General features: G+C 43.0%; 1 protein-coding gene across 1 annotated transcript; it reads left to right on the top strand.

Annotated features, from left to right (window-relative positions):
* Positions 1-25,702: 25,702 nt before the first annotated feature.
* Positions 25,703-52,841, top strand: LOC145875778 (NLR family CARD domain-containing protein 3-like). The gene is made up of 11 exons (XM_082971593.1): positions 25,703-25,814; positions 26,692-26,835; positions 34,065-34,181; positions 36,528-36,617; positions 44,875-44,991; positions 45,391-45,475; positions 45,605-45,833; positions 46,191-47,982; positions 48,215-48,388; positions 52,149-52,195; positions 52,693-52,841. The coding sequence occupies exons 2-11, from the start codon at positions 26,708-26,710 to the stop codon at positions 52,839-52,841; spliced, it is 2,928 nt and encodes a 975-aa protein (XP_082827719.1). The 5' UTR covers positions 25,703-25,814; positions 26,692-26,707.
* Positions 52,842-72,089: the final 19,248 nt, after the last annotated feature.

Below are 72,089 nucleotides of genomic sequence, written 5' to 3'. Positions count from 1 at the left end.
ATATAGTGATTAAACCAGCAGATAAGGGGGCTCAGATTGTTGTAATGGATAAAGTGAATATCTTCTTGAAGCCAATACACAATAGGATCATGTTAAACACTATGTTCCATTGTCCCACTCAACACAACCAGAAAACACAAAGATTAATCCAGGAGATAAACTGTATGAGGATAAGTACATTACAGATAAACAGATGGTCTGTCTTTTTGGGACAGATTCTCCAAGGCCTAGGCAGTTTTACTTACTGCCTAAAATACATATCTCCTGAGACGTGGGCGGTTCCCTGCGGCTGACCAATAGTAAATGATTGTGTCTCAGAGACGTCGGCGGTTCCCTGCGGCTGACCAATAGGAAGTGATTGTGTCTCAGAGACGTGGGCGGTTCCCTGCGGCTGACCAATAGGAAGTGATTGTGTCTCAGAGACGTGGGCAGTTCCCTGCAGCTGACCAATAGGAAGTGATTGTGTCTCAGAATCTTACTGTATTGCTGAATATATAGACTTTTATTGCTGAATATATAGACTTTTATATCAACCCTCTACCCCAGAAACACCCAGCTATGTTCAGGATACTGATGAATGAAGGGTTTATTACTATTGTAGTACTGACTTTAATATCAACCCTCTATCCCAGAAACACCCAGCTATGTTCAGGATAGTGATGAATGAAGGGTTTATTACTATTGTAGTACTGACTTTAATATCAACCCTCTATCCCAGAAACACCCAGCTATGTTCAGGGTACTGATGAATGAAGGGTTTATTACTATTGTAGTACTGACTTTAATATCAACCCTCTATCCCAGAAACACCGAGCTATGTTCAGGATACTGATGAATGAAGGGTTTATTACTATTGTAGTACTGACTTTAATATCAACCCTCTATCCCAGAAACACCCAGCTGTGTTCAGGATACTGATGAATGAAGGGTTTATTACTATTGTAGTACTGACTTTAATATCAACCCTCTATCCCAGAAACACCCAGCTATGTTCAGGATACTGATGAATGAAGGGTTTATTACTATTGTAGTACTGACTTTAATATCAACCCTCTATCCCAGAAACACCCAGCTATGTTCAGGATACTGATGAATGAAGGGTTTATTACTATTGCAGTACTGACTTTAATATCAACCCTCTATCCCAGAAACACCCAGCTATGTTCAGGATACTGATGAATGAAGGGTTTATTACTATTGTAGTACTCTTTTTATTAACTTAGCTACTGACTTGTTCTATTGTTGTTGCATTGTCAAGAGGTTAACCTGCAAGGAAGCATTTCAGTACATAATACTTGTATTGTACTTTATATTATTATAGATATTTTAGGGTTGCCATGGATTTCAAGCAGGCAATGCCATCAGGTCCAAACCCAAAACAAGGAAATTGTAGGAGACAGGCGTGTTGGGGTTTCCTGCCAGCATGACCACCCGCTTCACTTCCTGAACATGAAAAAGGGTGAAAGGTGGGATGCAGTAATAAGGAGTTTTTTTCAGTTTCTTTTTCAGTATTTTACTTCAGTGTTGATTAATTTAGTTAATTTAGTAAATTGAATTTAGTTATTTAGTGCAGATAATGATGTACTTCTTCTGTGGTTTGTCATATGCAGTGAACCTGCTGAGAGATGAAGGAAGGGATGAGAGGCCAGAACATCAACCTCATCTTCATGGAGGACATTGATGCCAGATGCAGTGAACCTGCTGAGAGATGAAGGAGGGGATGAGAGGCCAGAACATCAACCTCATCTTCATGGAGGACATTGATGCCAGATGCAGTGAACCTGCTGAGAGATGAAGGAGGGGATGAGAGGCCAGAACATCAACCTCATCTTCATGGAACACATTGATGCCAGATGCAGTGAACCTGCTGAGAGATGAAGGAAGGGATGAGAGGCCAGAACATCAACCTCATCTTCATGGAGGACATTGATTCCAGATGCAGCTACATGTGCAAGTAATTCATCTTTTTTATTCAAGATCTCATTGACTTTAACATTTGAAAAGCAGTTTCTCCAACAATAGTTTTAACATGAACATTTTGTCCATAACTTTTTAGAGAAACTTTCCTGAATTGAATCATGGGACCAGATTGGTTGTTCCAGTTTTCCATGCTGATGGACATGACTTGCCATGTCAGGTACTTGAACAGGATCATTAATATTATCAGTAGGTATTTATTCATATTTTATAAGGTTTAACCAAATAACCCTTTTACCATGGTATGACATGATTTTATATTTCTAGATGAAATTCAACACCCGATATGTGGAAGGTGCTGGACTGGCAGATGGGGAGCAGATGGAGAGGCTGTGGTCGTATCTGAGGCGCTTTGGGAAGGTCACCAAAGAAATGAGGCCGTCCCATCTTATTGACCTCCTGACTGATGCACTTCTCCACCATGGGAAAACGCCAGAGGCTACGTTAGTACACTTGGAATTGTTATTCATTTACTTGATGCTGGTTGACTCTAGTGATGTTCCTAACATTTCCTGTTGTTTTGATGTAGTGGACTCTCTGCCATAGAGGGTTTCGCCAGCAACAGAAGTTGCAACAGAGGCAAAAAGGGAAATGGAAGAAATTGCACAGTCTCTTCCAGGTAAACCATTGTATCAATAATCTAAGCATAGAATTTCAGTATTGATTAGAAATGTTGTCACATCTGTCACTGTTGTTATGTTTTAGGAACAACACTGGACACCATTAGGGATTGGGGCAGGAATGTCAGTGTTGTTATGTTTTAGGAACAACACTGGACACCATTAGGGATTGGGGCAGGAATGTCAGTGTTGTTATGTTGTAGGAACAACACTGGACACCATTAGGGATTGGGGCAGGAATGTCAGTGTTGTTATGTTGTAGGAACAACACTGGACACCATTAGGGATTGGGGCAGGAATGTCAGTGTTGTTGTGTTGTAGGAACAACACTGGACACCATTAGGGATTGGGGCAGGAATGTCAGTGTTGTTATGTTGTAGGAACAACACTGGACACCATTAGGGATTGGGGCAGGAATGTCAGTGTTGTTGTGTTGTAGGAACAACACTGGACACCATTAGGGATTGGGGCAGGAATGTCAGTGTTGTTATGTTTTAGGAACAACACTGGACACCATTAGGGATTGGGGCAGGAAAGTCAGTGTTGTTATGTTGTAGGAACAACACTGGGCACCATTAGGGATTGGGGCAGGAATGTCAGTGTCACCCTTGAGAGGCAAAAACCTGCTCTGTGCTGGGAGGAGCAATATGTTGCAATGCTCCAGCAACATACAATTGCAATGTATGTAATTCATTTCAAATGACTAAGCAAAGTTGTTATTTTTCGACATGCATTATTGTATGCCCTCTGTAATCCATGTTTTATTTTCAGGGCACAGCAGGAAAGTGGAGATGGAACAGCTGTTTTTCAGCTTGTGCAGTTCGATAGGTACTTCCTCAGTTTTTAACAGTGTAATTGTTAGATCAATGAATATAATTGATCTCCCTGGTCAAAGTATTTAGAACCTTTCTGATGACAGAAAACTGAAGACGATGGAGAGGAAGAACAGCATCCTCCATCGATGGTCCCCCACCAGCAGTCTCATCCAGACTGCACTCCACAGACTGCAGAGGAACAGATTGATGGTCCCCCACCAGCAGTCTCTTCCAGACTGCACTCCACAGACTGCAGAGTAACAGATTGATGGTCCCCCACCAGCAGTCTCTTCCAGACTGCACTCCACAGACTGCAGAGTAACAGATTGATGGTCCCCCACTAGCAGTCTCTTCCAGACTGCACTCCACAGACTGCAGAGTAACAGATTGATGGTCCCCCACCAGCAGTCTCTTCCAGACTGCACTCCACAGACTGCAGAGTAACAGATTGATGGTCCCCCACCAGCAGTCTCTTCCAGACTGCACTCCACAGACTGCAGAGTAACAGATTGATGGTCCCCCACCAGCAGTCTCTTCCAGACTGCACTCCACAGACTGCAGAGTAACAGATTGATGGTCCCCCACCAGCAGTCTCTTCCAGACTGCACTCCACAGACTGCAGAGGAACAGATTGATGGTCCCCCACCAGCAGTCTCTTCCAGACTGCACTCCACAGACTGCAGAGGAACAGATTGATGGTCCCCCACCAGCAGTCACTTCCAGACTGCACTCCACAGACTGCAGAGTAACAGATTGATGGTCCCCCACCAGCAGTCTCTTCCAGACTGCACTCCACAGACTGCAGAGGAACAGATTGATGGTCCCCCACCAGCAGTCACTTCCAGACTGCACTCCACAGACTGAAGAGGAACAGATTGATGGTCCCCCACCAGCAGTCTCTTCCAGACTGCACTCCACAGACTGCAGAGTAACATATTGATGGTCCCCCACCAGCAGTCTCTTCCAGACTGCACTCCACAGACTGCAGAGTAACAGATTGATGGTCCCCCACCAGCAGTCTCTTCCAGACTGCACTCCACAGACTGCAGAGTAACAGATTGATGGTCCCCCACCAGCAGTCTCTTCCAGACTGCACTCCACAGACTGCAGAGGAACAGATTGAGGACCAATCTGGAGGGAACCTTCAGTCTGCTGCTAGAACGGAGGTTCCTCTGTGGCCTGAAAATATGCAGGTTATAGATATATATTCAACAATAGGAACAAGTCAACTCATATCAGTTCTATGATAATTCTGGGTGGTCAAACACAATAATAATGTTTATTTGTATCTGTTTCTGAACTTGGTTTCTGTTGCTAATGATCTATTGTTGGATGGTAATCAGAGTAATTTTATAGCAGCTTTAGGTAATTTTTGATTTATTTATTTTTTGTTTAGATTGGATTACCTTTAACATATTTTCTGTCTGTATTATCTGTTATCAATAGATGGTCAAGGTATTGATTATGTCACACTCTGACCTAGGAGAGCTGTGTTTTCTCTGTTTAGCTAGGCCAGGGTGTGATAGGTGGGTGGGCAATCTATGTTTTATTTTCTATGTTTTGGCCGGGTATGGTTTCCAATCAGAGGCAGGTGTCTTTCGTTGTCTCTGATTGGAAGCCATACGTAGGCAGCCTGTTTTTCCTTTGTCCTTGTGGGAAGTTATTTTCTGTTTAGTTGGTGAAACCTGACAGAACTGTTTTGCTGTCGTTTTGTTTGATTGTCAGAGTGTTCTGAGTAAAATAAATACAAGATGAACATCTTCCACGCTGCACCTTGGTCTACTCCTTTCCACAACTGTGACAGATTATCTGTTATCAATCGATGGTCAAGGTATTGATTATCTGTTATTAATTGATGGTCAAGGTATTGATATTCTGTTATTAATTGATGGTCAAGGTATTGATTATCTGTTATTAATTGATGGTCAAGGTATTGATTATCTGTTATCAATAGATGGTCAAGGTATTGATTATCTGTTATTAATAGATGGTCAAGGTATTGATTATATGTTATCAATAGATGGTCAAGGTATTGATTATCTGTTATCAATAGATGGTCAAGGTATTGATTATCTGTTATCAATAGATGGTCAAGGTATTGATTATCTGTTATCAATAGATGGTCAAGGTATTGATTATCTGTTATCAATAGATGGTCAAGGTATTGATTATCTGTTATCAATAGATGGTCAAGGTATTGATTATCTGTTATCAATAGATGGTCAAGGTATTGCCAACTGCCTGTCCAAAAGGCCACGGTCGGTAGTAGCATAAAAACACATGTGAAGGACTACAACCTGAGGAGACGAGGTTTGTCCTCACAGCTCCTACAGGCCCTGGTGTATGAGGATGCAGTGCAGGTGGACAGCACTGATTGGTCCTGGAGACCAGGAGGAGCAGAGGATGATGGGGAGGTGCACCTCAAGCTAAGGCTCTTGGTGCTCTTTGTGAAGAGAAGCGGTAGATTGAGGATGATGTCTTCACTGCCAAGATGTTCTACTCACATGAGCAGGAACTGATCGTGGAGGCCTTACAACATTACACAGAGCAGGAACTGATCGTGGAGGCCTTACAACATTACACAGAGCAGGAACTGATCGTGGAGGCCTTACAACATTACACAGAGCAGGAACTGATCGTGGAGGCCTTACAACATTACACAGAGCAGGAACTGATCGTGGAGGCCTTACAACATTACACAGAGCAGGAACTGATCGTGGAGGCCTTACAACATTACACAGAGCAGGAACTGATCGTGGAGGCCTTACAACATTACACAGAGCAGGAACTGATCGTGGAGGCCTTACAACATTACACAGAGCAGGAACTGATCGTGGAGGCCTTACAACATTACACAGAGCAGGAACTGATCGTGGAGGCCTTACAACATTACACAGAGCAGGAACTGATCGTGGAAGCCTTACAACATTACACAGAGCAGGAACTGATCGTGGAGGCCTTACAACATTACACAGAGCAGGAACTGATCGTGGAGGCCTTACAACATTACACAGAGCAAGATGGATGTTGTCTTGGGGAAAGAGCTGTCCTTGCTGGAAAGCTTGATGAGCTCCAGCACGCAGAAGGACAATGTGAATCGTTCAGAAGGGCTTTTATTGAGGGCAGAAACTATGAAGAGGAGGAGGATGACTATTATGATGCCGATGATGACGATGACAACGATGGTGATATTGATGGAGGAATAGATTAATGAGGCTGAGGGTGATGACTACAACAACGATGGTGATATTGATGGAGGAATAGATGAATGAGGCTGATGGTGATGACTACAACAACGATGGTGAAATTGATGGAGGAATAGATGAATGAGGCTGATGGTGTGTTGTTTTTAACATGTCCATTGCTTTTTAATTGATGTCATTGTATTCCTGAACCTTTGTTTATAATGGTATGTTTTTTTGCTCTTTTGGGGTTGAAAGAAGCACATTTCTGTTTAATTGTTAGATGTGATACAGGCCAGTGTTGCATGTCATTTACTATTGATGTCATGGTGAGGAGAACCTGACTTGAGCCTGATATTCCCCAAGAGTCTAATGGAATAGACAGGTTTGCTTCCTCTAAAGTATTGTCTTGTATTGACCTGTTAGTTGTGGAGTTTGTAAATATATTTTATTTAACCTTTATTTAACTAGGCAAGTCAATTTAGATTATTTTGCAAATATTGTCATGTGAATATCTAGATCACCATCATCAATGTAGATTATTGTGTAAATATTGTCATGTGAATATCTAGATCACCATTGTCATCTTTAAATAAATGAATAACTTCTGCAGCTGATTCTGCCTGGCACCCGCAAAATTTAACCGTCCAATAATGGAATTAGTAACTAAGGATTGTAGCTTTAAGGGTTCAGTATGTAGCCTACAGAGAAACACATTCAGAGATCAAGCCTTGACATTTCAGATAAATTCACTTTGCAGGAGAGGGGAGACTGGAGGCCATGGTGGGGTCAAAGTAGCACATTTAATAAATAATTATTCTAAACAAAAACATTGTTTCTATTGAACCTGCCATACTAATAAAGGCATTTTAATCAATTATATGAAGAGTGCCTTGGTCCTCCTTTCTTTTTGATGACCAACTCACCCCTTTTACCAAAGAGCACCTTCTGTCTACCAACATTTACTATTGTGTACCTTAGTAGCGCTTCCCTTCCTCCTCTTTCTACTAACCCACAAAGGGGTTAGAACTACAATTCCGGCGCCATTTCCGGTTGCCGTCGCTGGACGCGATGCAACGTGAAACAGGGAGTTGTAGTTCTTCACAGAAAGCCCAGGTGTATTCAAACCATTACAGTTTTAACATTTACATTTTAGTCATTTAGCAGACGCTCTTATCCAGAGCGATTTACAGTAGTGAATGCAGACATTTCATACATTTTTATTTTCCCGTACTGGGAAAAAAATGACACACAGTTCCTCAGCATTGGAACATTTTGGAATCACAGTCATGAAACCCCCCTTAAACATATGACACAATGTTCTCACTACAACTGAGGACTCTTACAGTGGTGGACTTTATGTTAATAAATAGGTCTCAAATCAAATCAAAGTTTATTTGTCACGTGCGCCGAAAGCAACAGACCTTAGAGTGAAATGCTTCCTTACAGGCTCTAACCAATAGTGCGAAAAAAAGGTATGTGTGTGTGTGTGTGTGTGTGTGTGTGTGTGTGTGTGTGTGTGTGTGTGTGTGTGTGTGTGTGTGTGTGTGTGTGTGTGTGTGTGTGTGTGTGTGTGTGTGTGTGTGTGTGTGTGTGTGTGTGTGTGTGTGTAGGTAAGTAAAGAAATAAAACAACAATAAAAATACATTTGAAAATAAGAGTAGCAAGGCTATATAAAGACATCGGTTAGTCAGGCTTAAGAGTTGTGAACCACAAATATGGCGTCTTTTTGTAGTTTTCTTCCTAACTCTAACCCTTGCTCAGTTGATCTGCTTTATCAATGGTGCAACATTCAACCCCTCCAAAATGCCTTAATTCATCGGATGCATCCCTCACACAGATCCACTGACATCCGAATCACTATTTCAATTTGTCTACAGACTCAATAGTATTTGCATTTCAAAATGCAGTATTCTCATTCATTTTGATAATTCTTTCTCATTAAGGGACATTCACTCAGAGGATTTGTTCAGATCAATGTGCTGCTCTAACATTTTAACACTGAGCCATGTGACTATACAGTAGCCTACATCTATAGTCTACTGTAAAATCATATGCTGCTTTAGGCTAAATACTATAGTTTTCTGTGTGTTTCAAAAGGACAAATGGAAAGAGGTCCTACTGTATTCTAGATGGTGGTGTAGAGTATCTACAATGTGACCCCCCTAAATAATGGTGGTGTAGTGTATCTACAACGTGACCTCCCTAAATAATGGTGGTGTAGAGTATCTACAATGTGACCCTCCCTAAATAATGGTGGTGTAGAGTATCTACAATGTGACCCCCCTAAATAATGGTGGTGTAGTGTATCTACAATGTGACCTCCCTAAATAATGGTGGTGTAGAGTATCTACAATGTGACCCCCCCTAAATAATGGTGGTGTAGAGTATCTACAATGTGACCCCCCTAAATAATGGTGGTGTAGTGTATCTACAATGTGACCTCCCTAAATAATGGTGGTGTAGAGTATCTACAATGTGACCTCCCTAAATAATGGTGGTGTAGAGTATCTACAATGTGACCCCCCTAAATAATGGTGGTGTAGTGTATCTACAATGTGACCTCCCTAAATAATGGTGGTGTAGAGTATCTACAATGTGACCCTCCCTAAATAATGGTGGTGTAGAGTATCTACAATGTGACCTCCCTAAATAATGGTGGTGTAGTGTATCTACAATATGACCTCCCTAAATAATGGTGGTGTAGTGAATGTACAATGTGACCTCCCTAAATAATGGTGGTGTAGTGTATCTACAATGTGACCTCCCTAAATAATGGTGGTGTAGTGAATCTACAATGTGACCTCCCTAAATAATGGTGGTGTAGTGAATCTACAATGTGACCTCCCTAAATAATGGTGGTGTAGTGTATCTACAATGTGACCTCCCTAAATAATGGTGGTGTAGTGTATCTACAATATGACCTCCCTAAATAATGGTGGTGTAGTGAATCTACAATGTGACCTCCCTAAATAATGGTGGTGTAGTGTATCTACAATGTGATCTCCCTAAATAATGGTGGTGTAGAGTATCTACAATGTGACCTCCCTACATAATGGTGGTGTAGTGTATCTACAATGTGACCTCCCTAAATAATGGTGGTGTAGAGTATCTACAATGTGACCTCCCTAAATAATGGTGGTGTAGAGTATCTACAATGTTACCCTCCCTAAATAATGGTGGTGTAGTGTATCTACAATGTGACCTCCCTAAATAATGGTGGTGTAGAGTATCTACAATGTGACCTCCCTAAAAAATGGTGGTGTAGTATATCTACAATGTGACCTCCCTAAATATTGGTGGTGTAGTGTATCTACAATGTGATCTCCCTAAATAATGGTGGTGTAGAGTATCTACAATGTGACCTCCCTAAATAATGGTGGTGTAGTATATCTACAATGTGACCTCCCTAAATAATTGTGGTGTAGTGTATCTACAATGTGACCTCCCTAAATAATGGTGGTGTAGTGTATCTACAATGTGACCTCCCTAAATAATGCACAAGTTACATTTTAACTTCATTCAAGAGGAGAGAATGTAGGAGACTAATAAAGCAGGTAGAGGACCATTTTATGGGGCTGAAACCTAAAGCGGCAACTGCAGCGCAATCAATAGGAGGTGAACAGCACCTGGTGCTGATAATATAGCAGCACAATCAATAGGAGGTGAACAGCACCTGGTGCTGAAAATATAGCAGCACAATCAATAGGAGGTGAACAGCGCCTGGTGCTGATAATATAGCAGCACAATCAATAGGAGGTGAACAGCACCTGGTGCTGAAAATATAGCAGCACAATCAATAGGAGGTGAACAGCACCTGGTGCTGATAATATAGCAGCACAATCAATAGGAGGTGAACAGCACCTGGTGTTGAAAATATAGCTAACTTGTTATGCAAGTGGCGCCAATCAACAGGTGGAGAAAACTACACCAGTCAAGTAATTCATTTCAACAATAATCTTCCTTTTAATTTGACTTTAAAAACAACAAGAGGGCTTAATTGGAGTCTATTTCTTCAGAGTGAAGGCACATATAAATTAACTTAACTGTCTGAGCTAGGCTGTGTGGGGGCGAAGGCCCATATAAATAATTTAACTGTCTGAGCTAGGCTGTGTGGGGGCGAAGGCCCATATAAATAACTTAACTGTCTGAGCTAGGCTATGTGGGGGCGAAGGCCCATATAAATAACTTAACTGGCTGAGCTAGGCTGTGTGGGGGCGAAGGCCCATATAAATAACTTAACTGTCTGAGCTAGGCTATGTGGGGGCGAAGGCCCATATAAATAACTTAACTGGCTGAGCTAGGCTGTGTGGGGGCGAAGGCCCATATAAATAACTTAACTGTCTGAGCTAGGCTATGTGGGGGCGAAGGCCCATATAAATAACTTAACTGGCTGAGTTAGGCTGTGTGGGGGCGAAGGCCCATATAAATAACTTAACTGTCTGAGCTAGGCTGTGTGGGGGCGAAGGCCCATATAAATAACTTAACTGGCTGTGCTAGGCTGTGTGGGGGCGAAGGCCCATATAAATAACTTAACTGGCTGAGCTAGGCTGTGTTGGGGCGAAGGCCCATATAAATAACTTAACTGGCTGTGCTAGGCTATGTGGCTTAACAGCATCTTTCACAAGACAACAACATGGCCTAATAGAAGAGGGATTTGTATTTATTTATTAGGCCGACTTACAACTGCAACATGGCCAAAAAGGCAGCATCCTACATAAAACAATAATTTAAAGAAAAAAAGGTGATGTCTGTGTCTGAGTGTCTGTAGCCCTGTATCAGGAGTGACCAGAGTAACCTGAGTGTCTGTAGCCCTGTATCAGGAGTGACCAGAGTAACCTGAGTGTCTGTAGCCCTGAATCAGAGTAACCTGAGTGTCTGTAGCCCTGTATCAGGAGTCTGGGGATAACCTGAGTGTCTGTAGCCCTGTATCAGGAGTCTGGGGATAACCTGAGTGTCTGTAGCCCTGTACCAGAGTGACCAGAGAAACCTGAGTGTCTGTAGCCCTGTACCAGGAGTCTGGGATAACCTGAGTGTCTGTAGCCCTGTATCAGGAGTGACCAGAGTAACCTGAGTGTCTGTAGCCCTGTACCAGGAGTGACCAGAGTAACCTGAGTGTCTGTAGCCCTGTATCAGAGTGACCAGAGTAACCTGAGTGTCTGTAGCCCTGTACCAGGAGTCTGGGATAACCTGAGTGTCTGTAGCCCTGTATCAGGAGTGACCAGAGTAACCTGAGTGTCTGTAGCCCTGTATCAGGAGTGACCAGAGTAACCTGAGTGTCTGTAGCCCTGTATCAGGAGTGACCAGAGTAACCTGAGTGTCTGTAGCCCTGTACCAGAGTAACCTGAGTGTCTGTAGCCCTGTACCAGAGTGACCATAGTAACCTGAGTGTCTGTAGCACTGTATCAGGAGTGACCAGAGTAACCTGAGTGTCTGTAGCCCTGTATCAGAGTGACCAGAGTAACCTGAGTGTCTGTAGCCCTGTATCAGAGTGACCAGAGTAACCTGAGTGTCTGTAGCCCTGTATCAGAGTGACCAGAGTAACCTGAGTGTCTGTAGCCCTGTATCAGGAGTGACCAGAGTAACCTGAGTGTCTGTAGCCCTGTATCAGAGTGACCAGAGTAACCTGAGTGTCTGTAGCCCTGTATCAGGAGTGACCAGAGTAACCTGAGTGTCTGTAGCCCTGTACCAGAGTGACCATAGTAACCTGAGTGTCTGTAGCCCTGTATCAGGAGTGACCAGAGTAACCTGAGTGTCTGTAGCCCTGTATCAGAGTGACCAGAGTAACCTGAGTGTCTATAGCCCTGTATCAGGAGTTACCAGAGTGTCTGTAGCCCTGTATCAGGAGTGACCAGAGTAACCTGAGTGTCTGTAGCCCTGTATCAGGAGTGACCAGAGTAACCTGAGTGTCTGTAGCCCTGTACCAGAGTAACCTGAGTGTCTGTAGCCCTGTATCAGGAGTGACCAGAGTAACCTGAGTGTCTGTAGCCCTGTATCAGAGTAACCTGAGTGTCTGTAGCCCTGTATCAGGAGTGACCAGAGTAACCTGAGTGTCTGTAGCCCTGTATCAGGAGTGACCAGAGTAACCTGAGTGTCTGTAGCCCTGTATCAGAGTGACCAGAGTAACCTGAGTGTCTGTAGCCCTGTACCAGGAGTCTGGGATAACCTGAGTGTCTGTAGCCCTGTATCAGGAGTGACCAGAGTAACCTGAGTGTCTGTAGCCCTGTATCAGGAGTGACCAGAGTAACCTGAGTGTCTGTAGCCCTGTATCAGGAGTGACCAGAGTAACCTGAGTGTCTGTAGCCCTGTACCAGAGTAACCTGAGTGTCTGTAGCCCTGTATCAGAGTGACCAGAGTAACCTGAGTGTCTGTAGCCCTGTACCAGAGTGACCATAGTAACCTGAGTGTCTGTAGCCCTGTATCAGGAGTGACCAGAGTAACCTGAGTGTCTGTAGCCCTGTATCAGAGTGACCAGAGTAACCTGAGTGTCTGTAGCCCTGTATCAGAGTGACCAGAGTAACCTGAGTGTCTGTAGCCCTGTATCAGAGTGACCAGAGTAACCTGAGTGTCTGTAGCCCTGTATCAGGAGTGACCAGAGTAACCTGAGTGTCTGTAGCCCTGTATCAGAGTGACCAGAGTAACCTGAGTGTCTGTAGCCCTGTATCAGGAGTGACCAGAGTAACCTGAGTGTCTGTAGCCCTGTATCAGGAGTGACCAGAGTAACCTGAGTGTCTGTAGCCCTGTATCAGAGTGACCAGAGTAACCTGAGTGTCTGTAGCCCTGTATCAGAGTAACCTGAGTGTCTGTAGCCCTGTATCAGAGTAACCTGAGTGTCTGTAGCCCTGTACCAGGAGTGACCAGAGTAACCTGAGTGTCTGTAGCCCTGTATCAGGAGTGACCAGAGTAACCTGAGTGTCTGTAGCCCTGTACCAGAGTAACCTGAGTGTCTGTAGCCCTGTATCAGGAGTGACCAGAGTAACCTGAGTGTCTGTAGCCCTGTATCAGAGTAACCTGAGTGTCTGTAGCCCTGTATCAGGAGTGACCAGAGTAACCTGAGTGTCTGTAGCCCTGTATCAGGAGTGACCAGAGTAACCTGAGTGTCTGTAGCCCTGTATCAGGAGTGACCAGAGTAACCTGAGTGTCTGTAGCCCTGTATCAGGAGTGACCAGAGTAACCTGAGTGTCTGTAGCCCTGTATCAGAGTGACCAGAGTAACCTGAGTGTCTGTAGCCCTGTATCAGAGTAACCTGAGTGTCTGTAGCCCTGTATCAGAGTAACCTGAGTGTCTGTAGCCCTGTATCAGAGTAACCTGAGTGTCTGTAGCCCTGTATCAGGAGTGACCAGAGTAACCTGAGTGTCTGTAGCCCTGTACCAGAGTGACCAGAGTAACCTGAGTGTCTGTAGCCCTGTATCAGAGTGACCAGAGTAACCTGAGTGTCTGTAGCCCTGTATCAGGAGTGACCAGAGTAACATGAATGTCTGTAGCCCTGTACCAGAGTGACCATAGTAACCTGAGTGTCTGTAGCCCTGTATCAGAGTGACCAGAGTAACCTGAGTGTCTGTAGCCCTGTATCAGGAGTGACCAGAGTAACCTGAGTGTCTGTAGCCCTGTATCAGGAGTGACCAGAGTAACCTGAGTGTCTGTAGCCCTGTATCAGAGTGACCAGAGTAACCTGAGTGTCTGTAGCACTGTATCAGAGTAACCTGAGTGTCTGTAGCCCTGTATCAGAGTAACCTGAGTGTCTGTAGCCCTGTACCAGGAGTGACCAGAGTAACCTGAGTGTCTGTAGCCCTGTATCAGGAGTGACCAGAGTAACCTGAGTGTCTGTAGCCCTGTACCAGAGTAACCTGAGTGTCTGTAGCCCTGTATCAGGAGTGACCAGAGTAACCTGAGTGTCTGTAGCCCTGTATCAGAGTAACCTGAGTGTCTGTAGCCCTGTATCAGGAGTGACCAGAGTAACCTGAGTGTCTGTAGCCCTGTATCAGGAGTGACCAGAGTAACCTGAGTGTCTGTAGCCCTGTATCAGGAGTGACCAGAGTAACCTGAGTGTCTGTAGCCCTGTATCAGGAGTGACCAGAGTAACCTGAGTGTCTGTAGCCCTGTATCAGAGTGACCAGAGTAACCTGAGTGTCTGTAGCCCTGTATCAGAGTAACCTGAGTGTCTGTAGCCCTGTATCAGAGTAACCTGAGTGTCTGTAGCCCTGTATCAGAGTAACCTGAGTGTCTGTAGCCCTGTATCAGGAGTGACCAGAGTAACCTGAGTGTCTGTAGCCCTGTACCAGAGTGACCAGATTAACCTGAGTGTCTGTAGCCCTGTATCAGAGTGACCAGAGTAACCTGAGTGTCTGTTGCCCTGTATCAGGAGTGACCAGAGTAACCTGAGTGTCTGTAGCCCTGTATCAGGAGTGACCAGAGTAACCTGAGTGTCTGTAGCCCTGTACCAGAGTGACCATAGTAACATGAGTGTCTGTAGCCCTGTATCAGAGTGACCAGAGTAACCTGAGTGTCTGTAGCCCTGTATCAGGAGTGACCAGAGTAACCTGAGTGTCTGTAGCCCTGTATCAGGAGTGACCAGAGTAACATGAATGTCTGTAGCCCTGTACCAGAGTGACCATAGTAACCTGAGTGTCTGTAGCCCTGTATCAGAGTGACCAGAGTAACCTGAGTGTCTGTAGCCCTGTATCAGGAGTGACCAGAGTAACCTGAGTGTCTGTAGCCCTGTATCAGGAGTGACCAGAGTAACCTGAGTGTCTGTAGCCCTGTATCAGTAGTGACCAGAGTAACCTGAGTGTCTGTAGCCCTGTACCAGAGTGACCATAGTAACCTGAGTGTCTGTAGCCCTGTATCAGAGTGACCAGAGTAACCTGAGTGTCTGTAGCCCTGTACCAGAGTGACCATAGTAACCTGAGTGTCTGTAGCCCTGTACCAGAGTGACCAGAGTAACCTGAGTGTCTGTAGCCCTGTACCAGAGTGACCAGAGTACCCTGAGTGTCTGTAGCCCTGTACCAGAGTGACCATAGTAACCTGAGTGTCTGTAGCCCTGTATCAGAGTGACCAGAGTAACCTGAGTGTCTGTAGCCCTGTACCAGAGTGACCAGAGTAACCTGAGTGTCTGTAGCCCTGTATCAGAGTGACCAGAGTAACCTGAGTGTCTGTAGCCCTGTACCAGAGTGACCATAGTAACCTGAGTGTCTGTAGCCCTGTATCAGGAGTCTGGGGATAACCTGAGTGTCTGTAGCCCTTTATCAGAGTGACCATAGTAACCTGAGTGTCTGTAGCCCTGTATCAGGAGTCTGGGATAACCTGAGTGTCTGTAGCCCTGTATCAGAGTGACCAGAGTAACCTGAGTGTCTGTAGCCCTGTATCAGGAGTCTGGGATAACCTGAGTGTCTGTAGCCCTGTATCAGAGTGACCAGAGTAACCTGAGTGTCTGTAGCCCTGTATCAGGAGTCTGGGATAACCTGAGTGTCTGTAGCCCTGTACCAGAGTGACCATAGTAACCTGAGTGTCTGTAGCCCTGTACCAGGAGTCTGGGATAACCTGAGTGTCTGTAGCCCTGTATCAGGAGTGACCATAGTAACCTGAGTGTCTGTAGCCCTGTATCAGAGTGACCATAGTAACCTGAGTGTCTGTAGCCCTGTATCAGGAGTGACCATAGTAACCTGAGTGTCTGTAGCCCTGTATCAGAGTGACCATAGTAACCTGAGTGTCTGTAGCCCTGTATCAGAGTAACCTGAGTGTCTGTAGCCCTGTATCAGGAGTGACCATAGTAACCTGAGTGTCTGTAGCCCTGTATCAGAGTGACCATAGTAACCTGAGTGTCTGTAGCCCTGTATCAGAGTGACCAGAGTAACCTGAGTGTCTGTAGCTCTGTATCAGGAGTGACCAGAGTAACCTGAGTGTCTGTAGCCCTGTATCAGAGTGACCAGAGTAACCTGAGTGTCTGTAGCCCTGTATCAGAGTGACCAGAGTAACCTGAGTGTCTGTAGCCCTGTATCAGAGTGACCAGAGTAACCTGAGTGTCTGTAGCCCTGTATCAGAGTGACCAGAGTAACCTGAGTGTCTGTAGCCCTGTACCAGAGTGACCAGAGTAACCTGAGTGTCTGTAGCCCTGTATCAGAGTGACCAGAGTAACCTGAGTGTCTGTAGCCCTGTATCAGGAGTGACCAGAGTAACCTGAGTGTCTGTAGCCCTGTATCAGGAGTGACCAGAGTAACCTGAGTGTCTGTAGCCCTGTACCAGAGTGACCATAGTAACATGAGTGTCTGTAGCCCTGTATCAGAGTGACCAGAGTAACCTGAGTGTCTGTAGCCCTGTATCAGGAGTGACCAGAGTAACCTGAGTGTCTGTAGCCCTGTATCAGGAGTGACCAGAGTAACATGAATGTCTGTAGCCCTGTACCAGAGTGACCATAGTAACCTGAGTGTCTGTAGCCCTGTATCAGAGTGACCAGAGTAACCTGAGTGTCTGTAGCCCTGTATCAGGAGTGACCAGAGTAACCTGAGTGTCTGTAGCCCTGTATCAGGAGTGACCAGAGTAACCTGAGTGTCTGTAGCCCTGTATCAGTAGTGACCAGAGTAACCTGAGTGTCTGTAGCCCTGTACCAGAGTGACCATAGTAACCTGAGTGTCTGTAGCCCTGTATCAGAGTGACCAGAGTAACCTGAGTGTCTGTAGCCCTGTACCAGAGTGACCATAGTAACCTGAGTGTCTGTAGCCCTGTACCAGAGTGACCAGAGTAACCTGAGTGTCTGTAGCCCTGTACCAGAGTGACCAGAGTACCCTGAGTGTCTGTAGCCCTGTACCAGAGTGACCATAGTAACCTGAGTGTCTGTAGCCCTGTATCAGAGTGACCAGAGTAACCTGAGTGTCTGTAGCCCTGTACCAGAGTGACCAGAGTAACCTGAGTGTCTGTAGCCCTGTATCAGAGTGACCAGAGTAACCTGAGTGTCTGTAGCCCTGTACCAGAGTGACCATAGTAACCTGAGTGTCTGTAGCCCTGTATCAGGAGTCTGGGGATAACCTGAGTGTCTGTAGCCCTTTATCAGAGTGACCATAGTAACCTGAGTGTCTGTAGCCCTGTATCAGGAGTCTGGGATAACCTGAGTGTCTGTAGCCCTGTATCAGAGTGACCAGAGTAACCTGAGTGTCTGTAGCCCTGTATCAGGAGTCTGGGATAACCTGAGTGTCTGTAGCCCTGTATCAGAGTGACCAGAGTAACCTGAGTGTCTGTAGCCCTGTATCAGGAGTCTGGGATAACCTGAGTGTCTGTAGCCCTGTACCAGAGTGACCATAGTAACCTGAGTGTCTGTAGCCCTGTACCAGGAGTCTGGGATAACCTGAGTGTCTGTAGCCCTGTATCAGGAGTGACCATAGTAACCTGAGTGTCTGTAGCCCTGTATCAGAGTGACCATAGTAACCTGAGTGTCTGTAGCCCTGTATCAGGAGTGACCATAGTAACCTGAGTGTCTGTAGCCCTGTATCAGAGTGACCATAGTAACCTGAGTGTCTGTAGCCCTGTATCAGAGTAACCTGAGTGTCTGTAGCCCTGTATCAGGAGTGACCATAGTAACCTGAGTGTCTGTAGCCCTGTATCAGAGTGACCATAGTAACCTGAGTGTCTGTAGCCCTGTATCAGAGTGACCAGAGTAACCTGAGTGTCTGTAGCTCTGTATCAGGAGTGACCAGAGTAACCTGAGTGTCTGTAGCCCTGTATCAGAGTGACCAGAGTAACCTGAGTGTCTGTAGCCCTGTATCAGAGTGACCAGAGTAACCTGAGTGTCTGTAGCCCTGTATCAGAGTGACCAGAGTAACCTGAGTGTCTGTAGCCCTGTATCAGAGTGACCAGAGTAACCTGAGTGTCTGTAGCCCTGTACCAGAGTGACCAGAGTAACCTGAGTGTCTGTAGCCCTGTATCAGAGTGACCAGAGTAACCTGAGTGTCTGTAGCCCTGTACCAGGAGTGACCAGAGTAACCTGAGTGTCTGTAGCCCTGTACCAGGAGTGACCAGAGTAACCTGAGTGTCTGTAGCCCTGTATCAGAGTGACCAGAGTAACCTGAGTGTCTGTAGCCCTGTACCAGGAGTGACCAGAGTAACCTGAGTGTCTGTAGCCCTGTACCAGGAGTGACCAGAGTAACCTGAGTGTCTGTAGCCCTGTATCAGAGTGACCAGAGTAACCTGAGTGTCTGTAGCCCTGTACCAGGAGTCTGGGATAACCTGAGTGTCTGTAGCCCTGTATCAGGAGTCTGGGATAACCTGAGTGTCTGTAGCCCTGTACCAGGAGTCTGGGATAACCTGAGTGTCTGTAGCCCTGTACCAGAGTGACCATAGTAACCTGAGTGTCTGTAGCCCTGTACCAGGAGTCTGGGATAACCTGAGTGTCTGTAGCCCTGTACCAGAGTGACCATAGTAACCTGAGTGTCTGTAGCCCTGTATCAGGAGTGACCATAGTAACCTGAGTGTCTGTAGCCCTGTATCAGAGTGACCAGAGTAACCTGAGTGTCTGTAGCCCTGTATCAGGAGTGACCAGAGTAACCTGAGTGTCTGTAGCCCTGTATCAGGAGTGACCAGAGTAACCTGAGTGTCTGTAGCCCTGTACCAGAGTAACCTGAGTGTCTGTAGCCCTGTATCAGAGTGACCAGAGTAACCTGAGTGTCTGTAGCCCTGTACCAGAGTGACCATAGTAACCTGAGTGTCTGTAGCCCTGTATCAGGAGTGACCAGAGTAACCTGAGTGTCTGTAGCCCTGTATCAGAGTGACCAGAGTAACCTGAGTGTCTGTAGCCCTGTATCAGAGTGACCAGAGTAACCTGAGTGTCTGTAGCCCTGTATCAGAGTGACCAGAGTAACCTGAGTGTCTGTAGCCCTGTATCAGGAGTGACCAGAGTAACCTGAGTGTCTGTAGCCCTGTATCAGAGTGACCAGAGTAACCTGAGTGTCTGTAGCCCTGTATCAGGAGTGACCAGAGTAACCTGAGTGTCTGTAGCCCTGTATCAGGAGTGACCAGAGTAACCTGAGTGTCTGTAGCCCTGTATCAGAGTGACCAGAGTAACCTGAGTGTCTGTAGCCCTGTATCAGAGTAACCTGAGTGTCTGTAGCCCTGTATCAGAGTAACCTGAGTGTCTGTAGCCCTGTACCAGGAGTGACCAGAGTAACCTGAGTGTCTGTAGCCCTGTATCAGGAGTGACCAGAGTAACCTGAGTGTCTGTAGCCCTGTACCAGAGTAACCTGAGTGTCTGTAGCCCTGTATCAGGAGTGACCAGAGTAACCTGAGTGTCTGTAGCCCTGTATCAGAGTAACCTGAGTGTCTGTAGCCCTGTATCAGGAGTGACCAGAGTAACCTGAGTGTCTGTAGCCCTGTATCAGGAGTGACCAGAGTAACCTGAGTGTCTGTAGCCCTGTATCAGGAGTGACCAGAGTAACCTGAGTGTCTGTAGCCCTGTATCAGGAGTGACCAGAGTAACCTGAGTGTCTGTAGCCCTGTATCAGAGTGACCAGAGTAACCTGAGTGTCTGTAGCCCTGTATCAGAGTAACCTGAGTGTCTGTAGCCCTGTATCAGAGTAACCTGAGTGTCTGTAGCCCTGTATCAGAGTAACCTGAGTGTCTGTAGCCCTGTATCAGGAGTGACCAGAGTAACCTGAGTGTCTGTAGCCCTGTACCAGAGTGACCAGAGTAACCTGAGTGTCTGTAGCCCTGTATCAGAGTGACCAGAGTAACCTGAGTGTCTGTTGCCCTGTATCAGGAGTGACCAGAGTAACCTGAGTGTCTGTAGCCCTGTATCAGGAGTGACCAGAGTAACCTGAGTGTCTGTAGCCCTGTACCAGAGTGACCATAGTAACATGAGTGTCTGTAGCCCTGTATCAGAGTGACCAGAGTAACCTGAGTGTCTGTAGACCTGTATCAGGAGTGACCAGAGTAACCTGAGTGTCTGTAGCCCTGTATCAGGAGTGACCAGAGTAACATGAATGTCTGTAGCCCTGTACCAGAGTGACCATAGTAACCTGAGTGTCTGTAGCCCTGTATCAGAGTGACCAGAGTAACCTGAGTGTCTGTAGCCCTGTATCAGGAGTGACCAGAGTAACCTGAGTGTCTGTAGCCCTGTATCAGGAGTGACCAGAGTAACCTGAGTGTCTGTAGCCCTGTATCAGGAGTGACCAGAGTAACCTGAGTGTCTGTAGCCCTGTACCAGAGTGACCATAGTAACCTGAGTGTCTGTAGCCCTGTATCAGAGTGACCAGAGTAACCTGAGTGTCTGTAGCCCTGTACCAGAGTGACCATAGTAACCTGAGTGTCTGTAGCCCTGTACCAGAGTGACCAGAGTAACCTGAGTGTCTGTAGCCCTGTACCAGAGTGACCAGAGTACCCTGAGTGTCTGTAGCCCTGTACCAGAGTGACCATAGTAACCTGAGTGTCTGTAGCCCTGTATCAGAGTGACCAGAGTAACCTGAGTGTCTGTAGCCCTGTACCAGAGTGACCAGAGTAACCTGAGTGTCTGTAGCCCTGTATCAGAGTGACCAGAGTAACCTGAGTGTCTGTAGCCCTGTACCAGAGTGACCATAGTAACCTGAGTGTCTGTAGCCCTGTATCAGGAGTCTGGGGATAACCTGAGTGTCTGTAGCCCTGTATCAGAGTGACCATAGTAACCTGAGTGTCTGTAGCCCTGTATCAGGAGTCTGGGATAACCTGAGTGTCTGTAGCCCTGTATCAGAGTGACCAGAGTAACCTGAGTGTCTGTAGCCCTGTATCAGGAGTCTGGGATAACCTGAGTGTCTGTAGCCCTGTACCAGAGTGACCATAGTAACCTGAGTGTCTGTAGCCCTGTACCAGGAGTCTGGGATAACCTGAGTGTCTGTAGCCCTGTATCAGGAGTGACCATAGTAACCTGAGTGTCTGTAGCCCTGTATCAGAGTGACCATAGTAACCTAAGTGTCTGTAGCCCTGTATCAGGAGTGACCATAGTAACCTGAGTGTCTGTAGCCCTGTATCAGAGTAACCTGAGTGTCTGTAGCCCTGTATCAGGAGTGACCATAGTAACCTGAGTGTCTGTAGCCCTGTATCAGAGTGACCATAGTAACCTGAGTGTCTGTAGCCCTGTATCAGAGTGACCAGAGTAACCTGAGTGTCTGTAGCCCTGTATCAGGAGTGACCAGAGTAACCTGAGTGTCTGTAGCCCTGTATCAGAGTGACCAGAGTAACCTGAGTGTCTGTAGCCCTGTATCAGAGTGACCAGAGTAACCTGAGTGTCTGTAGCCCTGTATCAGAGTGACCAGAGTAACCTGAGTGTCTGTAGCCCTGTATCAGAGTGACCAGAGTAACCTGAGTGTCTGTAGCCCTGTACCAGAGTGACCAGAGTAACCTGAGTGTCTGTAGCCCTGTATCAGAGTGACCAGAGTAACCTGAGTGTCTGTAGCCCTGTACCAGGAGTGACCAGAGTAACCTGAGTGTCTGTAGCCCTGTACCAGGAGTGACCAGAGTAACCTGAGTGTCTGTAGCCCTGTATCAGAGTGACCAGAGTAACCTGAGTGTCTGTAGCCCTGTACCAGGAGTGACCAGAGTAACCTGAGTGTCTGTAGCCCTGTACCAGGAGTGACCAGAGTAACCTGAGTGTCTGTAGCCCTGTATCAGAGTGACCAGAGTAACCTGAGTGTCTGTAGCCCTGTACCAGGAGTCTGGGATAACCTGAGTGTCTGTAGCCCTGTATCAGGAGTCTGGGATAACCTGAGTGTCTGTAGCCCTGTACCAGGAGTCTGGGATAACCTGAGTGTCTGTAGCCCTGTACCAGAGTGACCATAGTAACCTGAGTGTCTGTAGCCCTGTACCAGGAGTCTGGGATAACCTGAGTGTCTGTAGCCCTGTACCAGAGTGACCATAGTAACCTGAGTGTCTGTAGCCCTGTATCAGGAGTGACCATAGTAACCTGAGTGTCTGTAGCCCTGTATCAGAGTGACCAGAGTAACCTGAGTGTCTGTAGCCCTGTATCAGGAGTGACCAGAGTAACCTGAGTGTCTATAGCCCTGTACCAGGAGTCTGGGGATAACCTGCTCCTGTAACGATAAAACAAACAGAAAATACTGTCAGCATGAGACCTAAAATAGCCATTGATAAGCACTAACAATCACAATAATAATAATAACAATAATAACAATTATAATTATAATAATAATAATTACAATAATGTTAATAGCCTATATTACTATTTATTAAATACTAAGTTATTTACTTAATGGGAAAAGTTGCATTTCCCCTCGGACACGATCTTGTGGATGTCAGGTGAGAGGGATGTGATGTTGATGAGCAGGCAGTCCTCGGTTGCCTTATGTGAAAGCCGGTTCCTGTCGTGAGTCGATTGCATTCATAGAGGAAAAGGAGGACTCACAGGTGGAAGTTGATCCAAACATTGTTAGCACATAAAAGGAATTCCTCCATTTCCAAAATACGAAGGTGGTCAGCTGATGCCCTCATTGGGTATAGCGAGCACCATCCCCTTCTCTCTCCCTCCATCCCCCTCTCTCTCCCTCCATCCCCCTCTCTCTCCCTCCATCCCCCTCTCTCTCCCTCCATCCCCCTCTCTCTCCCTCCTTCCCCCTCTCTCTCCCTCCATCCCCCTCTCTCTCCCTCCATCCCCCTCTCTCTCCCTCCATCCCCCTCTCTCTCCCTCCATCCCCCTCTCTCTCCCTCCATCCCCCTCTCTCTCCCTCCATCCCCTTCTCTCTCCCTCCATTCCCCTCTCTCTCCCTCCATCCCCCTCTCTCTCACCCAGGTTCTGTTATCTCAGGTCATAAATTCCTGGAGGAGACTCTCTCCCTCGTGCAGTATAGAGAGAGGGTTTCACACTCTGATGGATGAGACAATGCAAGCCATTCATTTGTGGGGCGATTTCCTTCAACCTGCTGACCAGGCCCCTGTGTCTGTCCACCATAGCAGGAGCCCTGACGGTGATCACAAAGTTGACTTTTTCGAATGACAGGCCAAGCTACGTAAACAATTGTTCCAGCTTTGTGAATAGGATGTCCCCGGCGGTGTGTCCTTCCAGGGGAACGTCCCCGGCGGTGTGTCCTTCCAGGGGAACGTCCCCGGCGGTGTGTCCTTCCAGGGGAACGTCCCCGGTGGTGTGTCCTTCCAGGGAAACGTCCCCGGAGGTGTGTCCTTCCAGGGGACCGTCCCCGGAGGTGTGTCCTTCCAGGGGAACGTCCCCGGTGGTGTGTCCTTCCAGGGGAACGTCCCCGGTGGTGTGTCCTTCCAGGGGAACGTCCCCGGTGGTGTGTCCTTCCAGGGGAACGTCCCCGGTGGTGTGTCCATCCAGGGAAACGTCCACGGTGGTGTGTCCTTCCAGGGGACCGTCCCCGGTGGTGTGTCCTTCCAGGGGGATGTCCCCGGTGGTGTGTCCTTCCAGGGAAACGTCCACGGTGGTGTGTCCTTCCAGGGGACCGTCCCCGGAGGTGTGTCCTTCCAGGGGAACGTCCCCGGTGGTGTGTCCTTCCAGGGGAACATCCCCGGCGGTGTGTCCTTCCAGGGGAACGTCCCCGGCGGTGTGTCCTTCCAGGGGAACGTCCCCGGCGGTGTGTCCTTCCAGGGGAACGTCCCCGGTGGTGTGTCCATCCAGGGGAACGTCCCCGGTGGTGTGTCCTTCCCATGAAAATAACGGACATATACACACAACTGTGCTACATCGGTGTTGTCAGTACTCTCATCAATAGCCAGGGGAAAATGCTCAGCCTGACTGAGCCCCTCCAGAACAATCCTATGCACATCATCCGCCAGAGCACAGACACGGCGTCCGGCTGATGTCACAGACAGGGGCACCTGTTTGACAGACGCGATTATGCTATCCATAGACTTGTCTGTAGCCAATTCCTCCAAAACTGTCACCATGCATTTTTTAAACAGCTCTGCGTCTGTGAAGGGCATGTTGTGTTTGGTTAGAACCCAGGATGCTTTTAGGAAGCACTTGTGACCTTCTGTTGTTGGGTCAGGCCACGAAGGAGGATTCTACTGCCGTGTTTGTAGCTTGTAGTTAATGCTTCAGTGTTTCTGCTTCAGGCCTCTGTCTGGGGCGGGAAGGCCACTTTCAAAGTACCATGTTTAGATTCATAATGCCATCTGAGATTGAATTATTTGCAAACAATGACATTTTCATTGCAAACAAGACACTCTGGCTTGGCATTGGAGAAAGATGGTAAGATGAATGGATATCTCTCTGTCCGTTCTTCCCTGAAACTTTGATTTTCATTATCCACCTTTCTTTTGCTACTTTTTGAGAGCGACATGTTCTCTTGCTATCAAGCTAATTGTTCTGAATGAATGTTGATATTAATAAAGTAGTGTAGACTACAGTAGGCTACGTAGACATGTTTTTCCCCAACAATCAACACACAGAGATATAAACAAAAAAATATAATTGAATAGAGATATTGGTGATTTTATGAACTTAATCAGATCTAAATTATTTTATTGTCACTCAATGTACTATGTACTAATCAAATGTGTTAAACGTGTTGTTAAATTTGTAGTGTAGGCGTATTAATTGTGCTAATATTATATGCTAATTATGTTCTGGCCCTCCGACTTTAACTCAAAAAAAATTATCCCGATGTCACGTCCTGATCATAGAAAGCTGTTATTTTCTATGGTAGAGTAGGTCAGGGCGTGACAGGGGGGTTTTCTAGTTTAGTTTTTCTATGTTGTTTTCTAGTTTCTAGTTCTAGTTTCTATGTTGGGTTTTGTTTGGGATGATCTCCAATTAGAGGTAGCTGGTCATCGTTGTCTCTAATTGGAGATCATACTTAAGTAGGTGTTTTTCCCACCTTTGTTTGTGGGAGATTGTTTTTGAGTAGTGTATGTTTCACCTCTACATCACATTTTTTTTTTGTTCTTTAGTTTATGTGTATGTATTGCATAGTTTCACAGTTCAATAAAATATGTGGAACGATAATCACGCTGCACTTTGGTCCGCTCCTCTCTATGACAACCGTGACACCCGAAGCCAAATCTAGTTGACAAACCCTGTTTTATAGTATGTCATGGCCTTTTCTGGCCAACTGCTGTTATGTTTATGATATACTATGGTATTGTGTCACTAGACTTTGACCAGATATTATTGCATCCAAAGATCAACTGTACCTAGAACATAGATACAGAGACACTTGTCATCAGGAAGCTGCTCTCTCAGCACAACGGAAAATATGACTTGACATGTTCTGGTTGTGAATTCAGGCTACAAGGTAAGAATCTTCCCAGGGATTATTGTAAAGTGTGTAGAGAAATTAAATGTATGGTGTTATTTTAGTATAGTGACTGACAGTAAAACACTCAGATCTAAAAGTCCATTTCACCTGGGACAGCTACGTGACAGTTCAATCATACAAAATGGCGCTAACTGGGCGTAGGCAAGTCAAATTCAATAACATATTGTTCATATATCGTATTATATGATTCATATATCGGGATTATTTTACCATTTGTAAAAATGTTAATGTATCATAGTTGTAAATCATCTTTCAGAATATCAGAACATTTGTTGTTTTCTAAACTACAATGATCTCCTGCTTCCTGTGTAATTTGGTATGAAACCACTGAACAGACTTTTCTGAACATTGTTATTATGAACTGAATTCAGTAACAGCATAATAATATCATACCTGTTAAACAAAGCAACACACTAGAATGAGAGAAATTATTAAAAGAGAAAGTTAGACATTATTATTATTAATATTATTGTTAAATTGTTTTATTATTATTAGTTCCACTACATGGAGAAAGGGTGAAAAATATTAAATCACCTGACTGTTTGGATGTGTCTTTCTATGTCTGTTAGTAAATGTTTTATTTCTAAGAGATAATGAATAAAAGAGAACAATTGACCTTCAATAATTAGTTGGCCCTGTGTTAACCACAACCAACATGCTGGATCTCTGTTTAGTTGTCACTGTGTTAACCACAACCAACATGCTGGATCTCTGTTTAGTTGTCACTGTGTTAACCACAACCAACATGTTGGATCTCTGTTTAGTTACTGTGTTAACCACAACCAACATGCTGGATCTCTGTTTAGTTGTCACTGTGTTAACCACAACCAACATGCTGGATCTCTGTTTACAGGGGTCAGTGCTCTAAAATGAGTCTCTCTGTGGAGAGAGAGGAGGGGGGCCCTGCCTCTAAAATTAGTCTCTCTGGGGAGAGAGAGGAGGGGGGCCCTGCCTCTAAAATTAGTCTCTCTGGGGAACATGACAACAAAGCTAAGAGGTAAGATGACTATGTTGTTTAAGGACTGTTTCTAAAACATTATTTCCACCATTTTTTCACATTTGTTATTTTTCATGGGATATGATTGCTTACGGGAACCGTCATGTGTCTGTAAAATATTGTTGTTGTAAGATTTTAATTCATAGATTTTTGTGTATTAATTTTTGTTTTGCAAAACGCAATATAGCTGGAATGAAATGTTTGTATCCTGTATATCTTTACCAGTATACACACTCATCTCTATAGAATTTTAGCATGACACAATCATTTAGCCTACTCTTAATTATTGCCTAATATGTTGGCAGGCATAACTTTATTGTTCTTACTAATTCTGATCGGTGTTACAAGCTGAATTTGGACAATATATCCGTTATATCAACCCAGTCTTCACTCCTGTTTAAACCAAAAAGGGTTCTATCTTTCTTAATATACGGAACCACTAAAGTTCTATATAGAACCCTTTATAGGAGGTTAGCCTGTCTGAGTATACAGTATATATAGAATATATATATATAACCCTTTATAGGAGGTTAGGAAGTGTCTGAGTATACAGTATATATAGAATATATATATAACCCTTTATAGGAGGTTAGCCTGTCTGAGTATACAGTATATATAGAACCCTTTATAGGAGGTTAGCCTGTCTGAGTATACAGTATATATAGAATATATATAGAACCCTTTACAGGAGGTTAGCCTGTCTGAGTATACAGTATATATAGAATATATATAGAACCCTTTACAGGAGGTTAGCCTGTCTGAGTATACAGTATATATAGAATATATATAGAACCCTTTATAGGAGGTTAGCCTGTCTGAGTATACAGTATATATAGAATATATATAGAACCCTTTACAGGAGGTTAGCCTGTCTGAGTATACAGTATATATAGAATATATATAGAACCCTTTATAGGAGGTTAGCCTGTCTGAGTATACAGTATATATAGAATATATATAGAACCCTTTATAGGAGGTTACCCTGTCTGAGTATACAGTATATATATAAGATATATAGAACCCTTTATAGGAGGTTACCCTGTCTGAGTATACAGTATATATAATATATATATAGAACCCTTTATAGGAGGTTAGCCTGTCTGAGTATACAGTATATATAGAATATATATAGAACCCTTTATAGGAGGTTAGCCTGTCTGAGTATACAGTATATATAGAATATATATAGAACCCTTTATAGGAGGTTAGGAAGTGTCTGGGTATACAGTATATATAATATATATAGAACCCTTTATAGGAGGTTAGGAAGTGTCTGAGTATACAGTATATATAATATATATATAGAACCCTTTATAGGAGGTTAGCCTGTCTGAGTATACAGTATATATAGAATATATAGAACTATATAGGGCTCTTTGATCAGAACTCTAGAGGTTCTTCTTCGCTGAATTGATCTTCATTATATCCAAACACACTGGTGGTCAGGGAGGCTTCTCTTTGTTTGAACGATGGCCCACGTCAACTCTGGCTGACTTTTTTACAATATGATATATTACAACACTTTACAATACAATACATTATAATACAATACATTATAATACAATACATTATAATACAATACATTATAATACAATACATTATAATACAATACATTATAATACAATACATTATAATTAAATACATTATAATACAATACATTATAATACAATACATTATAATACAATACAATACATTACAATACAATACAATATATTATAATTAAATACATTATAATACAATACATTATAATACAATACATTATAATACAATACATTATAATACAATAAAGACAGACAACAACTGACTTTTTTACATTACTATACATTACTATACAATACTATACATTACTATACAATACTATACAATACTATACATTACTATACAATACTATACAATACATACATTACTATACATTACTATACAATACTATACAATACTATACATTACTATACATTACTATACAATACTATACAATACTATACATTGCTATACAATACTATACAATACTATACATTACTATACATTACTAAACAATACTATACAATACTATACAATACTACACATTACTATGCATTACTATACATTACTATACAATACTATACATTACCACACAATACTATACAATACTATACATTACTACACAATACTACACATTACTATACAATACTATACAATACTATACAATACTATACAATACTATACATTACTATACAATACATTACTATACAATACTATACATTACTACACAATACTACACATTACTATACATTACTACACAATACTATACAATACTATACATTACAATACATTACTATACAATACTATACATTACTACATAATACTATACACTACTATACATTACTACACAATACTACACATTACTGTACAATACTATACAATACTATACATTACTATACATTACTATACAATACTATACATTACTACACAATACTATACAATACTATACAATACTATACATTACTATACAATACAATACATTACTACACAATACTTTACAATACTATACAATACTGTACATTGCTATACATTACTATACAATACTATACAATACTATACTTTACTATACAATACTATACATTACTATACATTACTATACAATACTATACATTACTATACAATACTATACATTACTATACATTACTATACAATACTATACATTACTATACAATACTATGCAATACTATACAATACTATACAATACTATACATTACTATACAATACTACACAATACAATACAATACAATACATTACAATATATTACAATACAATACAATACTATACATTACTATACAATACTATACAATACTATACACTACTATACAATACTATACTATACAATACTATACAATACTATACAATACTATACAAAACTATACATTACTATACAATACTATACATTACTATACATTACTATACAATACTATACAATACTATACAATACTACACATCACTATACATTACTATACATTACTATACAATACTATACATTGCTACACAATACTATGCAATACTATTCATTACTACACAATACTACACATTACTATACAATACTATACAATACTATACGATTCTATACATTACTATACAATACTATACAATACTATACATTACTATACAATACATTGCTATACAATACTATACATTACTACACAATACTACACATTACTATACAAGACTATACAATACTATACAATACTATACGTTACTATACATCACTATACAATACTATACATCACTACACAATACTATACAATACTATACATTACTACACAATACTACACATTACTATACAATTCTATACAATACTATACACTACTATACATTACTATACAATACTATACATTACTACACAATACTATACAATGTTATACAATACTATGCAATACTATACATTACTATACAATACTATACATTACTACACAATACTATACAATACGATACAATACTATACAATACTATACATTACTATACATTACTATACAATACTATACAATACTATACAATACTATACAATACTATACAATACAATACATTACAATATATTACAATACAATACAATACTATACATTACTATACATTACTATACAATACTATACATTACTATACAATACTATACAATACAATAGAATACAATACAATACATTACATTATATTACAACACAATACAATACAATACATTACAATATATTACAACACAATACAATACAATATATTACAACACAATACAATACAATACATTACAAAACATTGCAATACCACTTTGTCCCCCCCATATACCTATAAGAGTAAATTGTCTTCATTGTCAGCACCTCTAAAACCAATCTCAAAATATTGTTTTAAAAAATGAATAATTTAGTTTTTCATAATAATAATAAAAAATGAATATTACTAATGTAACCCACTGCAAAGACTGGGTTTAGTTGATTGTGTGGCACTGCTCATGTCCGCGTTCTGGAACTGTCCCCGTCCCTGTACAAAACTGCCCGCGTCCACGTCCGGTGCGGTGCCAAGCATATTGTCCCGGTTACGCGCAGAGTGGCTGAGGTGATCTTGGATACCAACGATGGAGTTCGCTACAGTGTTGAGATGTCAAAGTTTATTGTTCAATTTGCTTTCTGCTTTACGGTCAGGGACAGTATGAGTGTCGCCAGATCCTTTTCACTCTCTGTCCTTGTTTCATTTTGTGGTTCACCGGATTCGTCATCATCATCGAGACGAGGTTACAGACGAACGACCTGCTAGCTAGCCAAGCTAGTCGGTACAGCTAGGAAAGCTAGCTAGCTACTCTATCAGCAGCATCCTAGTTATCCTGGCTAGTCGATAAAGCTCGGTAAGCTAGCTAGCTACTCTACCAGCAGCATCCTAGTTATCCTAGCTAGTCGGTACAGCTAGGTAAGCTAGCTAGCTACTCTACCAGCAGCATCCTAGTTATCCTAGCTAGTCGGTACAGCTAGGTAAGCTAGCTAGCTACTCTACCAGCAGCATCCTAGTTATCCTAGCTAGTCGGTACAGCTAGGTAAGCTAGCTAGCTACTCTACCAGCAGCATCCTAGTTATCCTAGCTAGTCGGTACAGCTAGGTAAGCTAGCTAGCTACTCTACCAGCAGCATCCTAGTTATCCTAGCTAGTCGGTACAGCTAGGTAAGCTAGCTAGCTACTCTACCAGCAGCATCCTAGTTATCCTAGCTAGTCGCTACAGCTAGGTAAGCTAGCTAGCTACTCTACCAGCAGCATCCTAGTTATCCTAGCTAGTCGCTACAGCTAGGTAAGCTAGCTAGCTACTCTACCAGCAGCATCTTAGTTATCCTAGCTAACACTACATCATCACCGGCTGCCTGCATTTCTTGTGGACCGATGGAGCTCCCCGGTTGTTTCTTCCACCTGTTAAATCCCGTGGAGGGCTTCTCCCTTTCTCATTGATGGATGCTGTAATGCGTTGCGTGCTGGTGGCAGGGAAGTCAGGCGCAGGAGAATGAACTTGGTAAAAATGGAGCTGTTTAATAAACATCAAAACCTCAGAAAACCAAAGTATACAAAATAACAAATAGAGGGTGCGAAACCCGTCCCACACCAGAATAACAATAAACACCTACATACAACAAACAATCTCCGACAAGGACATGAGGGGAAACAGAGGGTTAAATACACAACATGTCATTGATGGGATTGGAACCAGGTGTGTAGGAAGACAAGACAAAACCAATGGAAAATGAAAAATGGATCAGTGATGGCTAGAAGGTCGGTAGTGTCGACCGCCGAACACCGCCCGAACAAGGAGAGGGACCGACTTCGGCAGAAGTTACCTCTGTCCGATTCTCCTCTCTTCACTAGATGGACTGTAACTTTAGTGTTTAACCCCTCTATGTCCAAGGACCGAACTTTTGAATATTATTTTCGGGCGCCTCAAGTAGGCTGGACACATGACATTTTTAACAATGTTTTTTTTCTGATGAAAACTAGTTCATTGCATCCTCCATGGAGCTCAGTTTCATAATATTACGTTATGTTATGAAGTAATCGCTAAAAAACAGACCTTATTTTAGGTCATTTTTCACCCTGCCAGCTCCTACTAGTTCAATTGAGCACCGTGACGCCAACTCACCTTCTGAACGTTATATTCCCAGCTCATTGTTCTGCGTTAAAATGGCAGCTTCTCTATTGTTATCAATGAGACCTGTCGGCAATAACCGTGAACGCCGACCTCGGGTAAATTACTATTAACCTTGTAGGCTGACCTCAATTATTATTATTATTATTATTATTATTATTATTATTATTATCAGGTAACTTATTATTATTAACAGGGTTCTGGCTACTTTGTGAGTGCTATCCCTGTTCGCTTGGGTACATATTGTGGTGGCCCAAAGTCCTAAACGTTAACCATTTTCTGGTCATGGTTAACCATATTTGTTTTCAGAAAAAGGTATACCACCTAAACAAAACGCATGTCCCTGTCCTCTTTTTCAGATGTGGCCGATTTTAAACATCCAGAATACATTTTTTAATTAAGAAATAACACTTTTTTTGATGACTTGTTGTTTCTAAATGGCTGCTGGGTAATTGGATATGCATTGAAATCGTTGCATCGCAGGTTCACAGAGTTGCGTAGGTTCACAGAGTTGCAAACCAAATGGATAGGTCTAGCTCATTGATTTGTAGATCTGACGTAGTTGCTACCTCAGATTATGAGCCTAGTTCAAAGATGAAAAAATAAAAACATGGAGTCTCCTCGTGCATGCGCCCCCAGTCTCATTGTTCTCAGATCGACCACTATCCAAATGCGCTACTGTTTTTCAGCCATGGCCTGCAAAGTCATCATTCAAAGTTCTGGCGCCTTCTGAGAGCCCATGGGAGCGTTAGAAAATGTCACGTTATGCCAGAGATCCCCTGTTTTGGATAGAGATGATCAAGAAGGCCAAGAAATGGTCAGACAGGGTACTTCCTGTACAGAATCTTCTCAGGTTTTGGCCTGCCAAATGAGTTCTGTTATACTCACAGAACCATTCAAACAGTTTTAGAAACGTTGGAGTGTTTTCTATCCAAAGCTAATAATTATATGCATATTCTAGTTTCTGGGCAGGAGTAATAATCAGATTAAATCGGGTACGTTTTTTATCCGGCCGTGAAAATACTGCCCCCTATCCATAACAAGTTAACCATAAACATCACACATTTAGTTAATTATATATATAAAACTATTTATTTAGATGGGTGACATTATCTGCCAAAATAACATGTAGATGCAAAATGCAAAAACATGTACATGCAAAATAATGTAGACCAAAAAGAGCTCTCCAGCAGGTATCAAAACATTAAAAGGCCATTTTCTCAAAAGTGAGGTTACAAGTATATCATCTTCCAAAGCAGAAACACTTTTCCACTGTTCCTCAACTGTAGTGATATACCATGTTCTAGCTCTGAGGCTCTACTATTATCAAATGTGAAAAACACAATTTCAAATTTTGCTACATAAGACCGAGCCGTTCATTTGAGAGAAAGGCAGATATATAACATTTTGCAAAAAAACATTGTCTCTCTGAAATGAAACCATCAAGTGATAGATTTTAAACAAATACATGTCTGTCGTTGAACAATCCGATGCCATGATTAGATAGTGAAAAAACACACTTAAACAATAAAATCTAATTTATGAACATTTCTGAAAATGAGTAGATGAGAGATGTAATGTTTGTCTCTGTTGTGTTGAAGTCCAATCAAGCAGGAGAGACCAGCCTCCCCTGTACCCAGCTGTGTGTCCATGAAGAGTGACTGGTCTATGGGTCCTCCTATACTGTTTAGAGAGGGAGACTTTTCTACTGAACAAAGGTAAGAAGAACTCATGGGTCATGGTCAGTGAGTTAAACAACACTGTCTCTAGTCATTTCTCCTCTCCCATTTTCCCATTTCTTTTGGTTGTTTTCATAATCCATAGGCTAATACTTTTATCCATTTATATATTCCTAAAACAATATTAAACAAACACAACATTCCCTCCCTGTTTGTGTGTGTGTGTGTGTGTGTGTGTGTGTGTGTGTGTGTGTGTGTGTGTGTGTGTGTGTGTGTGCACTCCCTGGATGAAGAGATATAATCTCTATCCTGATAGCCTAGTCACTTTTACCCCTACCTACATGTACATATTACCTCAACTTTCCTCAACTACCTGGTACCCCTGCACATTGACTCAGTACTGGTACTCCTTATAGTCTCATTATTACCTCAACTACCTGGTACCCCTGCACATTGACTCAGTACTGGTACTCCTTATAGTCTCATTATTACCTCAACTACCTGGTACCCCTGCACATTGACTCAGTACTGGTACTCCTTATAGTCTCATTATTACCTCAACTACCTGGTACCCCTGCACATTGACTCAGTACTGGTACTCCTTATAGTCTCATTATTACCTCAACTACCTGGTACCCCTGCACATTGACTCAGTACTGGTACTCCTTATAGTCTCATTATTACCTCAACTACCTGGTACCCCTGCACATTTACTCAGTACTGGTACTCCTTATAGTCTCATTATTAGCTCAACTACCTGGTACCCCTGCACATTGACTCAGTACTGGTACTCCTTATAGTCTCATTATTACCTCAACTACCTGGTACCCCTGCACATTGACTCAGTACTGGTACTCCTTATAGCCTCATTATTACCTCAACTACCTGGTACCCCTGCACATTGACTCAGTACTGGTAATCCTTATAGCCTCATTATTACCTCAACTACCTGGTACCCCTGCACATTGACTCAGTACTGGTACTCCTTATAGCCTCATTATTACCTCAACTACCTGGTACCCCTGCACATTGAATCAGTACTGGTACTCCTTATAGTCTCATTATTACCTCAACTACCTGGCACCCCTGCACATTGACTCAGTACTGGTACTCCTTATAGTCTCATTATTACCTCAACTACCTGGTACCCCTGCACATTGACTCAGTACTGGTAATCCTTATAGCCTCATTATTACCTCAACTACCTGGTACCCCTGCACATTGACTCAGTACTGGTACTCCTTATAGTCTCATTATTACCTCAACTACCTGGTACCCCTGCACATTGACTCAGTACTGGTACTCCTTATAGTCTCATTATTAGCTCAACTACCTGGTACCCCTGGACATTGACTCAGTACTGGTACTCCTTATAGTCTCATTATTACCTCAACTACCTGGTACCCCTGCACATTGACTCAGTACTGGTACTCCTTATAGTCTCATTATTACCTCAACTACCTGGTACCCCTGCACATTGACTCAGTACTGGTACTCCTTATAGCCTCATTATTACCTCAACTACCTGGTACCCCTGCACATTGACTCAGTACTGGTACTCCTTATAGCCTCATTATTACCTCAACTACCTGGTACCCCTGCACATTGACTCAGTACTGGTAATCCTTATAGCCTCATTATTACCTCAACTACCTGGTACCCCTGCACATTGACTCAGTACTGGTACTCCTTATAGCCTCATTATTACCTCAACTACCTGGTACCCCTGCACATTGAATCAGTACTGGTACTCCTTATAGTCTCATTATTACCTCAACTACCTGGTACCCCTGCACATTGACTCAGTACTGGTACTCTTTATAGTCTCATTATTACCTCAACTACCTGGTACCCCTGCACATTGACTCAGTACTGGTAATCCTTATAGCCTCATTATTACCTCAACTACCTGGTACCCCTGCACATTGACTCAGTACTGGTACTCCTTATAGTCTCATTATTACCTCAACTACCTGGTACCCCTGCACATTGACTCAGTACTGGTACTCCTTATAGTCTCATTATTACCTCAACTACCTGGTACCCCTGCACATTGACTCAGTACTGGTACTCCTTATAGTCTCATTATTACCTCAACTACCTGGTACCCCTGCACATTGACTCAGTACTGGTACTCCTTATAGCCTCATTATTACCTCAACTACCTGGTACCCCTGCACATTGACTCAGTACTGGTACTCCTTATAGTCTCATTATTACCTCAACTACCTGGTACCCCTGCACATTGACTCAGTACTGGTACTCCTTATAGCCTCATTATTGCCTCAACTACCTGGTACCCCTGCACATTGACTCAGTACTGGTACTCCTTATAGCGTAATTATTGTTATTTTGTGTTACTATTTCCTTTTTTTTATTTACAAGGTATAAGGTCAACGTATCATGTCTGGTGAACAGGGCAGAGCTCCATACCCGCAGTCAGACCAGCAGAAACTGGATCAGCAGCACTACAAGGTATCACGTCTGGTGAACAGGTCAGAGTTCATATCCTCAGGCAGACTAGCAGGAACTGGATCAGCAGCACTACAAGGTATCACGTCTGGTGGACAGGTCAGAGTTCATATCCTCAGGCAGACCAGTAGAAACTGGATCAGCAGCACTACAAGGTATCACGTCTGGTGGACAGGTCAGAGTTCATATCCTCAGGCAGACCAGTAGAAACTGGATCAGCAGCACTACAAGGTATCACGTCTGGTGGACAGGTCAGAGTTCATATCCTCAGTCAGACCAGTAGAAACTGGATCAGCAGCACTACAAGGTATCATGGTTGGTCGACAGGTCAGAGTTCATATCCTCAGGCAGACCAGTAGAAACTGGATCAGCAGCACTACAAGGTATCACGTCTGGTGGACAGGTCAGAGTTCATATCCTCAGTCAGACCAGTAGAATCTGGATCAGCAGCACTACAAGGTATCACGTCTGGTGGAGCATGTATCAATACTGATAGGATGGAAAGAAAGGGAGCGCTGCTCTCGGATCAGTTTTCTCCATTCAGATATTTCCTTAACATTATAGTTATGTCACAATACTGACCCAGGATCAGCTTCTATTAGCACCTATGGCTGCAAGTATTGGGGAGGCTTAGTCTAATGCTTACCCAATAAAAACGCACTAAATCACAGATTTGGCACATCATTGTGTTCATGTTTGGATACACATCATGAAATATATTGAGACATATTTCAGACAGTAGCCTACAAGTATCAAAATATTACTCAATATATTGAACAATATGATTGAAATAGGCCTAAAGACTACTGTTCATATTTTAATGTAGTCATCTCGGTTTTCATTTGAAGAATAATTTTATGCGTCGCTTGTTTTTATCAAATGCAAAGACATTGGCAACTTCGTATTTGTAGTCAACTTTGTTCTGAAATCATCTGCTGTCACAGAGAGATGGATAAACTATATGATTCTATGTTTAGCAGAGATCTTCTGTGTATAAAGTCAAGTGGAAGGGCAAAAAAAGCATCTAATGACGCACTCAGCTGTTCTAGTGGTCTGAGGGAGGAGGTAGATTACTCAGCTGTTCTAGTGGTCTGAGACAGGAGGTAGATTACTCAGCTGTTCTAGTGGTCTGAGACAGGAGGTAGATTACTCAGCTGTTCTAGTGGTCTGAGACAGGAGGTAGATCACTCAGCTGTTCTAGTGGTCTGAGACAGGAGGTAGATTACTCAGCTGTTCTAGTGGTCTGATACAGGAGGTAGATTACTCAGCTGTTCTAGTGGTCTGAGACAGGAGGTAGATTACTCAGCTGTTCTAGTGGTCTGAGACAGGAGGTAGATTACTCAGCTGTTCTAGTGGTCTGAGACAGGAGGTAGATTACTCAGCTGTTCTAGTGGTCTGAGACAGGAGGTAGATTACTCAGCTGTTCTAGTGGTCTGATACAGGAGGTAGATTACTCAGCTGTTCTAGTGGTCTGAGGGAGGAGGTAGATTACTCAGCTGTTCTAGTGGTCTGAGGCAGGAGGTAGATTACTCAGCTGTTCTAGTGGTCTGAGGGAGGAGGTAGATTACTCAGCTGTTCTAGTGGACTGAGACAGGAGGTAGGTTACTCAGCTGTTCTAGTGGTCTGAGACAGGAGGTAGATTACTCAGCTGTTCTAGTGGTCTGAGACAGGAGGTAGATTACTCAGCTGTTCTAGTGGACTGAGACAGGAGGTAGATTACTCAGCTGTTCTAGTGGTCTGAGACAGGAGGTAGATTACTCAGCTGTTCTAGTGGTCTGAGACAGGAGGTAGATTACTCAGCTGTTCTAGTGGTCTGAGACAGGAGGTAGATTACTCAGCTGTTCTAGTGGTCTGAGACGGGAGGTAGATTACTCAGCTGTTCTAGTGGTCTGAGACAGGAGGTAGATTACTCAGCTGTTCTAGTGGTCTGAGACAGGAGGTAGATTACTCAGCTGTTCTAGTGGACTGAGACAGGAGGTAGATTACTCAGCTGTTCTAGTGGTCTGAGACAGGAGGTAGATTACTCAGCTGTTCTAGTGGTCTGAGGGAGGAGGTAGATTACTCAGCTGTTCTAGTGGTCTGAGACAGGAGGTAGATTACTCAGCAGTTCTAGTGGTCTGAGACAGGAGGTACATTACTCAGCTGTTCTAGTGGTCTGAGACAGGAGGTAGATTACTCAGCTGTTCTAGTGGTCTGAGACAGGAGGTAGATTAATCCGCTGTTCTAGTGGTCTGAGACAGGAGGTAGATTACTCAGCTGTTCTAGTGGTCTGAGGGAGGAGGTAGATTACTCAGCTGTTCTAGTGGTCTGAGACAGGAGGTAGATTACTCAGCTGTTCTAGTGGTCTGAGACAGGAGGTAGATTACTCAGCTGTTCTAGTGGTCTGAGGGAGGAGGTAGATTACTCAGCTGTTCTAGTGGTCTGAGACAGGAGGTAGATCACTCAGCTGTTCTAGTGGTCTGAGACAGGAGTAAGATTACTCAGCTGTTCTAGTGGTCTGATACAGGAGGTAGATTACTCAGCTGTTCTAGTGGTCTGAGACAGGAGGTAGATTACTCAGCTGTTCTAGTGGTCTGAGACAGGAGGTAGATTACTCAGCTGTTCTAGTGGTCTGAGGCAGGAGGTAGATTACTCAGCTGTTCTAGTGGTCTGAGACAGGAGGTAGATTACTCAGCTGTTCTAGTGGTCTGAGACAGGAGGTAGATTACTCAGCTGTTCTAGTGGTCTGAGACAGGAGGTAGATTACTCAGCTGTTCTAGTGGTCTGAGACAGGAGGTAGATTACTCAGCTGTTCTAGTGGTCTGAGGGAGGAGGTAGATTACTCAGCTGTTCTAGTGGTCTGAGACAGGAGGTAGATTACTCAGCTGTTCTAGTGGTCTGATACAGGAGGTAGATTACTCAGCTGTTCTAGTGGTCTGAGGGAGGAGGTAGATTACTCAGCTGTTCTAGTGGTCTGAGGCAGGAGGTAGATTACTCAGCTGTTCTAGTGGTCTGAGGGAGGAGGTAGATTACTCAGCTGTTCTAGTGGACTGAGACAGGAGGTAGGTTACTCAGCTGTTCTAGTGGTCTGAGACAGGAGGTAGATTACTCAGCTGTTCTAGTGGTCTGAGACAGGAGGTAGATTACTCAGCTGTTCTAGTGGACTGAGACAGGAGGTAGATTACTCAGCTGTTCTAGTGGTCTGAGACAGGAGGTAGATTACTCAGCTGTTCTAGTGGTCTGAGACAGGAGGTAGATTACTCAGCTGTTCTAGTGGTCTGAGACAGGAGGTAGATTACTCAGCTGTTCTAGTGGTCTGAGACAGGAGGTAGATTACTCAGCTGTTCTAGTGGTCTGAGACAGGAGGTAGATTACTCAGCTGTTCTAGTGGTCTGAGACAGGAGGTAGATTACTCAGCTGTTCTAGTGGACTGAGACAGGAGGTAGATTACTCAGCTGTTCTAGTGGTCTGAGACAGGAGGTAGATTACTCAGCTGTTCTAGTGGTCTGAGGGAGGAGGTAGATTACTCAGCTGTTCTAGTGGTCTGAGACAGGAGGTAGATTACTCAGCAGTTCTAGTGGTCTGAGACAGGAGGTACATTACTCAGCTGTTCTAGTGGTCTGAGACAGGAGGTAGATTACTCAGCTGTTCTAGTGGTCTGAGACAGGAGGTAGATTAATCCGCTGTTCTAGTGGTCTGAGACAGGAGGTAGATTACTCAGCTGTTCTAGTGGTCTGAGGGAGGAGGTAGATTACTCAGCTGTTCTAGTGGTCTGAGACAGGAGGTAGATTACTCAGCTGTTCTAGTGGTCTGAGACAGGAGGTAGATTACTCAGCTGTTCTAGTGGTCTGAGGGAGGAGGTAGATTACTCAGCTGTTCTAGTGGTCTGAGACAGGAGGTAGATCACTCAGCTGTTCTAGTGGTCTGAGACAGGAGTAAGATTACTCAGCTGTTCTAGTGGTCTGATACAGGAGGTAGATTACTCAGCTGTTCTAGTGGTCTGAGACAGGAGGTAGATTACTCAGCTGTTCTAGTGGTCTGAGACAGGAGGTAGATTACTCAGCTGTTCTAGTGGTCTGAGGCAGGAGGTAGATTACTCAGCTGTTCTAGTGGTCTGAGACAGGAGGTAGATTACTCAGCTGTTCTAGTGGTCTGAGACAGGAGGTAGATTACTCAGCTGTTCTAGTGGTCTGAGGCAGGAGGTAGATTACTCAGCTGTTCTAGTGGTCTGAGGGAGGAGGTAGATTACTCAGCTGTTCTAGTGGTCTGATACAGGAGGTAGATTACTCAGCTGTTCTAGTGGTCTGAGGGAGGAGGTAGATTACTCAGCTGTTCTAGTGGTCTGAGGCAGGAGGTAGATTACTCAGCTGTTCTAGTGGTCTGAGGGAGTATGTAGATTACTCAGCTGTTCTAGTGGACTGAGACAGGAGGTAGGTTACTCAGCTGTTCTAGTGGTCTGAGACAGGAGGTAGATTACTCAGCTGTTCTAGTGGTCTGAGACAGGAGGTAGAATACTCAGCTGTTCTAGTGGTCTGAGACAGGAGGTAGATTACTCAGCTGTTCTAGTGGTCTGAGACAGGAGGTAGATTACTCAGCTGTTATAGTGGTCTGAGACAGGAGGTAGATTACTCAGCTGTTCTAGTGGTCTGAGACAGGAGGTAGATTACTCAGCTGTTCTAGTGGTCTGAGACAGGAGGTAGATTACTCAGCTGTTCTAGTGGTCTGAGACAGGAGGTAGATTACTCAGCTGTTCTAGTGGTCTGAGACAGGAGGTAGATTACTCAGCTGTTCTAGTGGACTGAGACAGGAGGTAGATTACTCAGCTGTTATAGTGGTCTGAGACAGGAGGTAGATTACTCAGCTGTTCTAGTGGTCTGAGGGAGGAGGTAGATTACTCAGCTGTTCTAGTGGTCTGAGACAGGAGGTAGATTACTCAGCAGTTCTAGTGGTCTGAGACAGGAGGTAGATTACTCAGCTGTTCTAGTGGTCTGAGACAGGAGGTAGATTACTCAGCTGTTCTAGTGGTCTGAGACACGAGGTAGATTACTCCGCTGTTCTAGTAGTCTGAGACAGGAGGTAGATTACTCAGCTGTTCTAGTGGTCTGAGACAGGAGGTAGATTACTCAGCTGTTCTAGTGGTCTGAGACAGGAGGTAGATTACTCAGCTGTTCTAGTGGTCTGAGACAGGAGGTAGATTACTCAGCTGTTCTAGTGGACTGAGACAGGAGGTAGATTACTCAGCTGTTATAGTGGTCAGAGACAGGAGGTAGATTACTCAGCTGTTCTAGTGGTCTGAGGGAGGAGGTAGATTACTCAGCTGTTCTAGTGGTCTGAGACAGGAGGTAGATTACTCAGCTGTTCTAGTGGTCTGAGACAGGAGGTAGATTACTCAGCTGTTCTAGTGGTCTGAGACAGGAGGTAGATTACTCAGCTGTTCTAGTGGTCTGAGACAGGAGGTAGATTACTCCGCTGTTCTAGTGGTCTGAGGGAGGAGGTAGATCACTCAGCTGTTCTAGTGGTCTGATACAGGAGGTAGATTACTCAGCTGTTCTAGTGGTCTGAGGGAGGAGGTAGATTACTCAGCTGTTCTAGTGGTCTGAGGCAGGAGGTAGATTACTCAGCTGTTCTAGTGGTCTGAGACAGGAGGTAGATTACTCAGCTGTTCTAGTGGTCTGGGCAGGAGGTAGATTACTCAGCTGTTCTAGTGGTCTGAGACAGGAGGTAGATTACTCAGCTGTTCTAGTGGTCTGAGACAGGAGGTAGATTACTCAGCTGTTCTAGTGGTCTGAGGGAGGAGGTAGATTACTCAGCTGTTCTAGTGGTCTGAGACAGGAGGTAGATTACTCAGCTATTCTAGTGGTCTGAGACAGGAGGTAGATTACTCAGCTGTTCTAGTGGTCTGAGGCAGGAGGTAGATCACTCAGCTGTTCTAGTGGTCTGAGACAGGAGGTAGATCACTCAGCTGTTCTAGTGGTCTAAGACAGGAGGTAGATCACAAGCATTTTCCAAGTGTAATGTTATTGATGGTTTCGGGAAACAGCTCTTTTACGAAATCCATGCGGGTTACTGTTATCAGCTCCTCACAACCCCAAGCTGAACATCCCCCACAACCAGAGCCTGATCGTCAAGGGGGAACCATAAACCTGCCTCTCCAACTCTCCCTGACCTGAGTGTTTTAACTCCTGAGTGTCTAGGGGGGAACCATAAACCTGCCTCTCCATCTCTCCCTGACCTGAGTGTTTTAACTCCTGAGAGTCTAGGGGGGGGGGGGGGGGGGGGGACCATAAACCTACCTCTCCAACTCTCCCTGACCTGAGTGTTTTAACTCCTGAGAGTCTAGGGGGGGGGGGAACCATAAACCTGCCTCTCCAACTCTCCCTGACCTGAGTGTGTTAACTCCTGAGAGTCTAGGGGGGAACCATAAACCTGCCTCTCCATCTCTCCCTGACCTGAGTGTGTTAACTCCTGAGAGTCTAGGGGGGGGGAACCATAAACCTGCCTCTCCATCTCTCCCTGACCTGAGTGTGTTAACTCCTGAGAGTCTAGAGGGCGAACCATAAACCTGCCTCTCCATCTCTCCCTGACCTGAGTGTGTTAACTCCTGAGAGTCTAGGGGGGAACCATAAACCTGCCTCTCCAACTCTCCCTGACCTGAGTGTGTTAACTCCTGAGTGTCTAGGGGGAACCATAAACCTGCCTCTCCAACTCTCCCTGACCTGAGTGTGTTAACTCCTGAGAGTCTAGGGGGGAACCATAAACCTGCCTCTCCATCTCTCCCTGACCTGAGTGTTTTAACTCCTGAGTGTCTAGGGGGAACCATAAACCTGCCTCTCCATCTCTCCCTGACCTGAGTGTGTTAACTCCTGAGTGTCTAGGGGGAACCATAAACCTGCCTCTCCATCTCTCCCTGACCTGAGTGTGTTAACTCCTGAGTGTCTAGGGGGAACCATAAACCTGCCTCTCCAACTCTCCCTGACCTGAGTGTGTTAACTCCTGAGTGTCTAGGGGGGAACTATAAACCTGCCTCTCCAACTCTCCCTGACCTGAGTGTGTTAACTCCTGGGCTACTTTATTCCCCTCTGGCTGGGGGTGGAGTCAGTGAGTCACAAACCAGTAAAATAGGTAGAGACGGGTCGCTCTCTTTCAAGCTCTGAGATTTAACGATGTTCCTATGAAGGTTCTAACAATTAATTTAGCCTTCAGATGCTTTTGGGAAACCAGGCCCTGGATAAGAACATCTGCTAAAAAAAGTGTTAAATGTAAAAAATTTACAAACAGATCACATATACATTTCTTGAATATTTTAAAAAATATATATATATATTGATGTCACAAATGTATCATTTGTACATATCTTTATTAAAAATGTAGTAATTTGTTATATTTGACTGTATGATTTCTCTGAGAGTGAGGCAGATATATATTATTACTGTATTAAACCTAGCAGTACTACTGATTTCTCTGAGAGTGAGGCAGATATATATTATTACTGTGTTAAACCTAGCAGTACTACTGATTTCTCTGAGAGGCAGATATATATTATTACTGTGTTAAACCTAGCAGTACTACTGATTTCTCTGAGAGGCAGATATATATTATTACTGTATTAAACCTAGCAGTACTACTGATTTCTCTGACAGTGAGACAGATATATATTATTACTGTATTAAACCTAGCAGTACTACTGATTTCTCTGAGAGTGAGGCAGATATATATTATTACTGTGTAAAACCTAGCAGTACTACTGATTTCTCTGAGAGGCAGATATATATTATTACTGTGTAAAACCTAGCAGTACTACTGATTTCTCTGAGAGGCAGATATATATTATTACTGTGTTAAACCTAGCAGTACTACTGATTTCTCTGAGAGTGAGGCAGATATATATTATTACTGTGTTAAACCTAGCAGTACTACTGATTTCTCTGAGAGTGAGGCAGATATATATTATTACTGTATTAAACCTAGCAGTAGTACTGATTTCTCTGAGAGTGAGGCAGATATATTGCATTTAGCAAAAAACATTATTTGTCTCTGAAATGAAACCATCAAGTGATAGATTTTAAACAAATACATGTCTGTCGTTGAACTACCCCATGTAATGATTAGATAGTGAAAAAACACACCAATCTCTTTACTAATTTCTTTAAACAATAAAGACTAATTTACGAACATTTCTGTAAAGTGAAATGTTGCGTTTTGTAATGAAACTCTTCTTATGTTTCCCCATCTGAGCTCAGAGTAGATGAGAGATGTAATGTTTGTCTCTGTTGTGTTGAAGACTAATCAAGCAGGAGAGACCAGCCTCCCCTGTACCCAGCTGTGTGTCCATGAAGAGTGACAAGTCTATGGATCAACCTATAAAGTTTAGAGAGGGAGACTTTTCTACTGAACAAAGGTAAGAAGAACTCATGGGTCATGGTCAGTGAGTTAAACAACACTGTCTCTAGTCATTTCTCCTCTCCCATTTTCACATTTCTTTTGGTTGTTTTCATAATCCATAGGCTAATTCTTTAGTCCATTTTCATAGTCCTAAAACAATATTAAACAAACACAACGTTCCCTCCCTTTGTGTGTGTGTGTGTGTGTGTGTGTGTGTGTGTGTGTGTGTGTGTGTGTGTGTGTGTGTGTGTGTGTGTGTGTGTGTGTGTGTGTGTGTGTGTGTGTGTGTGTGTGTGTGTGTGTGTGTGTGTGTGTGTGTGTGTGTGTGTGTGTGTGTGTGTGTGTGTGTGTGTGTGTGTGTGTGTGTGTGTGTACTCCCTGGATGAGGAGATGTAATCTCATGTTTTGTGCACAGAAACCAACAGGAGAGATCAGAGTCAGAGATTCTCAGTGGTCAGTCTTCCCAGAGTCATCAAACAGACCTGGCCTCCATATTCAGTGTATGTGGTCCTGTTATGAACATTTGTTTTTGTTGACCTCAAGTAAAGTTGATCTGTCAATCATTCATTAATGTGTTAATGAGAAAGCCTTTCTTCTCTTGCTTAACTTATTTACTTGATTTATTTCAGTTGCTTGAAGAGAAAATGATGACATTTGTGAAGAACGAGCTGAAGATGTTCAAGACGATTCTTAGTCCAGAACTCCCAGAAGGCTTTGAGAGTCAGAAGCAGGATAAGGAAGTGGTGGATGCTGAAGATGAGAAGCAGGAGAGCAGTGCCAGAGAGGGGGCTCTGAAGATCACACTGCACATCCTGAGGAAAATGAACCAGAAGGAGCTTGCTGACACACTGGAGAAATGTAAGACCTGTCTGCCTCATGTTGAATGCTGTTTTATAACATTTAAAAGCTGTAGCTAAAGTACAGCTAAAGTAGCTGAGTAACTCAATGATATTGTAGCAGCCTTAACACAACACCTAGTGACCTCATCACGTAGCAGCAGAGAGAGAGAGAGACAACATTAATAATACCATCAATAATACCAAAAATAATGTAATCAGTCACACCAGTCTGTAATGCATTATGAAAACATTTACACATTTATACAGTCAGTTAAGAGAATAAATGATTATAATTTAACTTTATAACAGTCCTACAATACTGTAGGCATTAAAACAGACATAATATTAATATCCTCTGTGCTATTTCTTCATTCAGATGAGCTTGCTGTGATTTGCCAACGTGAACTCAAGTCTAATCTAAAGAAGAAGTTTCAATGTGTATTTGAGGGGATCGCTAAACAAGGAAACCCAACACTTCTCAATAAGATCTACACAGAGCTCTACATCACAGAGGGTGGAACAGGAGAGGTCAATAATGAACATGAGCTGAGACAGATTGAGACAACAACCAGGAAACAAGCAAGACCAGAGACTGCAATCAAATGTAACGACATCTTCAAACCCTTAACTGGACAAGACAAACTTATCAGAACTGTGCTGACAAAGGGAGTCGCTGGCATTGGAAAAACAGTCTCTGTGCAGAAGTTCATTCTGGACTGGGCTGAAGGAAAAGCAAATCAGGATGTTCAATTTGTATTTTCATTCCCTTTCCGGGAGCTGAATTTGATGAAAGGGGACAAACACACTTTGATTGAACTTCTCAATCACTTCTCAATGGAAATCAAACAATCAAGAATCTCCAATTACGACAAGTACAAAGTTGTGTTCATCTTTGATGGTCTGGATGAGTGCCGACTGCCCCTAGACTTCCAGAAGAACAAGATCTGTTGTGACGTCACAGAGTCAACCTCAGTGGATGTTCTGCTGACAAATCTCATCGAGGGAAATCTGCTTCCCTCTGCTCTCCTCTGGATAACTACCCGACCTGCAGCAGCCAATAAGATCCCTTCAGGGTGTGTTGACCAGGTGACAGAGGTACGAGGGTTCAATGACCAACAGAAGGAGGAGTACTTCAGGAAGAGATTCAGTGATGAGGACCTGGCCAGCAGAATCATCTCACACATAAAGACATCAAGGAGCCTCCACATCATGTGCCACATTCCAGTCTTCTGTTGGATTTCTGCAACAGTCCTCGAACACATGCTGAAACATAAGACAGAAGAGATGCCCAAGACTCTGACTGAGATGTACACACACCTTGTGGTGTTTCATACCAAACAGAAGAATGAAAAGTATCTTGGGAAAGAAGAGACAGGTCCACACTGGAATAAAGAGAGCATTCTGTCACTGGGAAAACTGGCTTTTCAACAGCTAGAGAAGGGCAATCTGATTTTCTATGAAGAAGACCTGAAAGAGGCTGGCATTGATGTCAATGAAGCCTCTGTGTACTCAGGATTGTGCACACAGCTCTTTAAAGAGGAATGTGGGCTGTACCAGGACAAAGTGTACTGCTTCGTTCATCTGAGCATTCAGGAGTTTCTGGCTGCTGTATATGTGTTCCTCTCATTCATCAACAACAATGAGAATCTCATGGACAAACAGCAAACAAATTCCAGTATATTTTCTCTGCTGTACAGAGACAAGTCTGAAGTTACTGTCTACAAGAGTGCTGTGGATAAAGCCTTACAAAGTGAGATGGGAAACCTCGACCTGTTCCTCCGCTTCCTTCTGGGCCTCTCACTGGAGTCCAATCAGAAGCACTTACGAGGTCTACTGACAAAGACAAGAAGCAGCTCAAAGACCCATGAAAAAACAGTCAATTACATCAAGAAGAAGATCAGGGAGAATCCCTCTCCAGAGAGGAGCATCAATCTGTTCCACTGTCTGAATGAACTGAATGACCATTCTCTAGTGGAGGAAATCCAAAGCTTCCTGAGATCAGGAAGTGTCTCAGAACCCAACCTGTCACCTGCACAGTGGTCAGCTCTGGTCTTTGTGTTGCTGACTTCAGAAAAGGAGCTGGATGAGTTTGACCTGAAGAAATTCTCCAGATCAGAGGAAAGTCTTCTGAGGCTGCTGCCAGTGGTCAAAGCCTCCAGAGCTGCTCTGTGAGTAAATAAAATGACATATAAGAAGTATTCATCAGGAAGAAATATTATGTTTAGTGAAAAATATGTATTATAATATGTATATTGAAAAACATATTGAATAAATGCATTGATGGAAGATGAATCTATATGTTGTTTGGGAATATGAACCAAATGCATCTACCGTTGTCCTTCTACACTACTGGTGTTAAATTAACAGTGTGTTTGTGAAGTCATGATGATCTCGTTGCAGGCTGTCAGGCTGTGGAGTCACAAAGAAAGGCTGTGCTTCTCTGGTCTCAGCTCTGAAGTCAAACCCCTCACACCTGAGAGAGCTGGACCTGAGTAACAATGACCTGAAGGATTCAGGAGTGAAGCTGCTCTCTGCTGGACTGGGGAATCCCCACTGTAAACTGGAGACTCTGAGGTCAGTATTCCTGTAGTTGGTCAACAAGTGATAACTGTTCACCAGATCCACATGTGTTTACCAGACACACATAGTCCACACCATATGTGTTTGGACAGTGAAGCTTGCAGTTTTAAATGTGTTGCTATGTTCCAGCATTTTGGATTTGAGATAGAATGTTTCATATTAGGTGACAGTACAGAATGTCACCTTTTATTTGAGGGTATTTTCATACATAGCTGTGTTACTGTTAAGAAAGGAAAGCACTTTATGTATTTAGTTCTCCCATTTGAAAAAGTTGTACATATTCGGACAAATTCACTTATATTGTATTAAAGTTGTCATAAGTTTAGTATTTAGTCCCATGTTCCATGCCTGCAGTGATTACATCAAGCTTGTGATTCTACAAACTTTGCTTTCGTTGTAAAGCCTTTTTGAAATCGGACAATGTGGTTAGATAAAGGAGAGTCTTGTCTTTAAAATGGTGTAAAATAGTCATATGTTTGAACAATTGAAGTTTGGGGATTTTTGAGGACTTTGTAATTCGCGCCACACCCTATCATTGGATATTGGAGCGGTGTTCCGCTAGCGGAACATGTAGATGTGAGAGGTTTTAAGAGTGTGCTCCTAATCTCAGCTCGTTACCTGTATAAAAGACACCTGGGAGCCAGAAATCTTTCTGATTGAGAGGGGGTCAAATACTTATTTCCCTCATTAAAATGCAAATCAATTTATAACATTTTTGACATGCGTTTTTCTTGATTTTTTTGCTGTTATTCTGTCTCTCACTGTTCAAATAAACCTACCATTAAAATTATAGACTGATCATTTCTTTGTCAGTGGGCAAACGTACCAAATCAGCAGGGGATCAAATACTTTTTTCCCCCACTGTACTTCCCACCACTGCGACCTGTACGCTCTCATTGTCTGGCCCTCGCTTGATACTCGTTGCTAAACCCACTGGCTCCAGGTCATCTACAAGACCCTGCTAGGTAAAGTCCCCCCTTATCTCAGCTCACTGGTCACCATAGCAGCACCCACCTGTAGCACGCGCTCCAGCAGGTATATCTCTCTGGTCACCCCCAAAGCCAATTCCTCCTTCGGCCACCTCTTCTTCCAGTTCTCTGCTGCCAATGACTGGAACGAACTACAAAAATCTCTAAAACTGGAAACACTTATCTCTCTCACTAGCTTTAAGCACCAGCTGTCAGAGCAGCTCACAGATTACTGCACCTGTACATAGCCCATCTATAATTTAGTCCAACTACCTCTTCCCCTACTGTATTTATTTATTTAGCTCCTTTGCACCCCATTATTTCTATTTCTACTTTGCACTTTCTTCCACTGCATATCTACCATTCCAGTGTTTTACTTGCTATATTGTATTTACTTTGCCACCACGGCCTTTTTTTGCCTTTACCTCCCTTATTTCACTTCATTTGCTCACATTGTATATAGACTTATTTTTCTACTGTATTATTTACTGTATGTTTGTGTAATACCCTTGTTTGAACCAAGTATTGAGTTTATTTGTTATAATTAATTGGTGTTATATTTAAAAGATTATTGAATTGCTCCTAAACTGTAATGTTGTTAATGCATTATGCTTTTTGAAGAAATATTTATTTAATGTATAAGTGAATAGTTTGTTTTACTTTGAAGTTTACGTTTTGACCAATAAGGTCGCTTGTTAAGTTGTGGCCAATGGGAGTTGACCTGGTTAACGGGAGGGAAAAAGACGTTGATGAAAGGATGGACGTTTTACCTCAGGACGGTTGGTGAAGAAAAATTATAAAAGAAGACGACAGAACTACAACAAAACCCATAGCTACTAAGACATGAAGGGAAATACATGTTTTATTTAATAAAAGAGTTGTTATAATTTAGTTAACCTCTATGGGCTAGGTACGTTTTTTATCCAGATGTGAAAATACTGCCCCCTACCCTAGAGAGGTTAACCTCTATGGGCTAGGTGGGACGCTTGCGTCCCACCTACGTAACAGCCACTGCCAGCCTGTGGTGCGATTTTCAAAACCTTAAAAATCCTATTACTTCAATTTCTCAAACATATGACTATTTTACAGCCATTTCAAGACAAGACTCTCATTAATCTAACCACACTGTCCGATTTCAAAAAGGCTTTACAACGAAAGCAAAACATTAGATTATGTCAGCAGAGTACCAAGCCAGAAATAATCAGACACCCATTTTTCAAGCCAGCATATAATGTCACCAAAACCCAGAAGACAGCTAAATGCAGCACTCACCTTTGATGATCTTCATCAGATGACAACCCTAGGACATTATGTTATACAATACATGCATGTTTTGTTCAATCAAGTTCATATTTATATCAAAAACCAGCTTTTTACATTAGCATGTGACGTTCAGAACTAGCATACCCCCCGCAAACTTCCGGGGAATTTGCTAACATTTTACTAAATTACTCACGATAAACGTTCACAAAAAGCATAACAATTATTTTAAGAATTATAGATACAGACCTCCTCTATGCACTCGATATGTCCGATTTTAAAATAGCTTTTTGGTGAAAGCACATTTTGCAATATTCTAAGTACATAGCCCAGGCATCACGGGCTCGCTATTTAGACACCCGGCAAGTTTAGCACTCACCATAATCATATTTACTATTATAAAAGTTTGATCACCTTTTGTTGTCTTCGTCAGAATGCACACCCAGGACTGCTACTTCAATAACAAATGTTGGTTTGGTCCAAAATAATCCATCGTTATATCCGAATAGCGGCGTTTTGTTCGTGCGTTCCAGACACTATCCGAAATAGTAAAGAAGTGTCGCGCGCATGGCGCAATTTGTGACAATAAAATTCTAAATATTCCATTACCGTACTTCGAAGCATGTCAACCGCTGTTTAAAATCAATTTTTACGACATTTTTCTCGTAGAAAAGCGATAATATTCCGACAGGGAATCTCCTTTTCGGCAAACAGAGGAAAAAATCCCAAAAGCGGGGGCGGTCGGGGTCATGCGCATAAGCCCAGTGTCCCTTGATCGGCCACTTGAGAAAGGCGATAATGTGTTTCAGCCTGGGGCTGGAATGACGACATTCTGTTTTTTCCCGGGCTCTGAGCGCCTATGGACGACGTGGGAAGTGTCACGTTAGAGCAGAGATCCTTAGTAAATGATAGAGATGGAAAAGAAGTTCAAGAAATGGTCAGACAGGCCACTTCCTTTAAAGGAATCTCTCAGGTTTTGACCTGCCATTTGAGTTCTGTTATACTCACAGACACCATTCAAACAGTTTTAGAAAATTTAGGGTGTTTTCTATCCATATGTAATAAGTATATGCATATTCTAGTTACTGGGTAGGGTTAGGGTTAGGGTTAGGGTTAGGGTTAGGGTTAGGGTTAGGGTTAGGGTTAGGGTTAGGGTTAGGGTTGTCCAGTGTGTGTGTGTGTGTGTATGTCTAGTGTGTGTGTGTGTGTGTGTGTGTATGTCTAGTGTGTGTGTATGTCTAGTGTGTGTGTATGTCTAGTGTGTGTATGTGTGTGTGTGTGTGTGTGTGTGTGTTTGTCCAGTGTGTGTGTGTGTGTTTGTCCAGTGTGTGTGTGTTTGTTTGTCCAGTGTGTGTGTGTTTGTTTGTCCAGTGTGTGTTTGTGTGTCCACTGTTTGTCCTGTGTGTGTGTGTGTGTGTGTGTGTGTGTGTGTGTGTGTGTGTGTGTGTGTGTGTGTGTGTGTGTGTGTGTGTGTGTGTTCAGGTGTATCCCTCAATGACTGTCTGTTTTTCTGCTTACCGCTACAGTGTGGAACATGGTGGAGAGAACAGAATGAAACCTGGACTTAGAAAATGTGAGTGTTGACTGCTGTGAAGAATATGACTAAGAATAAGTCTTAATTCAAGTTAAGTCAAGTCGACCACCATCATTACCTGACTTGGTCATATTAAATATCATCTGTAGTTCTACAGAAGCAGAAATCAGGGACACCAACGTTTACAAAGAGTTGACTTTGACAATGTGTGTGTGTCGTGTGTGTGTGTGTGTGTGTGTGTGTGTGTGTGTGTGTGTGTGTGTGTGTGTGTGTGTGTTTCAGTGTGTGAGTATGTGCCCAGTTTGTGTGTGTGTGTGTGTGTGTGTGTGTGTGTATGTGTGTGTAATTAATGTGAATAAGTGTGTTTTATATTACCATACAGTATAACATATGATCATTCAACAAGTCTCAAGTTACCTTAACTTGTCCTTTTGATACCTAGAAACATCTACATTAAATGAATTAGTGAAAAGTGAGTTAACATTCTAATGTGAATGATGATGATTTCTAATATTGTGTCTGGTTTCATCCATCAGATGTCTGTGATCTCACACTGGACCTAAACACAGTAAACAGACTCCTCTCTCTGTCTGAGGAGAACAGAAAGGTGACATATAGGACAGAGGAGCAGCCGTATCCTGATCACCCAGAGAGATTTGAGGACTGTGTACCAGGTGCTGTGTAGAGAGGGTCTGACTGGGCGCTGTTACTGGGAGGTAGAGTGGAGTGGGGGATAATGGGGGCTGGTATAGGAGTGACATATAAAGGAATCAGCAGGAGAGGAAGGGGTGATGACTGTTGTCTTGGATGCTAATGACAAGTCCTGGTGTCTGTTCTGCTCTGACAACAGATACAGAGCCAGGCATAATAATAACTCCTACTACCATAGACGTCCCCTCCTCCAGTTCCCACAGAGTAGGAGTGTATCTGGACTGGTCAGCCGGCACTCTGTCCTTCTATAGAGCCTCCTCTGACACACTGACCCACCTGATCACATTCACCTCCACATTCACAGAGCCCCTCTATCCAGGGTTTAGGGTTTATGATGGTGGCGACTCAGTGTCCCTGAAATAATAACTGGACACACACACACACACACACACACACACACACACACACACTGGACACACACACACACACACTGGACACACAAACACAATGAACACACACACACACTGAACACACACACACACTGGACACACACTGGACAAACACACACACACTGGAACACACACACACTGGACACACACACACACTGGACACACACACACTGAACACGACACACACACTGAAACACACACACGACACACACACACTCACTGGACACACACACACACACACACACACACACACTGGACACAATCAGCTGGACACACACTCACTGGACACACACCTGGACACACACACTGAACACGGACACAAACACACTGGATACACACACACACTAGGCACACACGGACACACGCTGGCCACCCACTCAACACTGGACAAACACACAACACACTGGGCAAACACACTGGACACACACACACACTCACTGGACACACACACACACCTGGAAGCACACACTCACTGGACACACACACAAACTCACTGGACACACACACACGCCCTTGATACACACATGCTTGACAAACACACTGGATACACACACGCACACACTGGATACACACACAGGATACACACACACATACACACACACACACACACACACACACTGGATACACACACACACACACACTGGCATACACACACACACACACACACACACACAATGGATACACACACACACACACACGGACACTGGACACACACACACACACACTGGATACACACACACACACACACACACACACTGGATACACACACACACACACACACACACACACTGGATACACACATAAACACTGAAACAATTGACAAACACACACTGGACACTCACACGTGTTAAATCAGTTTCTGGACCACGGGTTCTAGAACAGCTTCTATCCCAGTTCTATCTGCCTGTTAAATCAGTTTCTGGACCACAGGTTCTAGAACAGCTTCTATCCCAGTTCTATCTGCCTGTTAAATCAGTTTCTGGACCACAGGTTCTAGAACAGCTTCTATCCCAGTTCTATCTGCCTGTTAAATCAGTTTCTGGACCACAGGTTCTAGAACAGCTTCTATCCCAGTTCTATCTGCCTGTTAAATCAGTTTCTGGACCACAGGTTCTAGAACAGCTTCTATCCCAGTTCTATCTGCCTGTTAAATCAGTTTTTGGACCACAGGTTCTAGAACAGCTTCTATCCCAGTTCTATCTGCCTGTAAAATCAGTTTCTGGACCACAGGTTCTAGAACAGCTTCTATCCCAGTTCTATCTGCCTGTTAAATCAGTTTCTGGACCACAGGTTCTAGAACAGCTTCTATCCCAGTTCTATCTGCCTGTTAAATCAGTTTCTGGACCACAGGTTCTAGAACAGCTTCTATCCCAGTTCTATCTGCCTGTTAAATCAGTTTCTGGACCACAGGTTCTAGAACAGCTTCTATCCCAGTTCTATCTGCCTGTTAAATCAGTTTCTGGACCACAGGTTCTAGAACAGCTTCTATCCCAGTTCTATCTGCCTGTTAAATCAGTTTCTGGACCACAGGTTCTAGAACAGCTTCTATCCCAGTTCTATCTGCCTGTTAAATCAGTTTCTGGACCACAGGTTCTAGAACAGCTTCTATCCCAGTTCTATCTGCCTGTTAAATCAGTTTCTGGACCACAGGTTCTAGAACAGCTTCTATCCCAGTTCTATCTGCCTGTTAAATCAGTTTCTGGACCACAGGTTCTAGAACAGCTTCTATCCCAGTTCTATCTGCCTGTTAAATCAGTTTCTGGACCACAGGTTCTAGAACAGCTTCTATCCCAGTTCTATCTGCCTGTTAAATCATCAACCTAAACTGTTGTCATCAGACTATTACAACATGACTGAACCTTTTGGGTTCCTTTTCTGATCTTTTACCACTTTGCATTTTTTATGATATATTTTACTGTTTGTGTTTGGACCACAGGAGGTTGGTGGGACCTTATTTAGGGAGGACAGGCTTGTAATGGCTGGAGTGGAATAAGTGGAATGGTATCAAACACGTGGTTTCCATGTGTTCCATTTCATTCACTCTGTTCCAGACATTATTATGAGCCGTCCTCCCCTCAGCAGCCTCCTCTGGTATGTACTGTCCTGTATGTGAGAGAGATCCAACAAGGAATTACAATGTATGTATTACTTTTAATACCTGCAAATGGCAAATAAACTACTGGAACTCCTTATGAATGTCTGCAGCCGACAAGAGGTGAAAATATTACCGGAATATTCTGCAAAATGTTGATGAAGACGTCACTCAATCCACCCAAAACAACATGCAGTCTTTCCACAAGACTCCCATGAAGTTATAGTGTGACGTTATGAGTCGACGTTAAAGTAACATTCTCACAACATACTGCACTTGTTTTATCCTGTTTTAGATGTATCCTCTGTTTAAACATTTAAACTCTTACAATAACACTGTTAAAATACCAATGTGATCATTTCTTGTCTTTTATGTTGGAAAAACAAATTGTACAATTATATGTGGACATACGCTCCATAGTTGTACAAGTATACATGGATAAATTGTACTTTTCATAATAAAACATACTTGAAACAAGAAAAAGCATGTTTATTGTGAAAACAATTTCGTTATTGATTTTTACATTGCTTCTCCCTGTCTCATGTTGACGTTTGTCATGAATCTTGACCTGGAGGCAGAACTGTGCGATTTCCTCTAGATATGTCAGCTGCAAAGTCAGAATTGGCTGTGGAAAATGTTGTTTATGGTCTTAATTTAAGGGAAGGATTAGCAGTGTGGTTAGGGTTGAGGTTAGGATTAAAATCGGATTGTATTACTTTGTGCCTGTGCCAGCTAGTAACCACTTTGCTGAACTGCCTCCAGGGCAAGATTCATGACAATAAATGCCAACCTGCCTCCAGGGCAAGATTCATGACAATAAATGCCAACCTGCCTCCAGGGCAAGATTCATGACAATAAATGCCAACCTACCTCCAGGGCAAGTCTTACCTGTTGCTCCGTTTGTAGAGCATGGTGTGTGCAACGCCAGGGTTGTGGGTTCGATTCCCACGGGGGGCCAGAACAATTTTTATTTTTTTTAAATGTATGAAATGTATACATTCACGACTGTAAGTCGCTCTGGATAAGAGCGTCTGCTAAATGACTAAAATGTAAATGTAAAATGTAATTCATGACAATAAATGCCAACCTGCCTCCCAGTCGTCCCCTCCTTATCTTTACAAGGCTGCAGAACATGAAAGCTAGTGATGTGGGGGTTCTCTCATAACCCTCAGTCCCCAGGTGGGTAGATGGCAGGTTGAATAAAGAGAAGCTAGTGATGTGGGGGTTCTCTCATAACCCTCAGTCCCCAGGTGGGTAGATGGCAGGTTGAATAAAGAGAAGCTAGTGATGTGGGGGTTCTCTCATAACCCTCAGTCCCCAGGTGGGTAGATGGCAGGTTGAATAAAGAGAAGCTAGTGATGTGGGGGTTCTCTCATAACCCTCAGTCCCCAGGTGGGTAGATGGCAGGTTGAATAAAGAGAAGCTAGTGATGTGGGGGTTCTCTCATAACCCTCAGTCCCCAGGTGGGTAGATGGCAGGTTGAATAAAGAGAAGCTAGTGATGTCGGGGTTCTCTCATAACCCTCAGTCCCCAGGTGGGTAGATGGCAGGTTGTATAAAGAGAAGCTAGTGATGTGGGGGTTCTCTCATAACCCTCAGTCCCCAGGTGGGTAGATGGCAGGTTGAATAAAACGATAACGATAGGCTACATAAAACAATCCATAAATGTATAAATATTATGTAATTTACACAAAACATTAAGGACACCTTTTCTTTCCATGACAAACTGACCAGGCGTAACTCAATATTAGGAAGGTATCCTTAATATTTTGTCCACTCAGTGGCTCTGACCCTTTACGTAACAGACAATCCTCTTTACCAGGAAACTTTCTTTAAATTTCCCCAAACGTTTCTTTCCACACTGATGCTCTCTCACAGCTGCTCCAGGGCCTCTTGGGTGGAGGAGTCATTCTCTTCTAACCTGATCACAGCTGCTCCAGGGCCTCTTGGGTTGAGGAGTCATTCTCTTCTAACCTGATCACAGCTGCTCCAGGGCCTCTTGGGTTGAGGAGTCATTCTCTTCTAACCTGATCACAGCTGCTCCAAGGCCTCTTGGGTTGAGGAGTCATTCTCTTCTAACCTGATCACAGCTGCTCCAGGGCCTCTTGGGTTGAGGAGTCATTCTCTTCTAACCTAATCACAAACAAAGACAAGATTCAAACAAATAAACATGGTCCAACATAATGGGGGGGGGGGGGGTATAGGGAAGGTAGGGGAGAGGAGGGGGTATAGGGAAGGTAGGGGAGAGGAGGGGGTATAGGGAAGGTAGGGGAGAGGAGGGGGGCATAGGGAAGGTAGGGAGAGGGGGGGCATAGGGAAGGTAGGGGAGAGAAGGGGGTATAGGGAAGGTAGGGGAGAGGAGGGGGTATAGGAAAGGTAGGGGAGAGGAGGGGGGTATAGGGAAGGTAGGGGAGAGGAGGGGGTATAGGGAAGGTAGGGGAGAGGAGGGAGGTATAGGGAAGGTAGGGGAGAGGAGGTGGGTATAGGACTTCCTCCATGTCAGGTAAGCAGCCTCCAAGTCTACCCTCACCAACTGACCAGACTGAGTGAGTTCTGAACATCTCTCTGTCCTCTGATGCTGCGTCCAAGTCTTCTTGGGTCTTTCTGGTGTCTCTGTCTTGACTCTTTAGTGAGTTTTTTCAGTTCTTTCCCAGGCTGCCTGAAAAACACAAAAAGATGGCACATACATAAGAGTTATAAACTATCAAAATAAAGAGAGTCCCACACTCCATATATAAACTCCCAGTCATTTATTGGGTATTGTCATGACGTTGGCCTGTGGGTAAGGTTTATGACCCCCCCCCATAAATACATTTCCCCCTTCCCCTCTCTCTTACTGACCCTACTGAAGGACTGCTGTCCTGTTAACCTGTTTAGGATAGGGGGCAGTATTGACACTGGATAAAAAACGTACCCGATTTAATCTGGTTACCACTCCTACGCAGTAACTAGAATATGCATATACTTATTACATATGGATAGAAAACACCCTAAAGTTTCTAAAACTGTTTGAATGGTGTCTGTGAGTATAACAGAACTCAAATGGCAGGTCAAAACCTGAGAGATTCCTTTACAGGAAGTGGCCTGTCTGACCATTTCTTGAACTTCTTTTCCATCTCTATCTTTTACTAAGGATCTCTGCTCTAACGTGACACTTCCTACGTCGTCCATAGGCGCTCAGAGCCCGGGAAAAAACAGAATGTCGTCATCCCATCCCCAGGCTGAAACACTTGATCGCCTTTCTCAAGTGGCCGATCAAGGGACTCTGGGCTTATGCGCGTGACCCGACCGCCCCCGCCTTTGTGATTTTTTCCTCTGTTTGCCGAAAAGGAGATTCCCTGTCGGAATATTATCGCTTTTCTACGAGAAAAATGGCGTAAAAATTGATTTTAAACAGCGGTTGACATGCTTCGAAGTACGGTAATGGAATATTTAGAATTTTTTTGTCACGAATTGCGCTATGCGCACGACCCTTCTTTACCATTTCGGATAGTGTCTGGAACGCACGAACAAAACGCCGCTATTCGGATATAACGATGGATTATTTTGGACCAAACCAACATTTGTTATTGAAGTAGCAGTCCTGGGAGTGCATTCTGACGAAGACAACAAAAGGTAATCAAACTTTTATAATAGTAAATATGATTATGGTTAGTGCTAAACTTGCCGGATGTCTAAATAGCTAGCCCGTGATGCCTGGGCTATGTACTTAGAATATTGCAAAATGTGCTTTCACCAAAAAGCTATTTTAAAATCGGACATATCGAGTGCATAGAGGAGGTCTGTATCTATAATTCTTAAAATAATTGTTATGCTTTTTGTGAACGTTTATCGTGAGTAATTTAGTAAAATGTTAGCGAATTCCCCGGAAGTTTGCGGGGGGTATGCTAGTTCTGAACGTCACATGCTAATGTAAAAAGCTGGTTTTTGATATAAATATGAACTTGATTGAACAAAACATGCATGTATTGTATAACATAATGTCCTAGGGTTGTCATCTGATGAAGATCATCAAAGGTGAGTGCTGCATTTAGCTGTCTTCTGGGTTTTTGTTACATTATATGCTAGCTTGAAAAATGGGTGTCTGATTATTTCTGGCTTGGTACTCTGCTGACATAATCTAATGTTTTGCTTTCGTTGTAAAGCCTTTTTGAAATCGGACAGTGTGGTTAGATTAACGAGAGTCTTGTCTTTAAATAGCTGTAAAATAGTCATATGTTTGAGAAATTTAAGTAATAGGATTTTTAAGGTTTTGAAAATCGCGCCACAGGCTTAAAGTGGCTGTTACGTAGGTGGGACGAATTTGTCCGCCTAGCCCATAGAGGTTAAATATAGAGAGTCTGGGAACATCAAACAAATGGAGAAAGGTACAACATATTTTGTTAATAAAACCAGTTGGAAATATGCTTGGGAACGTAATGAGTATGTATGTCAGTTCGGTTGTCATCTGAGACATTATGACTGATGACAGGACGACATAAACTGTATCTGAGAAAGTATACACCCTCTAGTTATCAGAGTCACATGGAATTGTTATGCAATTGAAATGTTTGATATTGAAAATGTTTGTTAGGAGATGAAATGTAATTTTAGCTTCCGAATGAGAGATTTGGGTTTTCATAAGGAAAGTGCCCTGCTCGATCAAGTAACCCAACCCTGTGAAGAGACAGGGGTTATAAAGGATGAAACACCTCCCTCCCCTCCCCACTATATAATCCTTTGACGAAAAGATAACCAGGTTGTTCCAGTACGGGAGGTCTGCAGCCTCTACGTTAGAAGGACACACATGTCAAGAACAGAACTAAGCCAACCTCGGCGTGAGCTTTGGTGGCGAATGGTATGAACTTTGAGCTTATTCACTACAGAAGTGCTACTTCCTAGCCGTTGAGTTAGCAGCGGCCGCTGCTTACGTGGGCTAGGAAAGGACGGACGACGGATCCAGTCTAACAACCAGACGAAGATACCACCACGATTTAAAGAATTATAGATTTATATCTCTTGAACGCAATCAACTTGCCAGATTTAAAAATAACCTTACTGGAAAATCACACTTTGCAATAATCTGAGCACTGCGCCCAGAAAAATACGCGTTGCGATACAGACTAGACGTCATGTTGGGAGATCTAAAATCGAAAATACTATGTAAATAATCCATTACCTTTGATTCTCTTCATCAGATGTCACTTCCAGGTATCACAGGTCCATAACGAATGTAGTTTTGTTCAAAAAAGCTCATCATTTATGTCCAAAAATCTCCGTCTTGTTAGCACATGATCTAAGCCAGCCGGACTTCTCGTCATGAACGAGGGAAAAAATATATTTAAGTTCGTTCAAACATGTCAAACGTTGTATAGCATAAATCATTAGGGCCTTTTTTAACCAGAACATGAATAATATTCAAGGTGGACGAATGCATACTCTTTTATAACGTATTGGAACGAGGGTACCCAACATGAACTCGCGCGCCAGGTGTCTAATGGGACATCATCGTTCCATGGCTCTTGTTCGGTCAGATCTCCCTCCAGAAGACTCAAAACACTTTGTAAAGGCTGGTGACATCTAGTGGAAGCAATAGGAAGTGCCAAAATATTCCTCAGCCCCTGTGTTTTTCAATGGGATAGGTTTAAAGGTAATACAACACATCAGGTATCCACTTCCTGTCAGAAAATGTCACAGGGTTTTGCCTGCCAAATGAGTTCTGTTATACTCACAGACACCATTCAAACAGTTTTAGAAACTTTAGAGTGTTTTCTATCCATATATAATAAGTATATGCATATTCTAGTTTACTGGGTAGGATTAGTAACCAGCATTAAATCGGGTATATTTTTTTATCCAGACGTGCAAATGCTGCCCCCTAGCCGCTAACAGGTCAATCTGCAATCACACTGTCCGATTTCAAAAAGGCTTTACAACGAAAGCAAAACATTAGATTATGTCAGCAGAGTACCCAGCCAGAAATAATCAGACACCCATTTTTCAAGCTAGCATATGATGTCACAAAAACACAGAAGACAGCTAAATGCAGCACTAACCTTTGATGATCTTCATCAGATGACAACCCTAGGACATTATGTTATACAATACATGCATGTTTTGTTCAATCAAGTTCATATTTATATCAAAAACCAGCTTTTAACATTAGCATGTGACGTTCAGAACTCAGCATAGTTCCGGCTGAATTTACTAAACATTTACTAAATTACTCACGATAAACGTTCACAAAAAGCATAACAATTATTTTAAGAATTATAGATACAGAACTCCTCTATGCACTCGATATGTCCGATTTTAAAATAGCTTTTTGGTGAAAGCACATTTTGCAATATTCTAAGTACATAGCCCGGCATCACAGGGCTAGCTATTTAGACACCCAGCAAGTTTAGCACTCACCAGCTGGGTACTCTGCTGACATAATCTAATGTTTTGCTTTCGCTGTAAAGCCTTTTTGAAATCGGACAGTGTGGTTAGATAAAGGAGAGTCTTGTCTTTAAAATGCTGTAAAATAGTCATATGTTTGAAAAATTGAAGTTTTTGTATTTTTGAGAAATTTGTAATTCGCGCCACGCCTATCATTGGATATTGGAGCAGGTGTTCCGCTAGCGGAACGTCTAGATGTAAGAGGTTAAATCGGGTACGTTTTTTATCCGGCCGTGTAAATACTGCCCCCTACCCCCAACAGGTTAACACTGAGCACATGTGACAGACGTGACAGAGTCTGGAGACGCCGTGGAGAACGTTCTGCTGCCTGCAACATCCTCCAGCATGACCGGTTTGGCGGTGGGTCAGTCATGGTGTGGGGTGGCATTTCTTTGGGGGGCCGCACAGCTCTCCATGTACTCGCCAGAGGTAGCCTGACTGCGTTAGGTACCGAAATGAGATCCTCAGACCCCTTGTGAGACCATATGCTGGTGCGGTTGGCCCTGGGTTCCTCCTAATGCAAGACAATGCTAGACCTCATGTGGCTGGAGTGTGTCAGCAGTTCCTGCAAGAGGAAGGCATTGATGCTATGGGACTGGCCCGCCCGTTCCCCAGACCTGAATCCAATTGAGCACCTCTGGGACATCATGTCTCACTCCATCCACCAACGCCACGTTGCACCACAGACTGTCCAGGAGTTGGCGGATGCTTTAGTCCAGGTCTGGGAGGAGATCCCTCAGGAGACCATCCGCCACCTCATCAGGAGCATGTCCAGGCGTTGTAGGGAGGTCATACAGGCACGTGGAGGCCACACACACTACTGAGCCTCATTTTGACTTGTTTTAAGGACATTACATCAAAGTTGGATCAGCCTGTAGTGTGTTTTTCCACTTTAATTTTGAGTGTGACTCAAAATCCAGACCTCCATGGGTTGATAAATTGGATTTCAATAAATTATTATTGTGTGATTTTGTTGTCAGCACATTCAACTATGTAAAGAAAAAAGTATTTCATAAGATTATTTCATTCATTAAGATCTAGGATGTGTTATTTTAGTGTTCCCTTTATTTTTTTGAGCAATGTATAATCAAACTAAGGGTGGTGGGAGTCATATCATGTATTATATTATCACACTAAGGCTGGTGGGAGTCATATCATGTATTATATAATCACACTAAGGCTGGTGGGAGTCATATCATGTATTATATTATCACACTAATGCTGGTGGGAGTCATATCATGTAGTATATTATCACACTAAGGCTGGTGGGAGTCATATCATGTATTATATTATCACACTAAGGCTGGTGGGAGTCATATCATGTATTATATTATCACACTAAGGCTGGTGGGAGTCACGTAGTGGCCAGGGTTGTGCTAATTTCACAATTTCCCCTTCACTGTGGTTGACTGATAAAGAGTTTCACTACCTAAAGTCACACAGACGCAGGACTTTGCGGGGAGAAGACACAGCTATAGACGTATATTAGAGTTGAGGTTAGAAGTTACTGTATTTCACCACAAGTGTGTTAAGATGTCAGAGGGAGTCTATGAAAACTCAGATGGATTTGAAGACGATGAGCTTGATGCAATGAAGAACACAGAGATTGATGGCCAATTATATTCCAATGTAAGAGCCTTCAAGCCCAGTTCAAGAGATGGAGTTGTTGATTCAGGTAAGATTACACACACACACACACACACACACACACACACACACACACACACACACACACACACACACACACACACACACTAAACAGGTGAGATTGCCATGTAGTAATATGGCTTTGTTCTGGACGACTGTGTGATCACGCTCTCCGTAGCCGATGTGAGTAAGACCTTTAGACAGGTCAACATTCACAAGGCCGCAGGGCCAGACGGATTACCAGGACGTGTACTCTGAGCATGTGCTGACCAACTGGCAAGTGTCTTCACTTACATTTTCAACCTCTCCCTGTCTGTCTGTAATCCCAACATGTTTTAACCTGTTAGGGCTAGGGGGCAGTATTGACACGGCTGGATAAAAAACGTACCCGATTTAATCTGGTTACTACTCCTGCCCAGTAACTAGAATATGCATATAATTATTGGCTTTGGATAGAAAACACCCTAAAGTTTCTAAAACTGTTTGAATGGTGTCTGTGAGTATAACAGAACTCATATGGCAGGCCAAAACCTGAGAAGATTTCAAGCAGGAAGTGGCCTGTCTGAGAAGTAGTGTTTCATCTTGGCTCTTTTTATTGAAGACTCAGGATCTGTGCAATAACGTGACACTTCCTACGTCTTCCATAGGGTCTCAGAGCCCGGGAAAAAGCTGAACGATATCGATGCAGGCTCTGGCTGAAACACTTTATCGCTTTTGGCAAGTGGCCACACAGAGTACTATGGGCTTAGGCGCGTGCCCGCTTCGACCGAATGCTTTCTTTTCCTTTGTCTGTTTACCTAAAAGCAGATTCCCGGTCTGAATATTATCGCTTTTTTATGAGAAAAATGGCATAAAAATTGATTTTAAACAGCGGTTGACATGCTTCGAAGTACGGTAATGGAATATTTAGAATTTTTTTGTCACGAATTGCGCCATGCTCGCCACCCTTATTTACCCTTTAGGATAGTGTCTAGAACGCACAAACAAAACGCCGCTGTTTGGATATAACGATGGATTATTTTGGACCAAACCAACATTTGTTATTGAAGTAGAAGTCCTGGGAGTGCATTCTGACAAAGACAACAAAGGTAATAACATTTTTCTTATAGTAAATCTGACTTTGATGAGTGCTAAACTTGCTGGGTGTCTAAATAGCTAGCCCTGTGATGCCGGGCTATCTACTGAGAATTTTGCAAAATGTGCTTTCACCGAAAAGCTATTTTAAAATCGGACATATTGAGTGCATAGAGGAGTTCTGTATCTATAATTCTTAAAATAATTGTTATGCTTTTTGTGAACGTTTATCGTGAGTAATTTAGTAAATTCACCGGCAGTGTTCGGTGGGAATGCTAGTCACATGCTAGTCACATGCTAATGTAAAAAGCTGGTTTTTGATATAAATATGAACATGATTGAACAAAACATGCATGTATTGTATAACATAATGTCCTAGGGTTGTCATCTGATGAAGATCATCAAAGGTTAGTGCTACATTTAGCTGTGGTTTGGGTTTATGTGACATTATATGCTAGCTTGAAAAATGGGTGTATGATTATTTCTGGCTGGGTACTCTGCTGACATAATCTAATGTTTTGCTTTCGTTGTAAAGCCTTTTTGAAATCGGACAGTGTGGTTAGATTAACAAGAGTCTTATCTTTAAAATGGTGTAAAATAGTCATATTTTTTAAAAATTGAAGTAATAGCATATCTAAGGTATTTGAAAATTGCGCCACAGGATTCAACTGGCTGTTGAGTAGGTTAGCCCATAGAGGTTAAGCAGACCACCCTGTGCCCAAGAACACTAAGGTAACCTGCCTAAATGACTACCGACCCGTAGCAACAGTTAGTGGACGGCTGGTAATGGCTCACATCAACACCATTATCCCAGAAACCCAAGACCCACTCCAATTTGCATATCGCCCAAACAAATCCACAGATGATGCAATCTCTATTGCACTCCACACTGCCCTTTCCCACCTGGACAAAAGGAACACCTATGTGAGAATGCTATTCCTTGACTACAGATCAGTGTTCAACACCATAGTACCCTCAACGCTCATCAATAAGCTAAGGACCCTGGGACTAAACACCTCCCTCTGTAACTGGATTCTGGACTTCCAGACGGGCCGCCCCCCAGGTGGTAAGGGTAGGTAACAACACATCCGCCACGCTGATCCTCAACACGGGGGCCCCTCAGGGGTGCGTGCTCAGTACCATCCTGTACTCCCTGTTCACTCATGACTGCATGGCCAGGCATGACTCCAACACCATCATTAAGTTTGCCGATGACACAACAGGGGTAGGCCTGATCACCGACAATGACGAGACAGCCTATAGGGAGGAGGTCAGAGACCTGGCCATGTGGTGCAAGGACAACAACCTCTCCCTCAACGTGATCAAGACAAAGGAGATGATCGCGGACTACAGGAAAAGGAGGACCGAGCATGCCCCTGTTCTCATCGATGGGGCTGTAGTGGAGCAGGTTGAGAGTTTCAAGTTCTTTGGTGTCCACATCACCAACAAACTAACATGGTCCAAACACACCAAGACGGTTGTGAAGAGGGCACAACAAAATCTGAAAAGAGGGCACAACAGACTGAAAACATTTGGCATGGGTCCTCAGATCCTCAAAAGGTTCTAACGCTGCACCACCGAGAGCATCCTAACTGGTTGCACCACTGCCTGGTATGGCAACTGCTCGGCCTCCGACAGCAAGGCACTACAAAGGGTAGTGCATACAGCCCAGTACATCACTGGGCCAAACTTCCTGCCATCCAGGACCTCTATACCAGGCGGTGTCAGAGGAAGGCCCTAAACATTGTCAAAGACTCCAGCCACCCTAGTCATAGACTGTTCTCTCTGTTATCGCATGGCAAGCAGTAACAGAGTGCCTAAGTCTAGGTCCAAGAGGCTTATAAACAGTTTCTACCCCCAAGCCATAAGACTCCTGAACATCTAATCAAATGGCTACCCAGACTCTTTTACCCTGCTGCTACTCTGTTTATTATCTATGCATAGTAACTTTAATAACTCTACCTACATGTACATATTACCTCAATTACCTCGACACCAGTGCTCCCGCACACTGACTCTGTACCGGTACTCCCTGTATAAAGCCCTGCTATTGGTATTTTACTGCTGCTCTTTAATTATTTGTTACTTTTATTTATTTTCATTTTTTTGTATTTTTCTTAATGGGCTACGGGGGCAGTATTGAGAATTTTGAAAAAAATATGTGCCCATTTTTAACTGCCACCTACACCAACTCAGAAGCTAGGATATGCATATTATTACCAGATTTGGATAGAAAACACTCTGAATTTTCTAAAACTGTTTGAATGGTGTCTGTAAGTATAACAAAACTCATATGGCAGGCAAAAACCTGAGAGAACCTGAGAGAAAAAAAGAATTTTGTGGCTGTACTATTTTTTTTAATCATTGTTTAATAGATACCACAGTGAGAAAGGATTCATTTCGCAACTCCTACGGCTTCCACTAGATGTCAGCGATCTTTATAAAGTTGTTTGAAGCGTCTATGATCAACAGAGACCGGATGACAAGGAAGGGAAGTTGACCTCCCTGGGATGTCGTCACTTCCATTATTGCCTGCACCTGCTCAAGCATGTGACTCGAGACAATTTTCAAAGATGTTTTTCTAGACACAGGAGCGGTCGTGTTGAAACATTACTGATGTTTCACGTTAAAAATGGCTCTAAAGATTGATGCTAAACAACGTTTGACATGTTTGAACGAACGTAAATAGATTATTTTTTTTACTTTTTTTACTTTTCGCCGTGACATCCCGCCCGCGCTACTTTTGAGTAGCCACCGAAGCGCTAACAACATGGAACAACTTGGAGTTATTTGGACATCAATTATGAACTTTGTCAAAAGAAACCACATTTGTAGTGGACCTGGGATTCCTGGAAGTGCTAATGGATGAAGATAATCAAAGGTAAGGGAATATTGACAATAGTAATTTTGATATTACATGGTTACAAGATGGTGCTAACCTGTATAGCCTAGCCTATTGTTCTTAGCACAGCACCCGGTTTATTGCAAATTGTGATTTCCCAGTAAAGTTATTTTGAAATATGGCAATGCAGTAGCATTTACGAAATGTTAAAATATAATTATTTGAATGACAATATTATAATTTACCAATGTTTTCGAATAGTAATTTTGTAATTTGTAACGTTGTTCACCGGAAGCATTTGAGAGAAAAAAAAATCTGAATTTCCCCGCCTATGTAAAATGCTGTTTTTGGATATAAATATGAACTTGATGGAACAAAAAATGCATGTATTGTATAACATAATGTCTTAGGAGTGTCATCTGAGGAAGATTGTCAAAGGTTAGTGCATAATTCTAGCTGGTTTCTGCTTTTGGTGACGCCTGACCTTGAATTGAAAATGGATGTTTGTACTTTTGTGGCTATGTACTGTCCTAACATAATCTAACTTTATGCTTTTGCCGTAAAGCCTCTTTGAAAATCGAACAATGTGGTTAGATTAAGGAGATGTTTATCTTTTAAATTGTGTAAAATAGTTGATTGTTTGAGAAATTGAAATTATTAGATTTTTGATGTTTTGAATTTCCAGCCTTGTTAGTAATCCCGTCTCGGGGTTCATTGCTAACCTGTAGCCCCAACAGGTTAAAGTAAAATATGTGAATACTCCTTAAAACACTGCACTCCCCAATAGCCAAGTGTAGTCTGACCGAAGCACTGCATCCTCATCGTTCAGCTCCACCGCTCTGACCACGTCGCTCCCGTTGACGGTTGTTATAGCAACCGGATGCTTTTCTTGGAGTTTCCCAGCTTGCGTCCTGCGAGGCCTCAGCTATATGCTCACCGGTATGATCCTGGGGGGAAATAACTTGTTTTGGAGACACGACGCTGTTTTCATCTCCCCCAGTCGTTGAATGAAGTGAACATGTCACGCTTCATGTAAGGCTCACATTGTCCTGCTCGACCCACATATCGCTGGTCAACGCCAAAATGGGTCCCGTTAGCGAGCCGGTCAGCAAGGCTCTGCCTGACTTCAGTGGACATTTGTGGCAGTGCTTCTCGTGTAAAGTAGTTGGGAAGCTCATATCTCGGGTCCATAGTTTTCAGTAGCTTTTTTGAATCCGACTTGTTCCACAGTTGCAACAGGGACCATATCTTTAGCAATGTGATAGGACACCGCTGTAGTTATAGTACACCACTTGCCAATTTTCTTTTCATAAAGGCACACTGCGGGAAAATGAAGTTTGCAGTGAGCTTTGTTTCGGGGCTGGAGCTTTTTCGGGTTGTCGACGGCTTGCGGCTGGGGCTTCTGCAGCGCGCAGTTTCACACACTCTTCGTATTGCAGTTTGTGCCACTGTTTTAGGTGTTGAAAAAGATTTGTAGTGCTTCCACCCCTGGCTGTAACTTTTTTTATGGCACTGCCTACATATAACGTGATTTTGTTGCTCATCTGATACTTTGAATCTGAACCATCTCCAAATTACTGAGCCAATGCTTTTTCTTTTACTAACCAATTCCTCGTCAAAACGCTCCGCAGACGCTGTTGCTTCCTCCATGTTTGTTGAAGTGTCTGTTCCTGCCCCTCCGCCCTCTGTGCATGAAAGAGGAGGCGCGGGGAGCAGCGCAGAGAGCTCCGGGTCTGCAGCTTGCTTGGAGCAAGGATCAAAGCGCAAATTTCAACTATATCGATATATGCGAAATGGTCTAATTTCATATCACATTTAAAATATATCGATATATTTTTTATATCGATATATCGCCCAGCCGTACTGGTAGGCCCATTTAAATACCTTTTTTGGACATTTCAAGATAGCAGATGTTTGAGTTGGGTCTATTAACACAGCTGTGAGTTGTTATTTTTTTCATTTTTTCATTTTTGACAAATGAGCACTCCTGGAAGTGACAGATTTTGACTCATATTGAGTGATAAGACTGAGCGATTTAAAAACAATTTTCAACATTTCAAGATAGCAGTTAGTTCAGTTTGATCTTATTAAAGACAGCTGTATCATTTTTTTTATTCATTTTGACATATTTTCTGGGACCACTTTTTTTGCTCTGTTTGAAGGCTGTCAGCTTCTTCTCAGGAAGAGAATCCCTTAGCCTTTCGACTAATTTTGGGTTAGTTCGACTCATTTTGGATTAGTTCTCTCAAGAAGAGGAAGGACCTGATCCTAGATCATAATGAATCAGATTACATGGAGAGGGGGACCTGGTCCTAGATCATAATGAATCAGATTACATGGAGAGGAGGGACCTGATCCTAGATCATAATGAATCAGATTACATGGAGAGGGGGGACCTGATCCTAGATCATAATGAATCAGATTACATGGAGAGGGGGGACCCGATCCTAGATCATAATGAATCAGATTACATGGAGAGGGGGGACCTGATCCTAGATCATAATGAATCAGATTACATGGAGAGGGGGACCTGATCCTAGATCATAATGAATCAGATTACATGGAGAGGGGGACCTGGTCCTAGATCATAATGAATCAGATTACATGGAGAGGGGGGACCTGATCCTAGATCATAATGAATCAGATTACATGGAGAGGAGGGACCTGATCCTAGACCATAATGAATCAGATTACATGGAGAGGGGGGACCTGATCCTAGATCATAATGAATCAGATTACATGGAGAGGAGGGCCTGATCTTAGATCATAATGAATCAGATTACATGGAGAGGGGGACCTGATCCTAGATCATAATGAATCAGACTACATGGAGAGGAGGGCCTGATCTTAGATCATAATGAATCAGATTACATGGAGAGGGGGACCTGATCCTAGATCAGCACTCCTCCTCTGGGACACTGCCTGTATAAAACAGAACACATTGTTGTAAAGTCTAGGTTCAGCAGGTGTTTACTGCCATCTAGTGGATGATACCAATAAAACACTTTATTTTCAGGGTGGGGAGACGGCTGATTGAAACCGAAAGTAAAGTTGTTCTTTTGTTCAGGATCCATTTTGAGACGACAGAGCAGAAGACACTATATGGAGATTATTGAAAAATAAAGTAAGTATTTCTGAACATTAATTTATTCTAATGGACAGAGTAAGAGAATGAATACTAGGAATGAGATATTACTAGTTAGTAGAACTGCTACTTGAGCTGAGTTGCTGACAGACAGCAGTTTTCAAAGTGGAAACTAATCAGTAGGTCTACATGTTATCAGTAAAACGTCTGGTAAAGATGGTGGAGGAGCTTTTACATTATATGGTTTTATGTTTATCTCAGGGTTTCTCAATCATTTTGTTCTTACCAGCACTTACACACCTGATTCAACTAATCATTAAATATTTAAGACAGTTTAATATTTGAGACATACAAATTAACATTCTCAAATTAAAACCTTTTGGGTTTGTAGGCCTGTTAACAATTATTAAAGTCCTACAGTAACTCACGTTTTGGAGGAAAAAACACAGCTAAACGTGGTTACGAGTAAATTATATGTTTAGCTAAAATAACGTAAGAGAGATGTCTTGAAGAAACGCGTCTGGGTTTAGAACTCTGTGTCTCAGTGCCCTGCGACAGTGGGAAGTTCGTTTTGCATGGCCCGGTGCTACAGGTGAGTGGAGTTTTATTTTAAGGAACAATGGAATGGTCTAAAATGCGTAAACTCTGCGCACCCGGGGAGCCGGGCAATGCAAAACGAATTCACCCAGTGGCCGTTGCTTTATTTCCTTATATGAAATTGAAAGTAACTTTGTAGCCCACGCAGTTACAAAATGTCTGTTGAAACTGTGGCTCATATGTCTCTAGAACGTTAGAACAGTGGTGGAAAAAGTACTCAATTCTCATACTGGAGTAAAAGTAAAGATACCTTTATAGAAAATGACTCAAGTAAAAGTGAAAGTCACCCAGTAAAATACTTCTTCAGTAAAAGTCAAAGTATTTGGTTTCAAATATAATTAAGTATCAAAAGTAAATGTAATTGCTAAAATATACTTAAGCATCAATAGTAAAAGTAAAGGAGTGATAATTTAAAAATCATTTTATTAAGCAAACCAGACGGCACAATTTTCTTGTTATTTTAATTTACGGATAGCCAGGGTCACACTCCAACACTCAGACATCATTTAAAAATGAAGCATTTGTGTTTAGTGAGTCCTCCAGGTCAGAGGCAGTAATGACCAGGGATGTTCTCTGTTTAGTGAGTCCTCCAGATCAGAGGCAGTAGGGATGACCAGGGATGTTCTCTGTTTAGTGAGTCCTCCAGATCAGAGGCAGTAGGGATGACCAGGGATGTTCTCTGTTTAGTGAGTCCTCCAGATCAGAGGCAGTAGGGATGTTCTCTTGATAAGTGTTCAAATTGGACCGTTTTCTGTCCTGCTAAGCATTCAACATGTAACGAGTACTTTTGGGTGTCAGGGAAAATGTATGGAGTAAAAAGTACATCATTTTCTTCATGAATGTAGTGAAGTAAAAGAGAAAGTTGTTAAAAATATATTTCTCAAAGAGATAATGAATGAATGAGAACAATTGACATTCAAGAATTAGTCACTGTGTTAACCACAACCAACATGCTGGATCTCTGTTTAGTTGTCACTGTGTTAACCACAACCAACATGCTGGATCTCTGTTTAGTTGTCACTGTGTTAACCACAACCAACATGCTGGATCTCTGTTTAGTTGTTACTGTGTTAACCA

This window comes from Salmo salar, unplaced genomic scaffold, assembly GCF_965601325.2.
Source record: "Salmo salar unplaced genomic scaffold, fSalSal1 ptg000357l, whole genome shotgun sequence".
Lineage (NCBI taxonomy): Eukaryota > Metazoa > Chordata > Actinopteri > Salmoniformes > Salmonidae > Salmo > Salmo salar.
This window is presented reverse-complemented; position numbering and strand designations above follow the sequence as displayed.

Excerpts from the sequence above, each read along its gene's own strand:
- LOC145875778 (XM_082971593.1), top strand. The coding sequence starts at position 26,708 with ATGAGTCTCTCTGTGGAGAGAGAGGAGGGGGGCCCTGCCTCTAAAATT. Across the intron at positions 34,182-36,527 it reads GACTTTTCTACTGAACAAAG|GTATAAGGTCAACGTATCAT; the intron begins GTAAGAAGAACT and ends TTTATTTACAAG. Across the intron at positions 47,983-48,214 it reads AAAGCCTCCAGAGCTGCTCT|GCTGTCAGGCTGTGGAGTCA; the intron begins GTGAGTAAATAA and ends ATCTCGTTGCAG.